Source organism: Apodemus sylvaticus, chromosome 3 (genome assembly GCF_947179515.1).
Source record: "Apodemus sylvaticus chromosome 3, mApoSyl1.1, whole genome shotgun sequence".
Taxonomy (NCBI): domain Eukaryota; kingdom Metazoa; phylum Chordata; class Mammalia; order Rodentia; family Muridae; genus Apodemus; species Apodemus sylvaticus.
In genome coordinates this window covers 54,566,139-54,637,686 of record NC_067474.1, presented here as the reverse complement: position 1 = coordinate 54,637,686, position 71,548 = coordinate 54,566,139, and the positions used below count along the sequence as shown (strand labels likewise).

General features: G+C 43.1%; 3 protein-coding genes across 3 annotated transcripts; 2 read left to right on the top strand and 1 right to left on the bottom strand.

The window, feature by feature from the left end:
• Positions 1–46,932: 46,932 nt before the first annotated feature.
• On the top strand, positions 46,933–54,989 carry Ndufb6 (NADH:ubiquinone oxidoreductase subunit B6). The gene is made up of 4 exons (XM_052176243.1): positions 46,933–47,233; positions 48,594–48,686; positions 52,853–52,897; positions 54,804–54,989. Exons 1-4 carry the CDS (start codon positions 47,054–47,056, stop codon positions 54,870–54,872), a joined length of 387 nt encoding a protein of 128 aa, XP_052032203.1. The 5' UTR covers positions 46,933–47,053; the 3' UTR covers positions 54,873–54,989.
• A 277-nt stretch (positions 54,990–55,266) lies between these two features.
• Positions 55,267–55,948, bottom strand: Smim27 (small integral membrane protein 27). Its single transcript, XM_052176244.1, has 2 exons — positions 55,764–55,948; positions 55,267–55,454 (listed from the first exon to the last, which is right to left on the bottom strand). The coding sequence occupies exons 1-2, from the start codon at positions 55,806–55,808 to the stop codon at positions 55,350–55,352; spliced, it is 150 nt and encodes a 49-aa protein (XP_052032204.1). The 5' UTR covers positions 55,809–55,948; the 3' UTR covers positions 55,267–55,349.
• On the top strand, positions 55,509–64,798 carry Topors (TOP1 binding arginine/serine rich protein, E3 ubiquitin ligase). The gene is made up of 3 exons (XM_052176242.1): positions 55,509–55,809; positions 56,991–57,188; positions 61,284–64,798. Exons 1-3 carry the CDS (start codon positions 55,807–55,809, stop codon positions 64,203–64,205), a joined length of 3,123 nt encoding a protein of 1,040 aa, XP_052032202.1. The 5' UTR covers positions 55,509–55,806; the 3' UTR covers positions 64,206–64,798.
• Positions 64,799–71,548: the final 6,750 nt, after the last annotated feature.

Below are 71,548 nucleotides of genomic sequence, written 5' to 3'. Positions count from 1 at the left end.
TCCATCCATTGCTGGACACTGATGTTGTCTGCATGTCTTAGGTGTGTGTACATGTTCAGTGTATGGGCGCCTGTGTGTGCATGCATGGCGAAGCTGATGATTGATGTCAGGAATAACTCTTCCCAGATTACTCTTCCAATTTGAAGCAGGGTCTCTTAATCACATGGATACTGCTCATCTCAGTCTTTCTAGAAGGCTTGTTTAGGGAGCCCCTGTCTCTGTATTCTGAGACTAGAATTACAGGCAGGCTTCCAGGCCCACTTGACACTTATGTGGGTTCTGGGTATCCAAAGTTTGGTCCTATTGCTTTTGTTGGCAAGCACCCTAACCACTGAGCCTTATCTGTACTTACTATTCAACAAACATTTTGGATTCTTCCTATGAATACAAACTGTGGAATAACATCTGAAGTTACAGAGAAGGTGAATTCCAGCCAGAGCTGTTTTATAGAATATAGATGTGAATTAACATGTCTCCACCAGCCTGGAAGTCAAGATCCATTCACCTCTAGTCAAGGAATGACCTTGAGAATGGCATGGGCTGCTTCCTAATCTGGAGAACTGTCTTAGTCAGGGTTTCTATTCCTGCACAAACATCATGACCAAGAAGCAAGTTGGGGAGGAAAGAGTTTATTCAGCTTACACTTCAACACTGTTGTTCGTCACCAAAGCAAGTCAGGGAAGGAACTCACACAGGGCAGGAAGCAGGAGCTGATGCAGAGGCCATGGAGGGATGTTACTCACTGGCTTGCTTCCCCTGGCTTGCTCAGCCTGCTCTCTTATAGAACCCAAGACTACCAGCCCAGGGGTGGCACCAGCCACAAGGGACCCTGCCCCCTTGATCACTAATTGAGAAAATGCCCCACAGCTGGATCTCACAGAGGCACTTCCCTAACTGAAGCTCCTTGCTCGGTGATAACTCCAGCCTGTGTCAAGTTGACACACCAAACCAGCCAGTACAGGCATATTTTTGCAATGGTGAGGGAGGGCAAAGCATTCCGAGTTCTCTTCTGTCTTATTCCCAACCTAGATCAGAAACTTCATTCTGTACAGAGCTATTGAGTCACACTGATTGCTCATGATAATTTATTAGGAAGCATTATTACTTGTCATTATTATCACCGATGATCCAGATGATTGCCCTGGAGGGGTTAGCAGCTAATGGAAGTATTCGCAGTGAATGAATTTGCTGACTAAAACATGCAGTCCTCTAAAGAAAATAATTTTATTATAATTAAAATTTATCAGAAAAGTCATTATTGTTCTAAAAGTGGGTTGAGTGGATGTAGTCATTGGCTGGTATACAGATAAATAAATAGACTCTTTTGTGTTATACAGGCAACGTACCAAACAGGGTCCCATGTGGTCATTTGAGGAGGTGAGGAAGAGGCTGGGTTCTGAGCACTTGCTGTTCTGTGATACTGTTCCACCTCACTGTCCTAAAATATACCTTTGCCTACAAGGATCCTGCAGGCTAATTTCAGCAGCTGGGAACCTGCCCAGCCTGTCATGGGCTTTTAGGTTAGCTGCTGCAGGCAGTCACCAGCAGGCATCCGTCTCCAGAACCAGGAGGGGCTTGCAGGGGCGTGGTCCCCAGTCCCAACAGGAGCCTAATTGAAAGTGATTAGTAGCAGTTACAGATGCAAATATTTTTGCCAGGCTTAAGTGTGGGGCTTGTTTAAAATGGGTATAGATACAAAAAATGTGTTGATTCTCTGGGGATCAGTGTTATTACTCTGGCTCAGCTACTTACATAAACTAGTATAGAAGTTACAAATAAGGATCCCTCTGGGGTGCTCTGTGTAGCCATGGCCAAGGGGTACCAGGCCCAGACTCATTCCTTGCCTCTGCTACTTACTATGTAACTAGGGGATTATTTTTGTCCTTCTGTAAAATAAGGACAACAATATACCTATTTCACACAGAGATAATATTTATTTTAACTATCTGAAAGTGCTTTTTATATCATATGCCTGAAGCATCACATTATTATTATTTTGTGTTATTAATAATAATAAAAACAGGCTCAGAGAGGTTTGAAAAAAGATTGTTCAAGATCACCCTGCTGAGAACTGACGGAAGCAAGGTTAAACTCCAGGGCTCCTCTCTACCCACAAGCACTCACTACTTTTCTCAAACAGAAATGGCCCTGGTTATCCTGGGAGTACCAACGGCACAAGCAGAATTGACGAGCCAGCACCATTGTACAACAGTTGATTTGGAGCAGTCATGTCAGGAAAAAAGAAAAAAACAGGACCTCAGACAGTGGTACTGAGCAAAGTATTCTGACCAGAATGACGTCCCGGAAATACTACCGTGTGGCCTGGAGGGACAGAGAATGTGGTTTACAAAATAAGCTGAGGGGTACAGTGTTGTGTTAAACGGGCGTGTGTCCTCCAGGCATCCCTATCCAAAGGTCCCTAACCCTGAGCAGGGAGTCCCGGTAAACCCAATGCTGTGGGCTTTTATTTCCTGCCCTGTTTTTAGGAGACGATGCCTTACAAGTATACATTTATAAGAAAATGACTCCTGTATTTTCAGTATAGGGAAATAGCACAAAGTAACAATGCCTCTGGGTCCCCCTGGTCCTCCTGGAGGTATAGCTGTAAGCGTCTGTCTTGTTGTCAGAAGTCTTTCAAAGCAGGCAGGACTTTTGGTCACACAACGAATTAATGTGAGCCATGGTGTACTGTAGATGTCTATCCGGCTCCTCTGGGAGTCCTGGCAAGAGATGTGTCTGGTCTCTGCTTCTTAGCTCTCACGGCTGCTGCTAAGGACTGAGAGAAGGAGTACATCAGGGAGCTTTAGGGGCTTTTGTTCCTATTTGAGACAATACTTTGGAGTTAGAAGAAAAATATTATTTTAGATAAATGCCATTTATTTGGCTGTTGCTATAAGGAAAATCCCACCAACACAAAGGAATTAACCCAAACATTTTATTAGACATGAGTAGCTGTGCCATTATGATCCAAACTAATGTAGCCAGGCTAAGTTCAAGGCTAGACTGGGTAATGTTGTGAGAGCTGGGTAATGTGTGGTCAAGAGCTTGCCTAGAATGCGTGATGCCCTAGGTTCCGTCTGTAGGACTTCAAGGCCATGAACAACAATAATGATAAACAATGTGCTGGAGAGGTGACGTAGTGGTTAAGAGTGCTGACTGCTCTTCCTAAGGACCTGAGTTTGATTCCCAGCACTCACAAGGCAGTTCACACCATTTGTAACTCCAGTTCTAGGGGGATCTGATGCTCTCTTCTGGCCTCATGGGCACCAGGCATGGAAGTGGTACACAGACATACATAGAGACAAAAACACTCACACACACAAAATAAAAGTATATTTTGATAAAAATATTAAAAACTACTCTACCATTTCAGTGTAACAAGAGAGAGGCTAAGCTTTCGTGAGATGTACACACACACACTGGCCAAGGAAATTCAACAATTAGGGGTTATAGGTGGTATTTGTATCTCCATCCTATAGAGTTTAAGGGCCACATTTGGAGCCACAATTTCTATAACTAGTTGAGAGCCTGCATCTCTAAAAATCTTTCAGAGACCTGAATGAATATCTGGGTCTTGTAGACTCTAAACCCTGTGTTTGAAACCATGCCGCATACTTCCTAAAATAATGAATAATCTTTCACTTCAGCTTCCAGAATCTTACAGCTGTGCTTCTGGGCTTAAGGTATGATTTGGCACTTAGAGAAATATGTGCCCAGGACAATAGCATGGATAAATGTCAAGGTCAAATTATTTCTTAGGAATCCTTGGGAATATTGGTAAAAGCACTTCAAAAGTACTCAGTGCAAAATTACTATAAAATGTGGAGTCAGAAAGCATCATGATTCTAGAGGATGTCAGAAGTAATGCATCCTCCCCCAAGTCCCTGCCCAATCCGTTCCCCAGGTCTTGTCTTGGTAGACCACTCTTGGTTTATAGCACTGTCTTTAAGATGCTTTGCAACATGAGCATCTTCCCCTGCTTCTACTGCGCTCCACCTCGATGCTGTGGACCAGCTATTACAGAATCTCTACACGATCTCTTAAGGAAACAAGATTTGTTTTACAGAAAGGATCCCTTAAATCTGTCTGTTTACTTTTCTCTGCAGTCTTGACCATGTGATAATGCTATTTGCCTACTTGATTTTTCCTGTGATTTATTCACATGCATCTGTTCCATCCAGTAAGGCAATCACTGTCTAAAGGATGCTTTTGAACCTTTGAAATGTGAGTAGTCTTAACTGAGAATTACTTTGAGCATCAGACACATGCTAGATTTAAAAAAAAAAAAAAACTTATCACAAAAAGAGAGATCTGCAAAACCACTAGCCTTGTTCCAGATCAGCCCAGAAACTCTCTTTGTGCACAAGCCGCCTTTCCCAGCTACACTATTACCTCTCATCAAAGAAGTCTCCCTTCAGAAAATGGAGACTAGCATGGAAATGGACAACTGGACACCGTGCAAAGATCAACAGACAGTGAGAAGTCCCACCTCAATGAATACATCTGTATCATACCCCTGTATCATACCCCTGTATCATACCCCTGTATCATACCCCTGTATCATACCCCTGTATCATACCCCTGTATCATACCCCTGTATCATACCCCTGTATCATACCCCTGTATCATACCCCTGTATCATACCCCTGTATCATACCCCTGTATCATACCCCTGTATCATACCCCTGTATCATACCCCTGTATCATACCCCTGTATGATACATCTGTATCGGGGCTCCTTCATCTATATATGGCTCAGGGAACATTGTAGAAGGACAGAAAAAGTGTTAGAGCAAGAATACCAAGAAGTCTGCTGTGAACGGTCTGCCTACATAGGAACAGAACTGTGCCAATATCAATGGGCATGGTGATGAGGAAGAGGAAATTTTCCCTGCAACTTATTTGTACAGGATCCCACAACTAGACAAAGAGCTTTAGGAAACTAATGGCAGCTGGGAGAAGATTTAGCCTCCCAGGGATGAGCCTCCATTTTGATTGTCCAATACAGAGTGGTCAGCAGTGACCATTACCAACAAAAGTGAGTCATCAGGTTATAAATGTGTGTGTTTGTTTGTGTGTGTCTGTGTATGCAATTCCATTTCAATGTAAAAATGTAATATATCTAATACAATTTTATATTATTGATATATGTTAAAGTAATATTTTGAATAGATAAATTAATATACTAATGCCACTTATTTCTGATTTTGGGGTTATTAGAAACTTCACAATGACATATGTGCCTCACATTGTATTTCTGTTAGACAGTGTTAGCCAGACAAGAATATAGAGGAAATAATAAAGTAGCTGTAATGTTTGAATCAAAGGTTGTTCAAAAGGCCTTCCTTTCTGTGACAATTACTAACCTCCTTGGGGCAGGCCTTTCCCTGAGTCCACGTAAACACACTCTCCTTTAACACTGGGTAGCTTCTCTCAGAGGTTCTGTTTCAGTGTCTCACCTGCAGTGTGGAATAGCATTAATTCTCTCTGGAAGATTTAAAGTACATGAAAAAATTTAATTAGGAATTTTCTGTTTGTCTTTTTCTGAAATTTTTGTCTATAAAGGCCTCATCACTAGGAAAGGCTAATAAACACAGTAAATGTTGTCTAATGCACAGTGGTAATGGTCAATCCTGAAACCATAACAAAAATAGACTAAAAAATTGTGTGTGTGTGTGTGTGTGTGTGTGTGTACACATAACAATATTAATCATATAAGAGAGGCTATGAATAAGAGGCTGTGGTAGGGGATGGAAGAGGTTCGAGGGAGGCTAGCTGGAAGGGCTTAAAGAAGGAAAGGGAGGAGGGGCCAGTATGTAAAACTATTTCAATAAAAAAGAAAGTTCTTATTTGAAAAAAATAAAAATAAAAAAATAAAGTAGCTGTAATTAAGGAAGTAGATTAAAAACAAGGGTTGCAAGGTCTTGAAAGGACACCTGTGAATTACTCTGAGTACGCCAAAACTTTCCTCTACTTACAGAGACACAATGTCTTCACTCACATCTCATGACTTTAATATTGCATAGTAAGCAAGTAACTCTAGCATGCCAATATCCACAATGGTTTCTGCCAGTCAGCCATCCCAGCTCTTTGTTTCTTGTGCGTTATGAAGTAGTAAGTCACTAGGAAAAGCTCTCAGGAATGGAGATGAGAAAAGCCCTGCAAGGGAATTGTACTGCACGACTTCCATCCCTGGGGTGACAATACCATTAGCACAGGGTTCGCTCTCTGGCAGGTCTGTCATGAGAGACACGTCTCCTTAAATGGGTCACAGGCTGGTTGTTCATTTCCATTCATGGGGTCTGTTTTGTTTTCTGGTATCTCAGTTAGCTCCAAGGTGATGCTTTAAATAGTTGTGAAGGCATCCTGGAAGAGGCAGTTTCCGGAGTGGCCATTATTAACTTCCTTTGTCAGTAATTTCTTCACCTTCTGACAAGTCTTCCACGGAGTCAGAGCCACCGTCCTGGAATCCACCCAGCAGGCTGTTATCAGAGCTCTCCAGCCACCGCTGGATACCACTGCCAACAAACTGGAAAGAATCGTGTGGGGGGAAACGGCAGCCTTGCTGAGCCTGGCAACTTCGTCGACCCAAGGTTGACTGGTAATTAGTGCGCCTATGTTCCCTGGACTACTGAGGGGGCAATCGGCCAAGACCCAGCTCCTTCTGATTCTCATACCAGAGAGGTATGGTGAGAAACCATCTCAGGGTAGTGAGATCCTCCTCAAAGTCCACATAGAGAAGAACCAGGAGAGACAAACCCTGTGCTGGCCGCTTATATTGAGCACTAACCCTTTGTGTTATACAGTGCCTCCAGTGTATAGGTGAAAGAAAGAATAAATTCTATAGCCTTTGAAAGTCTGTACCCCCACAAACTTATGCTTCTGTTCTAGTCTAAATGATTGCGGGTCACAGTGGGGTACTTACAATTCCAACTCTAACTTGGAAGCTATCTCAAACATCATAGGCTTTGGAAGCCCAAGAGGTGGCACAGAGAAGTGATTCTGCAGTGTTACAGATATGATCTTAACCAAACAAATCAGCCCTCCCCCCTCCCCCCTACCTCTCCCCCACCCCCCACCTCCCCCCTACCTCCCCCCTCCCCCCCATTGGCATGCACGTTCTTTATGGAGTTGGAGTCAGACTTAATGAAAAGTAGTATCTCTAAACACCCTCCTGCCTCACTCACCTGAATTATTTCATTAATTTTCCAGCTGGGCCTGCACCTAACTTTATGCCATCCACTATGGGATGTTCTTGATGTAGACATGAGTGAGCTATTTAAACAGATAATATCAGGTCACTTTTACTCAAAAATTTTAATGTCTTCCCATCTTGATTGGAGTAATATGCATCATGTACTATAATGATTTTCAAGGTTTACACAACTACCCCTTAGCTTCTGCTCTTACCTCAGAGTTTTACCTCTCTCTCTCTCTCTCTCTCTCTCTCTCTCTCTCTCTCTCTCTCTCTGCACCCCTAGACACACTGCTCCAGTTACCCCCCAAACTGCCAGGAACAACCAGACCTCTTGCATTCGATGGTTACCTGGTCAAGTGTTGTTGCTTTGGAAAGCTCTCCTGGGCATCTGTTTCTTTCATCCCCAACACTGCTAGCTCCTTTATCGTGCCTTATTTTATTGTTGTTTTTTCTTTTATAGAACATTATCTCACATAATATGCTTATTTATTTATTTTATTTCCCCTTAACATATTAGCCCATATTTTAAATTCAAAGTCTGGCAGACTAGATGATTTCATTCATTCTCTTTCATGAATGCAATTTTAAAACTGAACCAGCACACACACACACACACACACACAGAGAGAGAGAGAGAGAGAGAGAGAGAGAGAGAGAGAGAGAGTAAATCTAAAAGTCAAGAAAGAAAGAAGGATACAGACACTTAAGGAGGCATGCCTGTGCCGGAACTAGAGACCTGCTGTGAATACAGGCACTTTCATCCCGTGAGCTGAGATCTTAGACTGAATAAAAATGAGGGAAGTAGAATGTTGTGTGAAATATTAAAATTGGCCAGCAAGCTCTCCTGCTACTCACATCCCGGGGTGGTCTCTCCTGCCACTTCTTATCTCATGGAGACTCTCTGACTCCGAGCTCCAAAATCTCTCCACCCAGCTTGCTAAGTTCCCACTGGTGGGTTGCTACCACGACAGCCCAGTGCTTCAGAACCCCCAGGGCCTTTGTGGTGTACATCAGGCAAACCCATGCTTTGCTGCTGTACCTTTCTCTCTTGAACCCAGAAGAGCTGTGTAAAACACAACACAAACTTAGTTCAGAAACAATCACTTAGTTCAAACTCAATTGATGGGCACAGCAACTAAAATCCTAATCTCGTAAGCCTTATTAAATCTAAATTCTCTGGTGGCGAATGTCTCCTGCCATTGAAACCAGGAGACATTAGTAGCTGCATCTTGTCCTCATGCTATCCCCATCCAAAAAGACCTATCTCTTTCTCCTTCGTCTCTTCCCCTCTCCAACATGGAATTCCCTCCTACTTGCCCAGTGATTGGCTCCTTTATCCATGAGAGGATGGTTCGCAAGTATTCACCTAAGTACAAGACTCATTCCTCATTTACAGCCCCTCCCAGGAGAATGGACTTAGCATCAAAACACAAGCAACCCCAGGGCTATATGCAACAGGAGAAAGACCCCTGAACAGTGATATTCCCCTGTGATGGTTTGTATATGTTTGGCCCTGGGAGTGGCACTATTGGGAGGTGTGACCTTGTTGAAGTGGGTGTGTCATTGAGGGCATGAGTTATAACACCCTAGTCCTAAGTCCTGGAAGTCAGTCTTCCACGAACAGCTTTCAGATGAAGATGTAGAACTCTCAGCTCCTCCTGCACCATGTCTGCCTAGATGCTGCCATGTTCCCACCTTGATGATAATGGACTGAACCTCTGAATCTATAAGCCAGCCCCAATTAAATGTTGTCCGTGTAAGAGTTGCCTTGGTCATGGTGTCTGTTCATAGCAGTAAAACCCAAACTAAGATATCCCCTCTTTCTCTCTTCTTAATCTCCCCAGTAAAGAGTAAGTTCTTGTAATCAAATTATAAACTCTTCCTGGCACCAGGATTTCTGGATCATACCCTCAACTATGAGCCCAACCAAACCTTTCCTCCCTTAGGTTTCTCCTGGTCAAGCAGTTGCACTAAGAAGAAAAGGAGATCATGTACAACTTAGGGAAAGAGATCATTTTGATTCATGATTTAAAGGATATGGCCTATCCTGGTGGGGACCCATATCACCCGAGGTGGCTTGGTCAGTGGCAGTGAGAGCTGGCCTTCTGTCTCACTCATAGCACTCAACCTGAAGCAGAGCTTGGGCCAGAAGCAAAGTAGACTATACTCTCAAAGGCACTTAGCTAGCGATCCATTTCTAAAACCCATGCCGTCTATCAAAGGTTCTACAGCTCCCCACTCCTCAAAAGGCCACCAGCTGCCTGCAGATCAAGTGTTCAAACACACAAGCCTGTGAGGAGCATTTTGCATTCAAACCATAATACCCAACAATATGGGAAGCAATTGGAACAAGGAAATAATTAGGGTTCAAAGAAATAGACCAGAACACTTTCAGAAAGCAGGATTTGCTGACGGCTGAAAAGCAGCCTTGAAGCAGTGCCCACTGTGATCTGGGAAGGCACTGCTCAGAATCCTGAAACCACAGGCGCCGCCATTTTGGCTCTGAGACTCTTTGGCAGCTCACTGGATGCAGCTGAGACACAGAGTGAAGCTTTTGAGGGCTCAGCTGCTGAAGGTTTTGGGCTTGGCATTCATCCCTCTCAAAGACGGGCATCCTGACATGCTACTCTTCTCTCTGGCTTGAAATAAAGATAATGATCCAGAAACACAGAGTATGGGTTTTATCGTTCAAGGCTGATAACATACCCAGGAGTGTTTGCAGAGGACATGAAAAGCCATTGTGGTGGAAAATTGCATTGTTTTGGATTTCCTCTAAAAACAGCCTTGAAATATGAATTTGCCACAATGGGAAATTATAAAGCAAATGAAGTCAAGGCACATCAAGCCAAAAGGACTGAAAGAATATATTCTTAATATATGACACAGAAATCCCACTTCTAGATATTTACCCAAGAGAAATTATATTCACCAGTTTTCTGTTGCTATAAGAAAAATACCTGAGACCGGTGGATAATTAGTAAAGGAGATTTAGAGGCTGAAGGCATAGTTCAGTGGCTAAGAGCACTTGCTGCTGTTGCAGAGGATCTGGGTTCAGTTCCAGCATCTGTATCAGGTGACTCGTAATCACCTATAACTCCAGTTCTAGAGGAGCTGATACACTCTGGCCTCTGTGGACACCATGCATGCACATAGTACACATAAAGTCATATGGGCACACCACGTATACATACACATAATTAAGTAAATGCATCTTTTACTAGAGAAAGATGTTTATACCTCACAGTGTGGGAAGCTGAAGTCCAGGTGGCATGGTGCTGGCACTGGCTCTGCTGAGGGTTCAATCTACACCCTGTCATGGCAGATGCCACCCATCATGGTAGATGGCTTCATGCTGAGAATGTGTGGGAGATGGAAAGCAAGAGAGAGAGAGAGAGAGAGAGAGAGAGAGAGAGAGAGAGAGAGAGAGAGAGAGAGAGAGACTTGTTTGAAATGAGCTGCAGTCCTGCACAAATACCTGGTTAATCTCTTGAAGATTAATCTTCAAGATTAATCTTTGATTGCTTAATCGCCCTGCGCCCGTCCCCTCCTTTCAAGGGCTTCTAGCTACCTCTTACCATCATCCCATCCCATGAACCCAGAGCCAGACTGCATCCAAGCCATATAGCCAATATGGAGATGTGTCCATGCAGGAACTAATTTACAAATATTGACATTAACAAAAACAAAGGGGTATTTTTCTATTGATAAATGGATAAATGAACTGTTGCCAGACACACAGTGGAATCATTCTCAATAATACTTTCTTGGAAGAATCACTTTTTAAGAAGCTCGCTGTGACCCTTTCAGAACTACTCTGACATTTTGGTAGTCTCAGAATTACTGAGAGAACATTTCGGAAGCCCTGAGAGCAAGATAATGACAGACTCCTAAGTCAGTGAAGGGCAGGGAGCCCCAAATGCTTCAAATGTCCTCTTTCAATTTGTCTCGTTCCTTTTCTCACATGGCTCGGCCCTTTCTGTCATTTCTGCTGTCCTCTGAGGTTTGGCACTTAGTCTGCCATGACACAGCTGGATACTTAGAGATGCCTTCTCAGAAGGGCCGTCGCTGGGAAGCTCAGTAGCCCCGCTGACTGGCACAATACTTCCTGCCACCCAGAGCAGCGGCGGCAGGATCTTGCAGTGTTGGCAGGACCGTGTCCTTGTGATGACTCTCCACTTGCAAGCACAGAGCCCGGCGCCCACCCATTCGCCTCACTGCCCGCTTGAGTTCCTTCCTCGTTTCTAGACTGTATTCTTTGAGAGTTGCATGCATGTGTACAGTGTATCCCGTCCGTAGCCTCCTTGTTCTCTCCTACCTTCTCCAGAATGCCCCTTCCACCGTCCTCCACTTCATGTCCTTCTCCCTCTTCTATTTCTTCTTCTTGTCTTGTTGCTGTTGTTTTTGTTTAATAACTCACAGAGTCCAATTACTGCTGCCCATATATATATATATATGCATGTGTGTGGCGCTATCCACTGAAGTACGGTCAACTTACTAGGGACAACACCTCAAAACCAAACTGCCTCTCTCTTTCATAGAAGCCATCAAGTGTCAGCAGCGCCTCATCTAGGGGTGGGGGCTTGTGTGCCCCTCCCCCATCGGCGCTGGAATGTCGACTGGCTTAATCTTGTGCAGATCTTATGCAGGCATCACAGCTGCTGTGAGATCACGAGTGTAACTGATCTGTCATGTCCAGGAGACACTGTTTTGCTCTGGTACTCACCAACCTCTGGCCCTCACGGTCTTTCTACCACGTCTTCCGAGATATGCCTTGAACCTCTGAGGGAGGGAGGATTATATAAGTTCCCCCATCTGAGTCTGAACACTCCGTAGACTTTACCCTCTGCAGGCTGTGACTATATAAACTGCCATCTGCCGCATAAAGACTTGATGAGAACTGAGAAGAGCTCTAACCTATGGGCAGAGAGGTAAGAATTCAGAGAGCAGTTTGATATTATATCCGGTTAGCAAAATAATCATAGTAGTTCACCCCCCTCCACTGGGGTCTATGAGCTCCCCAGCCACAGGTTTGTGACTGGATTTACAGTGCTAGGCATGAGTTTCCTCAATGGAGTGAGTCTTAAATTCAATCAGAAAGTAGTTTTTACCCCACAACATTCAAAACACCATGGCACCCATAAGCATTGTAACTCACAGCGTTTACAGCTTGATAAGGCTGTGATGACTTCCACCCCACCACCAGCAGCCTGCCTAACACTTCCTAGCACCCCGAGAGCTAGCCAGAAGACAGGAAGCGGCTAGGTAAGCAGCAGCTTGATTTCCCTAAATCCAGTATGTCCAAATCGTACGGGCTCCTGCTGTGATTGCAACATGAAGATGCTTCTTTTGAATACACCAAGCTTGATCTTTTTAATTATTTTAGGAACTTGGGTTTTCTCAGTGAGATTTTTGTCATTTATATTCTTCTTACAATGTTTTCAACGTTCTGCTGTTCAGTTCCTTATCTACCCAGAGTCCTACACTTCCAAAAGAAAGTAATGTTCTAAACAATAAAAGGACTCAGTGAGTCTAAAAACTTCTTAGCAGCTGTCAGTTGCTATTAATAATTTTTATTATGTTGCAGGAAAAGAATGCCTCTTCAAAACAAAGCATACTTCACAATACTATACCTGGGTTTTGTCTTTCTGAATAAGCCACGTCCAATAGCCAAGGTAAGTCTTTTCTGCATGTTAGGCCTTGGCATAGCTCTTAGTTTATTATTACTGTTGTTGCTGTTTTTAATAATCTTTCTTCTGTATGAACAAAGCGACAGAACTGGCGAGGCATTGAATGAGATTCCAGTGCTTGCTTGTCAAATTAAAATAGGAACTGCTCGCTGCATACATGTATCCCTAAGTATTTACTCCTGGGGCACAAACTCCTCGTCCCTACTAAGGCAGATGTATGCTTAAATGACTCCCTAAATAACCATAAAGGCTCTAAGACAATAATTAAGAAGGTAATATGCTTTTTTCATACAATTTTGACTTCAATTAAGATGATTCTTAAATCAATTATTTTCACACATAGAAATAAAATATGAATTATAATTTTTTCAATATATACATTGAGCCTATATATAAATATAAATCACATATGATATAAAGAATAACTTTTGTTTATTAATGAATGGTTACTACTGATTGATCATATTTACACTTGAAAATAAGATTTTTGAGGTGTTTAACTTATACAATGGATAGCATCGAGACTTCAAAAGTAGAGTTTTGCAATAAAAAAAAATAATAACCATGACATTCGGCCTGGTGGCACATGCTTATAAACCTAACACCTGCGAGATAGGGTTTGGATCAGAAGTTCAAGGCTAATGGGGATACATGAAACTTGTTTGTTTCCAAACAAACAAGAAATAGGAAAATAAAAGTAAGCAGGAGTATTTAGAATAAGTATTGTAGGGCTGGAGAGACGGCTCAGTGGTTAAGAGCACTGACTGCTCTTCCAGAGGTCCTGAGTTCAATTCCCAGCAACCACATGGTGGCTCACAGCCATCTGTAATGGGATCTGATGCCCTCTTCTGGCGTGTCTTAAGAGAGCAATGGTGTACTCAAATACATAAAATAAATAAATCTTTAAAAAAAAAAAAAGAATAAGTATTCCAGAAAGAACTCTCGTTGAACTCCACTTGCATGATATAGCTAGGAAAATTATGTATATACATATAGAAAAATAGATAACACCTTTGCCTAAAGAGCATATGCATGGTTACCCAGTTAACACACATTTTTTAATACTAGCATCCCCATATCTTTTGTTTTTAACACATATTATTAGTTGTCTAAGAACATAAGGAAACGAGGAAGCAATTGCCAATATAACTGTAAAGCACAATAGACTGAGAAACAAGGAAATTGGGGGAAAAGTAGAAATAGTATTTCCCTGGGTATAAGAAATAAGGGAAAAGGACTTAGGATGCCAAGCCAGTAACTTAGAATTTTCTTTCTTTCTTTCTTTTTCAATACAAGGTTTCTCTGTGTAGCTGGCTGTCCTGGAACCCACTTTGTGGACAAGACTAGCCTTGAGCTCAGAGATTTGCCTGCCTCTACCTCCCACATGTTGGGATTAAAGGCGGGTGCCACCACCTCCCGGCCTGACTTAAGAGTTTTCATGGATACATGAATCCCAAGTTCGGAGTTCATCGCCTGTGTCCCTGTGGTGGGGCCACCTCAGAATGTGCTGCTGCTGCTCAGACATTCAACTCTATGCAGCTTCCACAGGCAGTGGTGTGACCCTAAAATCAGAGTGGCCAGCTTGCCAGTGTCATTCTGTGGTGACTGCGTGAACGGACTCGTGACCTCTGTAATCCACAGTGATTCCTGGCAAGCTTTTGCTTTAGCTGATCCATGGACCACAAGCTCTAGGTCAGTAAATGCTTCCTCTCATTTGTTTTGTCAAGTCTGTTGATGTCCTTTCTTTATTGGTTGCCATCCAAGAACTTAAAAACTCCCCAGTTACCATTGCTGCAATCGCTCTGTCCATCTCTTTATAGGTAGCTTGGTGCAGCCCTGCCTCCTCAGTTGTAGCCTGCTGACAGGCGTTGTACATGTCCTTTTTATTGCTGTTGATCACCTGGTTTTAACCAGAGCTTGGAAGCCCATGTGCAGTGGCCTCCTAGATTTCTAATATTAGCTTAATTATTTTAAAACTGATATGCATGCTTCAGAGACCAGGATAGTGCAATAGGAACACTGAAAAGCACACCCTTCATAACTATAACTGCCCCAAGCGTCTCGCACCGAAGGAGACGGTGGGTTGAAGACCTGAAGCCAGAGGAGGGATTGGCTCGCAGGAAAGAGTCCACATATATGACGTACCTCCTGGTTTGTTGCTATTGTTGTTTTTATTTTTGTTTTGTTTTTCATCTTTTCTATGAAACTGTTGTACTGCAGTGGGAAAGATGACAGGAACTAAGAATTTTTCCATCCTTACTTCCCAGCCAAGTTGTGAATAAATCCATTTTCTCTTACTAAATAATGTTTCCTAATTTCTTTTGGAATACAGAGTGACTGAAGCGGCGGGTGTGGGCCTAAGTGTCGTGTAATGGTAGCGTGCAGCACAAGCAAACACATGCAATGATGTTAGCATCTCTCGTGTCCTATTAATGATGGACTTTCATCCCCTCAGACCAGTTCAAGTCCCAGACACAGAGTAAGGAGAAGGTGGAGGGATTCGTGGAGTCAGGGAAGCGGAGGTGATGCGAACACAAGCCCTAAATCTTGGTCAGTCGGGGTTTCCTTAAAGGAGAAAGGAAGTTTGTCCTTCCCTTTCTTTCTCCAACACCGTTGGGGTACTGCTGCGGTTTCTATTGGGAAAGACAAGGCCAATATTACTCTCACCCCAGTCACATCTAAGAGTCTATTGTGTGCAACAACATCTCGTCTTACTGCCACAGCCCTTGTTTGTGTTATAAGGTAAAATACTTACATGTGTGTGCACACATGCTCACACACATGCTCACACACAGACGCATACCCCAAGATGTGTGTGCTTACCCTGTGATTATGAGTAAAATGCCAGTGTCTGTGGAACACTGACAAGGCTGATCTCCAGGATGGAGAGATCATAAACAGGGTCAGGAAGGGGCTTCTAATTCCTTGTATTTGTAAATGCTTGTGTATGGCATGTGTTAGTATGTGTCACATGCTACCATTATACAACACATTAGCAATAAACACGTATTATTTAAAATGAGATATTTCTAGTTTTATGAAGAAAACTGCTAGTCTGTAAACTCTTGAAACCACTTAACTCTTTAAAAACACTGAAACATTCCCTTGTTTTTGTTGATTCCCCATATTGACTCCACCCACCTAGCGTCCAAGATTCCAGCATTATCTAGAAGAGTTGCTTTTTCCTCCCATTCTTTTTTTTTTAGATTTTTTTTAATTGATTATTTTATCTGTTTACATTTCAAATGTTGTCTTCCTTCCCATTCACAAGTCCCCCATCCCATAACTCCTACCCCTGCCTCTATGAGGGTGTTCCCCCACCCACCCACTCCCACCTCACCACCCTAGCCATTCTCCTACTCTGAGGCATTGAGCCTCCACAGGACTAAGGGCCTCTCCTCCCATTGATGTCTGACAAGGCCGGGTCTGGTTGGTTGATATTGTGATTCTTGGCTGTATCTGCATCTATATTGATTAGGCTCTGGCAGAGCCTCTCAGGGGACAGCTATACCAGGCTCCTGTCAGCAAGCGCTTCTTGGCATCAGCAATAGTGTCTGGGTTTGAGGTCTGCAGATGAGATAGATCCCTAGGTGGGACGGTCTCTGGATGGCCTTTCCTTCAGTCTCTTTTCCATTTTTGGTCCCTGAATTTCCTTTAGATGGGAACAATTCTGGGTTAAAAATTTTGAGATGGGTGGGTGGCCCCATCCCTCAACTGGGGCTGTGCCTTCCCACTGGATGTGGTCTCTACAGGTGGTTCTCGCTCTCCTTTGTTGGGTATTTTGGCTCATGTCATTCCCGTTGGGTCCTGGGAACCTCTGCTTCCCTGGCATCTGGGACTTTCTAGTGGCTACCCCCAGTTCCTCAACCCCCACTGCTACACACCTCCGTTCAATTTCCTGACCCTCTGTACTTCTCCCTTCTCCTCCCACGCCTGTTCCTCCCCAACCCTCTTCCCTCTCCCTGTTCTCTCCCTCCCAGGTCCCTCCCTCCATATCCCAGCTATTTTAAAAACAGGTATTGTCATCCTGCTCTGAATGCAGCTTGAGAAACTCATTTAATAATGGAATGAATAATTGATTTAAATAAATAAGATGCAGTGCTACCTTTACATTAAAAGAAATTTCCTCCTTGTAAGACTTCTTATTAACACCAATACTCAGCTGTTACCATGGCTACGTGCTCATTTGTAGGAAGAAAGATTTGGAGAAGATATTGACATACTTGGAAATCTAGAGACTTCTGGTCTGGGCCTGACAATGTCTTGGCTATGCCTGGTGTCTCCCTACTTGGTACCATTTAATGAATAACACAAGGTAACAAGTACATCAGACATAGAGGCAAGAGACACCCATGACCTCCCTAAGACAAACCAAACTAAAAAGCTAGAGGTAGGACAGTGAAGACTTGGGTTAACAGCATCATATAGATTCAACGGCTGGTGAAGAGAAGGATCTTCATATTATTCTGTTAATTCCAGGATTGCCAATTATGTAATTGATCTGTTTATGAAGTTTAACCACAGATAATATTTCCATAAACACAGCTCTTTGAATGTAGAGAGATATTTATGATTTGAGAGGCAAATGTCATGGACACTGGATCTTTACCATATGAATTCTAGCTGCTACAAAATCACTATTCCTGTGTGGTCCCAAGAGGAAACAGCACACATTCAGAGAGGACAAGCCAGGCAAACCGGGGGCTCTTGTCACTCAGACCCAAAAATGGAACTTCAGTTATGCTGAGTGCTCCTTTTAAATACTGTATCTTTGTGGGTTTTTTAAAAATTTAAATATTCTATCTTTATTCCTTTATGAAAGTAGAACATGAAAAGAGGAAGACAAGCGCGCAGAGAAAGACTCCGGGGAAGCGGGAGAGGATCTCAGGATCAGAGGATGGGTGCTCTGATCGGGTTGGCTGATGTTGTCCAGGCGTCTCCTCTAACAGCTGTGGGTTGCTGGAGGGGACAGTGGCAGCCTGGACTGGTGAGCACTTAGATAAACAGTATTCTCTGTTTTATAGACACGAAGGGAGACATCGTCACATCCAGACCATCGTGCCCTTCTTGGATTCTCCTAAAGAGGAACACGCACAAGTGAAATTTCTGGATCATGAGTCTGTATATTTTCTATTTGGATACATATTGCCAAATTGCCTTCCAGAAAGGTTATACAACATTGCTTTCAATTATAAGGATGATAGTTTCCTGCTGCTGAGTTAGCAAGACTGGATATTTACATCTATATCATGTGTAAAATAAAAATTTTATCCAATTGTTATTTTTCCCCTTTTATTAATGTTTATTACATCTATAAACTTGAGAATATTAATCCCTTCCCCACTTCCTCTCAGAACCACTTCCCCTTCCCTATTCATCCAACTTTGTGCCCTCTTTTTTTTTTATAATACCTATCAAGTCCAGTTTGTGCTGCCCACATATAGTTGGGTGTGTGGCCTTCCACTAGATCATAGAGGACTTACCAGGGATATACTCTTTAAAAATAACTGTCTCCTGCTCCCATCAACTATCGATTGCCAATAGCTCCTCACCTGGGGTGGGAATTCATGCTTACACTCTACATCCATGTTGAAACTCGGTCTGGTTTAGACTTGCATAGGTCTTGTGCATCCTGTTATAAGAGCCTTGAGTTCATGTGAGTCTCCGGAAGACACAGTTTCCTTGTGGTCATCCACTACCTCTGCCTCTTCTATTCTTTCCACGCTCTTCTCCTGAAACCATCCAGGGGAGACGTGACGTAGACCTCCCAGTTAGAACTGAACACTGCACAGGTCTTTTGTTCTATGTACCTTGACCATTTGCAAGTATCTGTAGTGATCACTGTCTGCTGCAAATAGGATTTTCTAGATGAGGTTTGAGATACTCGTGACTCTGTGGGTATCATAATAAGTCATTTAGCAGAATAACAGTGGTAGGCTCTTCTCTAGAGTCTATGGCTTGTCTAGTCACAAGTTCTCGGCAATGGCGCCAAGCATGGGTTTCATCTGGCTGAATTTAAGCATCCAATCAGGAAGCATTTGGTGATGCCTGTGATATATGGACCACTATTGCACCAATGGGAATTTCTTGCCACTCATTTTTGTAGCTTGCAGGGCTCACACCTGAGTAAGATTGGTACCTGTTTTTTCTCATAAGACAGTATGCATATCACCTCCCAGCACTATGAGAGCTTGCCAGTAAGGATGAAGCTACCAGTTCATTACCAGATAGATAAATAACTACATGTTCCAAGAGTAAAGTATGCAGTGTCCTCTGCCATGGATCTCAAAATCAAATTATGGAGGGTACCAAGAGCACTGACAATACCTTGTAATGTTTTTAAGCATCTATGAAATAGCACTGATCAACAACTCCAAAAGAATGGATCAACAAATCCATTCCTGGCACGAGCTTTTAATTTGTTTGCTTTTGGTATCTACTAGAAAGATTTGTCGCTTGCTTACAATTTTAACTGTGTACATGTGGGGTGTGTGTGTGTGTGTGTGTGTGTGTGAAGCTTTTATAATACTATTGCAGTAGGTAGGCTTCCATGTGACTTTTTAAGGGTCTTTAGTGATATTTATCCCTCCCCACATCCCCACCTCTACCCTGCCCTCCCATCTTTCCACTCCAGTTTAACTCTTTCTGTTCCATTATTTATTTTCAGTCTTTATATCACTATGTTCTATTTCCTATTCCTTGAAAGTTACTTTCCATGGGACCTTGGTAATTTTCTGACCTGAAAGGGCATTCCAAATGAAATATACATATCCGAAGATTTAAAACTAACATCTACAAATGAGAGAAATAATGTGACATTTGTCTTTCTGGGTCTGGGTTACATCACTCAGAATGATTGTTTACAGCTCCATACAATTACCTTAATAGCTGGATAATATTCCCTTGTTTAAATCTTTTCTCACTATATATCTGACAGAGGGTTAATAGGTAGAATTTACAAAGAAAACATAAATATCAAGAAAATAAACAACCCAATTTAAAAGTGGAGCATGGAACTAGAGAGTTCTCAGAAGACAAAATACAAATGGCTAAAAAACATTTTTAAATTTTTCAAAATCTCTAGCTATCAGAAAAATGCAAATTAAAGCTACTTTAGAATTTTTGTTTTACCCCAGTCAGAATGGCTAAGATCACAAAAACAAATGATGATAAATGCTAGCGTGGGTGCCAGGGAATTATTTACTGCTCGTGGGAGAGGGTGCATATGGAAATTAATGTGGAGGTTTGTCACAATCTAAAAATACATCTACCACATGATCCAGCTATATTGCTCTTAAGCATATACCCAACACACTGTCTGCCCTACTGCAGAGAGATCTGCTGCTGCAGTGTCCACTGCTGTTCAGTTTAAATGTCCATCAAGTGATGAGTGGCTAATGAAAAGTGGTACACTCACACAACAGAATAGTATCCAGACATTAAGACATTTGCTTTCTTAACAGTTCTCTTGCTGTGGGATTCATGTATGTATTGCTATATAACAATCACAGATAAAATTACTATTTTAATAGACCTCATGGAACCCATTATGGGTAAAGCATTTGGGCAGGACTCAGCTAGATGGCTCTGTTCTGTCTGTGATGTTCTGGATGGTATAGAATAGGTGCATGAGGTGACCTGAAGGATCCACGGGGCCTTAATACCATCTTGGTGTCATGGAGGAAGAAAGGAGACTGGTGGCCCAGTACTTGTTCATGGAGTCCCAGGGCTTCTCTCTGTGGCCTCTTAGAGCTCCAAGAATCTAATGGGCAAGCTGCCAGTCCTCCTAGAGGGCCAGCCCAGAGCAAGCATAGTGTATCGTCCTTGATTCTAAACTGGGGACTGTGGTGGTTTGCATGAAAATGGCTCCCATGCACTCATACATTTAAATGCTTAGTGCACAGTTAGTAGAACTGTTTGGGAAGGATTAGGAAGTATGGTCTTATTGGAGAGGGTGGATCTCTGGGCGTGGGCTCTAACGTTTCAAAAGGCCACATCAGGTCCAGTGTCTCTGTGTCTGCAAATCAGGATGTGAAGCTTTTAACTACTGCTCTTAGCATCATAATTGTCTGCTCCCTACTATAATGTGCAAAGACTAATCCTCTAAAACTAAGCAAGCCTTTCATAATTGCATTCATCACGGTGTCTCTTCACACAGAAGAAACAGTAGCTAAGGCAGTAATATGGCTCAAGAGCAAGAGGATGAAGCTAGAACAAAGCCTACACCACTAATGTACTTCCTCACCAAGGCCATACCTCCAAAAGGTACCAGAACTTTCCCAAACCAACTGCAGACAAGCATTCAATGCATGTGTGTGTGTGTGTGTGTGTGTGTGTGTGTGTGTGTGTGTGTGTGTATGGGGGACACTTCTCATTTAAATCAACAGGCATATTTGTTATCTTTATCTTGAAGCAGTTTGCGAAGGGGAACACTCACGTGAGTTTTGAATGGTTTACCCAAAAGCTATCTGGACTGAGAGCTTTCTGGAGGGAATTCCACTTAAATGTTTGTTATTGGTATTCAGGTTAGCTAGTTAATCTTAAGAAGTTACACTAATTGGATGGTTCTCACATTAAGTGTCAAATTGTACTTTGTAGTTATGTATACCTGATCTTGGAAAGAACTTGGCAATGAATATTAATATGGGAAAACAAGTTAGTCAAGAAACATGGGAAGTCAGTACTTTCTATAGAGACTTATTATAGACACAAGAAGTAAAATTTAAGCCTCACCTCAGTTTTTTGGAACATTCATGAAGATATAAGCTCTTTAAAAATGTGTGTGTGAGCCGGGCTGTGGGGGGCGCACGCCTTTAATCCCAGCACTTGGGAGGCAGAGGCAGGTTGATTTCTGAGTTCGAGGCCAGCCTGGTCTACAGAGTGAGTTCCAGGACAGTCAGGGCTACACAGAGAAAACCTGTCTCAGAAAAAAAACTATATATATATATATATATGTGTGTGTGTGTGTGTGTGTGTGTGTGTGTGTGTGTGCTCACACACAAGTGTATAAGAAGGCGAGAGCTGGAGAGATGGCTCAGCAGTGAAGAATACCTACCTTAGTTGCAAAGGGCCCAGGTTCAGTTCCCAGGACTCACATGAAGGCAAACAACCATCTGTACCTCCAGTACCAGGGGGTCTGATGCCCTCTTCTGACCTCCTCAAGCACCGAACACATACAGAATGCAGGTTAAATATTCATACACAGAAAATAAAACTATAAGGAAATGAGGGAAGGAGCCGTAAGTAGTGAGATGAGTCTTGTTTTGAATGAGCCTCAGAACATCACAAGCCACGTTAGGGCTCCTTGGAGCATCCTGCCCTGGCAACAGAGGGCTCAGGAAATGTCTGCTGGCCTGTATATGAGGAGTGAATGAAAAACAGATTTCACAGCGTGACTCAGTGTGGCATCAGTCCGGAAGCTGCCGGGAGTGAACCGCAGGAGCCTCAGGAAGAGAGCCCAGGTGGGTCATTTGATCTGTACTTGTTCACCGCCTCCCTTTATGACCATGTTTCACTCCCATGTAGGTGAAAGAAATCCTTTGGTTATATGGTAACTTTAACATTTTACGAAACTGTCACATACTTTACCAAGTTCCTACATTGTTTCACATTTTTACTAGATGTGCTTTGAATGAAAATTGTCTTCCAAGGCTCCTGTTTAATCACTAGCTCCCCAGCTGAGGGCAGGCCTTGAGGTAGAGAGAGCCTCTGTGGAGACATAGTTCCCTGGTAATGGGCTTTAAGGGGCTCAGCCCAGCCCGACTTCCTGTTCTTCTTCTGCTTCCTGTTTGTGTTACAATGTGACCAGGCGCCTGACTCCACGCTGCCCTGCCTTGCCTGCCCTAGGATGATGGGTTGTTTCTTCTTAAACATAACCCAAAACTCACCTTTCTTCCCTTAAGTTGCTTCTTGGGTGTTTGGTCACAGCAACAAAACAAATGGGTAGTATAGCTGTAAGACTTACCTTCCACTGGTCAGTGTTGTGTTTTATATTAAAAAAGAAAGAACCAGGACATATTTAGTAGAAGCAAGGTATGGTGAGGTGGATGGGGCCGCTTCTTCAGGCCCATGCTCAGGCATCCCTTCCCCCGAGGGACCAGACACAATGACTATAGTATAGGATAGAGTATGTATGGGGCACAGGAAAGGGAGTTGAGGATGGAGGAGAGAGAGAAAGAGAGAGAGAGAGAGAGAGAGAGGGAGAGGGAGAGGGAGAGGGAGAGGGAGAGGGAGAGGGAGAGGGAGAGGGAGAGGGAGAGGGAGAGAGAGAGAGAGAGGAGAGGCTGGCCAGGAACACATGGAGAGAGGGGGAGGGGAATGGGGAGGGAAGGGACAGAGAGGCTAAGAGAGTACTAAGAGAGCAATGCAGAGGGGGCAAACATCCCCCCTTTTAGTTAGGCACACCTGACTGTTGCCAAGTAACTGTTGGGTGCAGCCTAGAAGGAATACTAACAGTCAAAACTTGTTATTATCTGATTTTTTTTAAAAAGCACTGGCTTTGTAAATATTATAAAGAAAGGTATTATCAGATCCCATACTGCCTTAAGTGCAAAGCTGATATCTCCAGTCATATTTCAAGAACTAGATGATTTATTCTCTGTAAGAAGCTGAGAGTCCATACACAGCTTCTGTCTGTGTAGTAAATTCTGGAACTCTACTGCCTTTTAAAAAATAAAAAACAAAATGAAACAAAACAAACAAAAAACCCCACACTATTTAACAGTGTTCTGTGTTTAAGTTAGATGTGTGCTTTTAAAGAGAAGGTATGCAACAACGTTTTAACCACGAGCCACATTGTTACTGACAGGAAATTGGAACTGCTGGTAAAAACTAGATTAGCAATCTCTAGCCAGAGAGATGAAATTCACTGAGATAGGCAAGGGATTGAGAAACAGGGGACCTGACTTTCTGTGTTTGATTTCAGGGCCTGCATATCCTGAAATCAACCCAGAATTGCATATTTAGACTTTACTATGAAAGATAAATATCTTTAAATTTAACACAGTTATTTGAGCTGGTCTGTTCTAACAGCCAAAATGTGAAATTACCAACATACGGGCATGTTCTGTGGGAAGATGGATAAAATATGAGTCTGTAAGTGATAAATACAATTACACAATTACATAGTGAGTTCCAGACTAGCCTGAGTTATATGAGACTCTATCACACACATACAAACATACACACACACACACACACACACACATACCCCCCCCCACACACACACACACTATACATATGTATGTATGCATGTAAGGGATTTAGCTCAATGGTAGGGTGTTTATGTAGCAAGCTAAAGGCCCTGGGTTCAGTCTTAGCACCAAAAATAAATAAATAAATAAATAAATAAATAAATAACAAAAGACTGTGTGTATGTGTATTCACACATATAATAAAAATCATGTTTGCAAAAGTGCTTCATTATTATAATTTTCACTGGTAAGTGACTCAGCACACATTTTAGATATAAAAAGTGAACTTTGCCATCTAGGCTTAAATAACAGATGCGAGTTATCTTCAGCATCCATATCATTGAGAACTTTCCCACGGAGCTGAGAATTCTCTGTACAGTAGGCTTTGAATCCTCTCGGTGGGTTTAAAAGTCCCTTCATTTTGTAAATAAGGAGTCTGAGACTTAATGAGGCTGATTTCCTTGCCCCACTATGCAGGTAATAATAGAGCCTGGGTTTCAGTTCCCAAGCCCAGAGCCCAGGTGTAGCGATACTGTTATCCTACCCCTATAATTGGACCTAACTGTTCCTTATGAGACATACAAAAGAATGCCTTGGTAATGGCTGATTACCATAAGCCTCTGCAATCCCTCTGTGACTAGGGAGGGGCTGTTACATTGTAAGGTGAATAAGCCACTCTGCCTCATGCACTGACTGGGTTAGCGTGACATGTGGAGCAGTCACTGTGACTCACCCAAGGAACACAGAGAATTCAGCTAACCTCAAAGCACTCCTGCCAAGTGCCCAGAAGCAGATAAGCAGCCATCAGGAAGGAACCTGTGACCCAGCAGTGCTGCGCAGTGCGATCTCTAGCTCTAAGGACCCAGTCTCCTGAGGCTGGCAGGCAGCTGCTGTCCAAGGGAGGCCAGGCTCCAAGATGGACTGCTTCCTGCCCACTGCTCTTCGCAGAGGACATCAAAGGGCTGATGGACTCTGAACACTCGTTGGGTTTTTCTTTTTCTGGCAACAAAATTAAACACTCACCCAGGGATTTATCCGGTCTTTTGCTGATCTTGGTGTGAACGGTGCAGCTAAATCACTGCATGCAGCACCAACTGTCCCCTGGGTGCTTCTGAAAATGTGGCTAAGCGCAAGTGGAAAACATCAAGTCTTGTGGAAGTCAACACACAGAACTAATCTCTCAGGAGTAATGAAGGATTTAGTCTCACGTTGTAAGATAATCGCAGAGGCCGGCAGAGTCAGGGGTGGTCTCCCAGCTGCTCTGAGAAAGAGGCCTCTTGGGACAGAATGCGGTGTGTTTGGAACCCATTTTAATACCACTGATAAGTTTGTGAGACTGTGTGGTTGTACAGATGACTTGGAAGATTTTTTTAAAATAAAATTTATTTATTTGTTTGTTTGTTTAATGTATGTGAGTACACTGTTGTGTGGTTCAGACACACCAGAAGAAGGTATCAGATCTCATTACGGATGATTATGAGCCACCATGTGGTTGCTGGGATTTGAACTCAGGACCTCAGGAAGAACAGACAGTGCTCTTAACCACTGTACCATCTCTCCAGCCTGGACGTTGTGTTTTAAAGTCTGTGTTAAGTATGACATTTTTAACCTGAAGCTATTTGCCTTCAGTGCTCTTTTATGTTGGGAAGATAAAATCTCACGAGGCTGTCTTTTTTTTTTAATCTCTTGGAAACAAATATATAATTTAAATAAATACCAAATGGGAATCTACTTTGATTTTTAATATATATTTATTTACTATTTACTTATTTATTATTGTGTAGGGTATGTGGTATTGTATGGAAGTAGGAGGACAACTACCAGGAGTGGATTCTCTACTTCTCCTTCTTGAATCTCTCTTTTCAGGTTCCTTCTGCAAAATACACTTTGTAAGTGTCTGAAAATCCCTTAAGAAAGACCCCAGACTCGGCAGAAACAACCAGCATGTGGGGGTCAACCATTCTTCCAAATGGCAACCCTAGGCACACAGGTTTTCTTAAAGGGAATTAGGGGGATTCCCTAGAAGGATCAGGTAATCTAGAATTTCATTGGTGGCTGCTGGGGTGGGGGTGGGGTCACAGGTGGTCAGTGGTCTGCATTCTGCTCTTGAGTGTTTAACCGTAGGATGAGACGGGGCTGCCTGAACAGATGGTTCATTCTGAGATATTTTTCCATTCTTGTGGTTAGCCCCAGGCTGTTCTTTGGGAGGGGGTTGTTTGTCCCACCTCCAGACAGGGTTTGGGCAGGGGTTTTATGACCTCCTGCCTGGATTTTATGGTCTGTTTCTGGAACTAGTGCCTTATGGCCTTCTTTTCCAAATCAGGCCTGGTCTTTAAATGGAAACACATGGGGTTTGCGTCATCATTTCAACTTCAGGCTAGCTAGACTGTGAGCTTCTGTCAGGGTCTCCGGCCTCTGCCTCCCATCTCCCAACAGGAGTGCTGGGATTCAGCATGCATGCCACCAAATGTAGTTTTTAAGTGGGTTCTGGGATAGAACCCGGGGCCTCACGCTTACCCTCTCCACCTCAGAGTTTAAAGTCAGAATAAAACCAGAGTCTTGGTTACAACAGCATTAATTTAGTTTTCACTCTGATCCTCAGCTCTGTGCTCCCCTAACCCTGAGAGCAGCTCACAAACTCTCTGCTTGAAAAACCAGTATTGTGGAAGAGCTTCCTTCTTCCTCCCCCCTGTTTTCAGGCTACAGAAAAGAATGGGCTTTCTATAGGGTGATGATTTCTAAAGAGAAGGCTCAAGAGGAACTACAGAAGACTAGAGAAAGCAGGAGCTTGCACAGCACTGCCCAGGTTCCACTTAAGCAAAGTGAAAATAAATTATGTCAACTCCGTGAATGGGCTAGAGAGGAGGGCGTGGTGAACAATACTGGCAAGAGAACACCTCCCCCCCCCCAAGAAAAACAGAGACCGACTCCCCCAGATTGCCTTCTGCTAAAGGGAAGAGTAACAAATACAAGATCTCAATAAAACAAAAACATAAATACAAAACGCTAAAGAAAGCAATTGCGAATCGAAAGAACGCAACCGCAGTCAACGGAGCTGCCTACCAACGGATGGGTTTTAAAAGGGGAGACACTGCCGGAGACAGAGAGCGGAAGGTTTAAAATGTAAATGGAAAGCAAATACTCTGTTCAGCCAGGGATGACACAAAGTACAATCAGCTGCTGAAGTAGTGCGCAACAGAAAACTGACGTTTTTTTGGAAATGCTGTGAAGGAACAGTTTCCTGAAGTGAGGAGTGAAACCTGTACTCGAGAGAGCACCCTGCTTAGCTGAGCCGGTTTTTACTTCAAACAATAGACATTGATTAAGGCATTTAACTAGAGGAATAAAGGAGAATTTTCTCTGGCATCCGTGCAGAAAATGATAACCACCTACATACGGGTGGAGAATCAGGCAGGGCACGGCTCTCCTCAGAACCCAGGTGAGAACACTTCTGAGCTTTGGTGGGAGGGAAGCAGGATTAACATTATGGGATGCAAAGTTGTCATGCAGACTGGAAGGCTGGAGATGGACCTTTCTGAACTTAACAAGAAAATAAATAGAAGACGAAAGAGAAAGGGGGAGGAAGAGAGAAAGAAAAGGAAAGAGACCACACACACACACACACACACACACACAACACACACATTTTTGACAGAATCAAGAGAGTCAAAGTATCTATCATTTCCAGATATTGTCCAGAAATAGATTTTCCAATTCAAGAAGACCCCACACTAATTTTGGCAGAATTAAGAGGCAGGAAATACAGAAACATTGAAGGGGTAAAGGGAAAAAAACCCACCAGGGACAAACTTTAAAGTTTCCTAAGCTCCACAGTTCCATCAGTAACAATAACGGTAATAAGAAGCCGTGCCTGGAGTGGTGGCATATGCCTGTAATTCCAACACCCAGGAGGCTGGGACAAGAAGGCCACAATTCAAGGCCAGCCTGGGGTACATAGCAAGAGAAGAACAATTTTCCCGAAGAGACAGAGAAAAAGCCTAATCACATAAAGGCTGTGCGCGGACCCTGCTGCGGCCTGATGTTGGAGCATGCGCTCTTCTGCTTTATCGTCCCTTGATCGCACCCCTGGGCAATGTAGTTTGTTTTTGTTCAACTCCAGCTCATTTTCGCTTCATCTGCCACTGCGGTTTGTCAGATTGAAGAATGTATGGCTTGAAGCTAAATATTTCCCAGCAAATTGTTCTTTAAATGATACAGCATTGTGTCAAGGGCCACAGACAGGGCATTAGAATCCGGCTTCAGCTCTGTAACTCGTCTTTGCTGCTGTTACTGTGAGCATGAGGGGGCACACATGCCTGCCGCGCCTTCTGAGTGGCGACTGGGGTACACCTGTGGAGTCAAGGTTTTGATTCAGGCGGCCAGGTTTTGAAGAGAGTGCCTTCAACCAGTCTGCCATTTTGTCAGCTCTCAGCTTGTGATAGTTTATGAACAGATGTCTAATCTTTCTGAGTTTTATTTTATTTTTCCTTGTAGATTAGGGTCTCCTTGAGGGAAAATGACTAATACCATGTTACACAGGAATGTTTGCACTTTTACATGAGAAATAGCAACAAGGCTTTTATACTACAGCCATCATTGCTTCCTTAGGAGGGCCTCTTTCTTCTTTTGTGGGGCTTTGTGATGTATTAGGGTTTGCAAGTTTGAGTTGGGTTTGGAGAATTAGCTGAATTAATTACTCATGAAGCCCCTCCCCCCAGGGGGAACCCTGGACTGGAGAGATGGCTCAGCATTAAGAGCAGCCACGTTTGGTTCCCCCAGATCCACACAGTGACCCACAGGCATCTCTAACTCCAAATCCAGATGCTCTGATGCCATCTTCTGACTTCCTCACACATATAAAATGTCTTTAAAGGGGAAAGGTAAAAAACGAAATGGAAATAGGGGTTCGCAGGGAGAGAGTCTAGGAGAGGACTGGTGAGCAGTTAGATCTTCCCGAGAGAAGCCCTGGCCAAAGGTGAGAAGGCAGGATGTGGTGTCTGCCCTCTCCTCTGCTTGGGTAATGTAACCGTGTGATGTCCTGGCCTTCCAGGACACACAGACTTTTCTGGAAACTTGATGTGACTCACCATGCTGGTTTGGGGCTGAATCTGGCAGGGCAGTGAGGACTCCAGCATCCCTAAAGATGCAGTGAGATGATGCGATGCTTCGTATATACTCAGAGCAGGGAGTGGCACTATTAGAGGGTGTGGTCCTGTTGGAGTAGGTGTGTCTCTGTGGCTTTAAGACCCTCACCCTCGCTGTCTGGAAGTCGGTATTCTCTCGGCAGCCTTCAGATGAAGATGTAGAGAACTCTCAGCTTCTCCTGCATCATGTCTGCTTGGATGCTGCCATGTTCCTGCCTTGGGGATAATGGACTGAACCTCTGAACCTGTAATCCAGCCCAATTAAATGTTGTCCTTGTAAGAGTGGCCTTGGTCATGAAACCCTGACTAAGACGGGGGTGGGGGTGGGGGAACGGTGCACAGATGCAGCAGAGTCGGAGCACACAGAGGAGACATGTCCTGGCTCTGGATTTCCATGGCTTTGCCCTCCGCCAGACTGTTTATGTAGACGCCTTTAGAGAGTATGAATGCCTCACCGTGTAGAATTTCCAACAGTTCTCTGCGTGGTACCCAAAAGTGCCCATGAGGAGGTGGAGAATCCGGATTGTGCATTTCCCAAAGTCTTCCCTGCTGTGCAGGCCCTATCCTCCATCAAGCCCTATGTGACTTATGTCCGTCCTGTTCACGGTTTCAAGGTCTCTGACCAAAGATACTGGCAAAGATGCTTTGAGTTTCCTTGCTACAGCACCTGGTCAATCTGTTCTATTTGCCTAGACATTCTACTGTGTAGCTGTCAGTACTCCTGGGAACTCTGCTCTTTTGCCTGTTTCTGGAATCTTCTTTACACTACCTTTCTCCCCTAGGCACCAACCCCCTGGATTTCGAGGAAGTGCATAGTGTTTTACAGGCTCAGAGGATACTTCCTGCTGGTCTGTTTCTTCTTCTTCTTCTTCTTCTTCTTCTTCTTCTTCTTCTTCTTCTTCTTCTTCTTCTTCTTCTTCTTCAGATTTATTTATTATTATATGTAAGTACACTGTAGCTGTCCTCAGACACACCAGCAGAAGGCATCAGATCTCATTACAGATGGTTGTGAGTCACCATGTGATTGCTGGGATTTGAACTCAGGACCTCTGGAAAAGCAGTCAGTGCTCTTAACCGCTAAGCCATCTCTCTCTTCTATCTATTGTATTCTCTTGTTGATACTTGTATCCATGACTCCTGACTTCTTTCCTAGGTTTTCTATGTCCAGAGTTGTTTCCCTTTGTGATTTCTTTATTGTTTCTACCTCCATTTTTAGGATGGTTTTGTTCAATTCCTTCACCTATTTGGTTGTGCTTTCCTGTAATTCTTTTTTTTTTTTCAGCTGTTCCTGTACTTCTTTAAGGGCTTCTACCTGTTTACCTGTGTTCTCCTGTATTTCTTTAAGGGAGTTATTTATGTCCTTCTTGAAGCCCTCTATCAGCATCATGAGCTGTGATTTTTAAATCCAAACTAGCTTGGTGAAACAGTGAGTTGATATGGATTGCTTCCAGAAGCATGCTTGATTCAGGCAGTTAAATCATGAGGAAGATCGATCTTGGCATGGGGTCTGCTCAAGAAGGCTGCATTACTCCAGGTCCTGCACAACTTGCAGGCAGTTCCTTCAATGATGCTCCTTTGCTGCAGCAACCGGTTAATGCTCATGTGACCCCCAGCCACCTTATAACTTTCTTATAACTTTCATGTGAGTTCCACCGGTCTCCCTCCTTGGCAAGTGATGTGATAGAAAGCGAATCTGTCTACAAACTGGGCATCTGTCCCAACGGTGCTTAGATATTTCTGAAAGCACTGTGGTGAATATTCACCTCGTTCAGTTTACTAACAAGCACCAGGAGAAGTGGGAAGGCCCCCGCTTTAATTTGTATTGGGGCTATTACTATAAGAAAGTGTTGCTGATCCGGAGCTACAGCACAAGGTTAGGAGGAAACAGTGGTGTGTGCTCTAACCATAGCAACAAGCTTGAGGGTAGCTCCATCCACAAAGCCCCAGGGCCTTAGGAATGTTTGCTCCCACAAGCCCTTGCAAGCAAGCAGCAGCAGTATTACTTTGTTCTGCATAGTAGCTTTTGGTGCTCCGAAGAAAGGGGTATTGGTGCAGTAAAGAACCCAGCTTACTATAAATGGAGGCTTCCTGCCCCTCACTCTCTCTCTCCTCCCACTCCCTTGTCTCTCCCCATCTCTCTTCTTTCTCCGTCTCCCACGTGGTCATAACCAGCCCTCATCTCTCTATCTTCTCTTTCTCGCTTCTCTTCTCTTTCTCCTTTTCTCTCTCTCTTCTTTTAATAATTAAGCATGAATACTATGAACTGTCTCTTTTATTAAACCCGCCACGTAAAAGCATGGAACAGGCCTCAGCGTTTCCAGTGCTGAATCAGGGCAGCTGGGGCATCCCTTCCTGTCTCTCATTTCCATCCTGTATCTTTAAGCCATCCTTCCATGTATTTTGCTCCATTTCTAGTGCTTTATAAAAAGAAAGCTAAATCTAGTCCTCCATCATGGCCAGGGGTGGGATAACTTACCATCAGCCAAGACAACCCTAATTTCTTGACTCTGAACCCCTTACTCTAACTCCCGAGGCAGACACACGTACAAGAGGATTATGCAACCATGTCTGGGCTTAAGTGTCCATGGGTAGGAAACACGTGGCTTCTATGGTTTTATAAGAACAAGAATGGAAGGTATTCTCAGTAAACCGTCCAAGGTCATTTACACGGCTTTGGTACTAACCAGATGCAGTAATGGTTGTTGATATTTTGGAACTATTGAGTGATGTTGAGTGCAGGGCAGGGGTTCCCTTTAAGTACGTGAAGGACCCTGGGGGATGGCAGGAGTAGACACTCTCGTGTGGACCTCTTTCATTGCCTGGAGCAAACCAACATTTCCATCACATTTGCCTGTGGAGAGCAGAAATGACTGGAGCTGCATCCTTGGTCTCCCTGGAGCAAGCCAAGGATTGGAGAAAGAACATAAGATGGGCCCATTCTCCAGTTCAAGTCAACTTTCTCCCTGCGTTACCAGATGCAACCCCCTTGTCCAGCTGCAGGCAAACCCTTTGTGTATGTGCTGTCCTGACTGGGCTTAGCTAGCTGAGGCTGCCCTGTCTCTGACATCTGAGTGTTAGGATTGCCCACAGGCACCACGGTTGTCGGGCTTTGTCCTTGGGTTCTAAAGACCCAAACTCTGGCAAGTGAGTCATCACTGAGTGTACAGAGCCGTATTGGGGAGCCATACCACATGGTAGGAACTTGACATTAGCCAAGGACAATCCCCGGCTTCAGGAATCTGACATTAGGACAATAGGGAAGTAGGTTACAGCAGTAATTTTTATCCTAGGGTGGAGAAGCTCAGAGTGAAGGTTAAGCTCCTTGTTCCTCTAGGTCTACTAATTCCTGAATTAAGCAGGTGACCCACCCAGCTGCCAGAGCAGTTGAGACAAGGACCTCCAGGAGAAGCTAGACAACTTCTGCCGGAAGTCAGCCCAGAGTCTGGGGAGAAGGGCTTGCCCAAATTGTTAAAAGGTCTGACCACCATTAAAGTTTTGGCCTCGATCAGTAAAATATTGTCTTGGCCTTCTTTCTTTTCGCCCCTTCCCCATCTATCCCTCAGCTTCTGTTCCAGCAACCCAGTTCGTAATAGCTGCAGGCAGATACGGAATACAACAACTGAGTCATCTCCCCAGTTCACATCCCCCTGTTATGAGCCAACATCTGGGACCCAGGACACCTGTATGAACGGATGCATAGACGGAGGGACATCGTGTCCTGAGAGAGAGACATCGTGCCCCTGTTCTGCCTCACCAGCAACTGTGGTTTTGCCTTATGATAGCAAATGAGGCAACACTTATTAAATTCTGGGCTTGAAGCTTTTATTATAATTACATTTTAGTTACAGGGAGCGTTTTAATTGGGCGATTTGGACTTATTTGGAGTTGACAGAATCCATATAACTTAGCAGATTACCTTAGGAATTTCAAAGTATGTTATCTCAAAATAGAGCTTAGAAAAAAAGGGGAGCAGAATCTGTGTTGGCTTTAAATCCACTTTGAGCGAGGGAAATTTCCAGCTTGGGCTGCCTTCTGAGTCGCTGCTGCTGACGCTGCACTTTGGACGACAAGCTGTCATTTCAGGGCAGGTTTTTGGTTTTTTTTTTTTTTTTTTTTTCATTTTAAATGATTTGTTTAAAATGAAATACGATTCTCTTTTACGAAAACTTTAGGCTGAATTATTTTACCAAAACATTTTTCATGTCATGCTAAAAGATTACATTTACCACATCAATGGTGTTTTAGGAAAACCAGCTACAATTGGTACCGAAGCGCCCTAAATTCTCAAAAAAGACAGGAAGGAGGGGTTGCAGTTCATCAGAAAGCCTTACTGGTCCCTGGAATTTGGGACGCTTTTAAACAGCGCCACCTAGTGGAGTTCTTTGACTACCTTGTTTTAGTGGCACACGCAATCCCAGGCCTTGGGAGGCAAAGGCAGGAGGGTAGAGGACACTGCCAGACTCAGTTTCAAAACAAATAAATAAAAGGACTGGGGGAGGTTAGGGATGTAGCTCAGGGGAACAGCAGGTGTTTAGCGTGTTCAAGGCCTTAGTTTGGATTCCTAGTACTGGGGAAATGTAGCAAATTAATTGTTCCTGATGTCATTCAACCTGCTGATAAATGCATCCGAATTCCAGTTCCTGCACTGATTACTTTGAACGCAGATATATACTCAATCAGCTTCTCAAAAGTTCAGTTACTTACTGATTTCATGTCCCGTGGATAATTGGTATTTTTTACCTGACACCTTTCACACTGCCTTCACCCCCAGCCAAGAAATCTCACGGGAGAATTAAGAGGTTGTGTATAAGGTAAGGTGCAGTTTTCACAGAATGGGAAGCGACACAAGGTACACATGCTTGTTAGAGCTGCGACTGAGCTCATGCAGTACCACACATTATTGGCATCACAGGGAGTGTCAAAATGCGTGGTGGGAGAGAACAGCCAGTGGATGTAGAGTTTCTTCTTCAAATTCATTTTATATTCTCACTGGGGAAACAGTTAAATTCCATTTGTCAGAATCTCCTGAAGTTATGTGGGGCGTCGGAGTTGAATATGGATAAGTAGAATATGGATGGATCCTGGCTTCTCAAATATCCTTCATATTTTCCTCGCCTTTCCCATATCCCTGTCTGATAACTGTTATTATCCAGTAAGACTTTGGGAGCTTTAAGTGTCCGCACACAACCTACCCTCCTATTCTAGCCCCACGACCTTCAAGGGACTGTGATGTGGACACAGAACACATTCTATTATCGTAAGCTGGAGGTTTGAGGTTTACATGGTAACTGCACTGATGAGAATGGAAGAGAAGAAAATGGAAGCAAAAGGAGAGACGTGTGTGAGAGAGCAGACTTTTTCTTCAGGAAGATGCCTGGGTTTTCCAACCCACTTGTGCAGGTCTCAGAGTAAGCATGCGGTTGATAAACATCGAAAATGTCAGCAACACAGCTGAAAAGAATAACCACAAAACGCACTCCAGCAGTGTGAGTTTGGGAGCCAGATAATCAGGCTGTGTGTGATGGAGATGAAGATGATGAATCTTGGGTAGAAATGCTTCCCGCAACTGTAGTGGAGAGGAGGCTGGGTGAGGCGCCTGCGCTGTAGGGTACTTGGGACGGGGTCTCCTTGGCTTTCCCACCGGCGTCACACCTTCTTTCAATACACTGTGACACTTGACGCTGTCAATCCTGCTTCCACACTAATTAAAGTTCTTAATCTACTGCATTCCAAGATAGCCTGGAATATACGGTGTGTGTTTATTTCTATTACAGGAAGGGTACACAACACGTGACGTTAGTAAAGAGTTCTCAACAGAGCTTCCTAGGACTCCACTCGGTACACATTCAACACCTAAGGAAGCCCTTGGATGAACAGAGGAAGAAGAAACCAGTAGGCTACAGAGGCCAGAGGCAGAGAAAGAAGGGGCATAAAGCTGGGGTTTTTTTTGTTTGTTTGTTTGTTTTTTGTTTTTTTGTTTTAAGAAGGCAAGCAAGCCTGGTCACAGGAGGAGGGGAATGAGCCATTGGCTTTGTGGGGGAAGGGAGAAAGAATTGAACAGTTTAGTCAAGATGGAGACAGGATAACAAGAGCTCTGAAAACTGTCTCTGAGAATTGAATTTAAAGCAAAGTCGGAGCTCCAGATCAGTTAAGAAGGCAGACACACTGGATCGAGCCAAACCCTCCTCTGATAGCTACTATCTTCAGTTCTGCCCCAGAGCACATTCGCGATGGGAGGAGATATGACGGTAGGCACACCCTGCTCAGCGATTATGGGAAGTGCCTTTCTGTACGGTGTCCTTGTGTGTCCTTTCTCCTCGTCACACTGTTGACAAGAGGACCTTATTATCCCTCTAGATCCGTGTGGCTCCCAAACCTCCTAATGCCTCGACCCTTTGATACGGTTCACATGTTGTGGCAACCCCAACCATAAAATTATTTTTGTTGCTACTTCATAACTGTACTTTTGCTACTGCTATGAATAGTAATGTAAATGTTTTATGGAGATAGAAGTTTGCCAAGAGGCCATGACCCACAAGTTGAGAACCACTGCTCTAGATCCTTCTCTGTCTTTTCTAGCTTTATATTACCATGCTGTGAATCCCTCTCCTGTATAGCTAACCCCCGTTGTGCAGCCCCAGTACTGGATATATAACTCTGGTATTCCTGCTCATTGCAATACTTACGGGACTCCCACATGAACTCTACATTCTTGGAGGGGGCGCTGTGTGAGCCATTTAACTCTATGGGAGGAATAAGGGCAATGTCTGCTCCCTGGAAAGTAATGGAATAATCTGTGTGGAAGACGGGAAGAAAGTTGGTAAGTAGGTCTTACATGGAAACAAGCTTAGATCCTCCTTGGGAGGACTGAGGCAGGAGAACCACAGGTTCAGGGCTATTCTAGCTATTTTAGAGTGACTTTGTAGCCAGCCTGTAGAACTTAGTGAAAGCGTGAAAGCTTGTCTTAAAATAAAAAGTAAAAAGAGATAGGGAGATATAGTTCAGTGATAGAACATTTGCTACCATACCTGAGGCTCCAGGGCTCTAGGATCTCTCTCTCTCTCTCTCTCTCTCTCTCTCTCTCTCTCTCTCTCTCTCACACACACACACACACACACACACACACACAAACACACACACAGCGAGAAAGAGAGAGAGAGAGAGAGAGAGAGAGAGAGAGAGAGAGAGAGAGAGAGAGGCCCTGTGGTGATCCTAGCACTTGGGAGACTGAGGTGAGAGAGAATCCAAGTCCTGGGCCAGCCTGGATTTTATGACAAAAACCCTCTTGAAAACAGACCAACAAACCCAAACAGAAGCCCCATCCATGCACCCAGCTGTGTGCATTTATCTGTCCATGTCTATCATGTCTGAAACACCACATACGTAAAATGACTACTGAATGATGACAAAACTGATGACTGCACAGGCAGGACCTTGGAAAAAACTCTGCGAACACGATTTGAGTTAGCCAGTTCCAAGGACAATGCTCCCAGTCGTGTGTGTGTGTGTGTGTGTGTGTGTGTGTGTGTGTGTGTGTGTGGTAAGACTCAAGCTGATGTAGTATGGTGGAGTGTGCTTGGATCGTGGTTAGGACATACTGTTTACGATTTAAAAAGAAATCAGAGGGGCAGGAGAGATGGCTCAGTGGTTAAGAGCACCGACTGTTCTTCCAGATGTCCTGCGTTCAATTCCCAGCAACCACATGGTGGCTCACAACCATCTGTAATGGGATCTGATGCCCTCTTCTGGTGTCTGAAGACAGCTACAGTGTACCACATACATACAATAAGTAAATCTTAAAGAAAAACAATCAGAGAAAGTCCTACTAGCCTTGAGGATTTTGATCCTGAGACATTTCATCTGTGAACGGGAAAGTGAGCCCTTTATTAGTGTGCTGATTCTCAGAGTAGAGCCCGTGAGAAGGAGGCCAGAGAGACTATTCAGCAGTTGTGAGCACTGGTGGCTCTGCCCGAGGACCCAGGTTTCATTTCCAGCACTCATGGTAGCTCATGGCCATCAGTAACTCCAGGGTATCTGATGCCCTCTTCTGGCCTCTGAGGGTACTACATATATATGGTACAAGGACATACACGCAGACACAACACCCATACACATAAAAATAAAATATAAAATAAAATAAAAGAGGCCCTCTGTTTCCGGTGGTGTAGCAGTGCAGGACACAGGCCAGTGAGGCACTGACCTCCTCTGAAAGGCATCAGGAGGTGGACTGATCCCAGCTGCAGCAGAGACTATTGAAGGGTATGATCCACTAGATCATAGGTGGTTCCGGGTGACCCTGTGGCTCCTGCTTTTCAGTTATGCAAAGTTCTCACTCATACCCAAGAGCTGTAGAAAATGTGCAGGCATTGGGCTTCTTCTTATTTTCATCTAATAAAAGAAATAAAGAACCCAGGGGGCACAGCATCTGCTTGCGATTGATCCTCTAACTCAGGAAGCTGAGGTAGACAGGCTTCTTACGCTTGGGGTCTTGAGGTCAGTGGGCGATTTAAGAAGACTTTTTCAGCAAATGACCCAAATCAAGAGACTGGAGAGATGGTTCAGGGGTTAAAAGAACGCTGCTTCCAGTGGACCCTGATTCATTTGCCAGCATCCGCAAGGCAGCTCACAGCCTTCAATTCTAGGGAATCTGATGGTATTTTTTGGCCTGCTCAGGCACTGGGCACACACATGGGGCATGAACATACATGCAGACAAAACATCCATACACGTATGCAAGACATGTCCTATCCATTCACATTGAGGCAGTGAGAGGCCAGTGATTGGAGGGGAGAGAGGGGGAGGAGTTAAGAGAAGGAGGGGCGGAGACACAGGGAGCCTGGGAGCTGACTAGGGAGGGGAGGAGGAGGCACAGATCCAGATGGAGTCAGAAGTGTTTCTGGTGTGCTGAGAGGATAGAGATATTGGGATAAAACTTTATAATTGTAAATTGTCAATATGTAATTGGGAGTTTCATATACATAAATATACTTGGCTAACTACTCAAGTTTAAGAGTCATGCTTTGCCGGATACTTGGGAGGAGTGGGTGCTGCTGGGCAGGAGAGCGAGCGGGACCGCCCGGACTTGGAGCAGAGGCCTGGTGGGGCGGTACTATATTTTAACAATTTCCCACTATACACATAAACAAAACAAAGTGAGCCAAATCAAGAAAACAAAGAAAAGGAATAAAAATGCCTCTTTCTCCTCAGTTTTAAAGGTTTTATTCTGAAGACTTGCTACATTTGCTCCTGAGTGGTCTGATAAGATGTAAAATAGAGGATATTTCTAAGTCTAATTTTATTTTTTTAATGTTTGGATTTATTTATTTTGTGTGCATGCGTGTTTTGTCAATACATATGCATGGGTCCTCCCGTGCATGTCTGGTACCTGAGGAGGCCAGAAAAGGGTGTTGACTCCTTTGGGACTGTAGATATACATAGCAAGCCGCCACGCTGGTGCTGGGAAGAAAACACAGCTCCCCTGCAGGAGCGACATGCTCGTAACCACTGAGCCAGCTCTCTAGCTCCTCTAACTCTAGGGCTCTTTTTAAAAACAATATAAAGTCATTAAACCTGTAGTCTTTGCCAAGTATGGTGACAAACATTTATAACCCCAGAATTTGGGAGGCTGAGGCTTGAGGATTCTCAATTCCACACTGAGTTACATAATGAGACCCTGTCATGCACATGAACATGCGTGCATGTTCACACACACACACACACACACACACACACACATACACAAGAATTTTAAGGCAGTTTGGACATTTAATTAGGGCTGTCCGCACAATGTTTTCAGTGACTAAGTGCCCTGTGTAATCACTGAGTGAAATATTCCTTCCCCTAAACATACAAAGTAAGATCGATGGCTAGAGCAGTGCCAGTCAGCACTACCATAATTCCGCCTAAAAGAATCATTAAGGAAAGAATTTTATCGAGACTCAGGACTTGACGAAGCTCAGCTATTTATTGTAAGCATAGTTTGCATTTGCCAGGCAGGTAAAGTAATGAGGGGGGTTGTAGTGTTAACTGAGGTGGGTAGAACCTATCCACACATGTGTGTGCAAATGTATGTATGTACATGTGTGTACATGAGTAAGCAGGTGTGAGATGAATGATTCATAAATTAACTAGCTTATTCTTTCTTGCACATTATCTTCAAACATCACTTTAAATAGGGGCTTCTGTATACCCAGGGCTGGTTTTGAATTTTCTATATAGCTGAGGCCAGTCTTGAACTCCTGATCACCCTGCTTACACCTCCAGTGCTGGGCCACCACACCCCGCTTTAAATCTTAACAGTACTACTTGTCACTCTAGCCCCCAATGGCTGCGCAGGTCTGCTTACATTTGTCTGTCCACTCAAGTTGTCCTTAGGTCATTCCCCGATGGTCATTACTTACTCTCTAGCAAAAGGGAAACCCTTGTATATGGAGATACATTGGTTTCAAACAGTAAAACAGGGAAATTGGTTTTGCTGCACCTTTATTTACAAAGTTAACAATATTAAACTGGGTATATAGTTTGTTTCAAGTATAAAAATGAAATTGTAAAGTTAATTACAAACAAATCAACAAGTGTGAGTGTGAGTGTGTGTGTGTGTGTGTTATGGGCATACGCTCATGAATGTTCAAGTGCATGTTGCTCATGTGTGTGTGTGCACATGAACATGGCGTCCAGAGGCTGATATCAGGTGTTGTCAGTCTTATATCTCAATAGGCAAGGTCTCCCCCTTGGACCCAGAAAACAATTCTGCTAGTCCAGCCAGCCAGCTTGCTCCAGATCCCCTGCCTCTACCTCTCAGGACTGAGATTACAGGTGGGCCACCATGGCAGACAGAAATTTGTGTAGGTGCTGGGGAGTCTAACTTTAGTCCTTTACCCATTGAGCTATTTCCTCTCCTGTAGATATGTTTCCATCCAACAGAAACAATGATTTGGACTGAGTCATGGGAAATGTCTTTGAGGACTCTTCCATTATGTTGACCTTTCTCCTACTAGAATATCAGTTGAGCCACTGAGGGTTGTTAACATTCTTCCTCATGAATAATGGCATTTATTTTAACCGATTCCTTAACAGCAGCTGAGCAGATCTCCTTAACATCAGCTTGCAAGTTGAAATGTTAACTAATATTTAATAATGGAAGAACTTAACTTTTCCAGTTTGCCTACCTTATTTGGCCGATGAGCTGCTGTTTGTTAGTGGCTGGGTATAAAGCAGAATCTATGCGCTGTGGTCTGACAACGAGTGACCAGGTGCCACTTCCTCGCCTCTGAATGACTGCCAAACCCCTATCCAATGGACATCACATGGTCTCCAGCTACCTGTGTGACCGTAAACACACATGTAAATCTGGGCATTGGTCTATAAGGGGGTTACCTGGGTGATACAGACAACGCACACACTAAAAGAAGGAACGAAAACACAAACTAGAACTCGAGGTGTCTCTTTTTGTTAGAGATTTCAACCAGACACTTCCAGGATCTCTAGACATTTCTTGACCCAGAGGTACAAGGATCCAACTAGAAGTAAACACATGATCAAAGAAGCACCTCCTGGGACTCCTAGACAAAGAAGACATGAGGCAAAAGCCAGGAATGGTGGCTCAAGTCTGTAATTCTAGCATTTGGGAAGCTGATGCAGGAGAACTACTGTGAGTTTGAGGCCAGCATATACTACATGGTACATTACAGTCCAGCTTGGGTTGGAGTTACAGTTACAGATTCTGTCCCAACAAGCCAAACAACCAAACAAAAGCCCCATAAGGCAGCTGCTTTTCTAATCTCAATAGGATATTGAGGTTGACCTCATGCTAAAGGTAGTGTTAGAGAAAACTAGCGTTCAGCAAGGGATAGGCGCGACACTGCTGTTGCTGACACATACCTTCTGCTTCAACCAGGACATTTCTAGTTATATTGGTTTCTGTACATTTCCAAACAGGTCAGACCATCTAGAAGAAGGACCCCTCTCGCATCTTTACAGACTCTCCAGTCAACACGGGAGGCTTCCTCTTTGTTATTTTGTAGTGATAGAGTGATACACCTAACAAATTTTATTATTGTGTGTATGTGTGGTGTGTGCATGTGGGGCATGCATGTGGAAGCCAGAGGATATTTTGGGGAGCCAGTTCTCTCCTTCTGTCTCTGTTTGGTGAGGTACTTACTTTTCTTTTGCTGTGCTCGGACACCCTAACCAAGGTAACTTACAGAAGAAGGTTTATTTTGGCTTTTTGTTCCGGGGGTTCCAGTCGCTCATGGTAAGGACAGCACAGCAGCAGGTGGTAGACATGGCACAGGAAGATGGGCACTCACTTCTTGAAACTGTCAGCATGAACCAGACAAAGGGAACTTCAAGTGACACATGGCTTTTAATCTCAAAACCCACCTCCAGTGACATACTCCTCTAGCTAAGCTGCACGACTAACTTCCCCCCAGAGTGCCACCAGGTGTTCAGATGCCTGCTGAGAAGAACAATTTTCACAGAAACAAGCACATGCGGGTTCTAGAGATTAAATTCACTTTACCTGCTGAGCCATCTGGCTGGCCTATGGGCGATACTTTTATTTCTAAAGCTATAAAGAATAAGACAGAAGTTTTGTATATAGGAGCTAAAGGGATTATAAAGAAGTTCATTGCATTTCCGTCATTTGGCTTGAGCAGTGCCTGAAGTCAAGATGTAAGGCTCTTAAGTTAGGCACTGAAATAGGGGAGGGGTTTCGTCCTCCTGTCTGCTTTAATACACCTTGCCAAAGAGAAAAACCAAATCCCCTTCTGGGCTTTAAAAGCACAGCTGCAAAGGCAGACCCTTTCTCAGCAGATCCACAGTCAAGCAAGCTTACTGATGATACCTTCTCATTTCCTTTCCTGGCCTCATTTTTTTTCTACCCTCTAAGCCTTATACCTTTCCCAGGTAGCAGGCCGCCTTATATATAATAAATAAATACCTCTTTAATAATAATAATACTGAGGTCTTAGACAAAACCCCCATTTTTGGTTGTATTCATAACGTTCCAGCAACATCTGCTGGGAATGCCTGGCAGTTACCCAACTCCTGCGGCCCGTCTGAGTCTGAATCTTAATGAATTCTCTTCACTTTATTTTTTTCACAGCCCAAGTCATGGGGAGGAATGGAATATGGTAGATAGTAGCCAGTAGCTGAAAACATTCAATTATTATTATTATTATTATTAAAGAAGTATTTGTTATATATAAGTACACTGTAGCTGTCTTCAGACATACCACAAACAATGTCAGATCTTATTACAGATGGTTGTAAGCCACTGTGTGGTTGCTGGGATTTGAACTCAGGACCTCTGGAAGAGCAGTCAGTGCAATTAACTGCTGAGCCATCTCTCCAGCCACCCCCCTTTTAAAAATGTATTTATTTATTATATGTGAGTATACTGTGGCTGTCTTCAGATACTCTAGAAGAGGGCATCAGATCTCATTACAGATGGTTGTGAGCCATAATGTAGTTGCTGGGATTTGAACTCAGGACCTTCAGAAGAGCAATCAGTACTCTTAACTGCTGAGCCATTTCCCAGCCCCATTATCGTTATTATTATCATTATTATTTATTGTTGTTGTTGTTGACTATATGGTTTAAGAGTGAGAGTGGAATGGTTTCCACAGAAAGTCAGGATGATGGCCCTCAAAGAAATTACTAGATGTATTTGATCCCATTAATACAAGCAACACTTACTTGAGTTGTAAAATGCCTTGCTGAGGACTTACATGTAGTTCTTTCTAGCATGGTTAGCCTCCCAGAGACTATTTGAATCTCATTATAACACAGTTGAGGTCTATAGGTAAGAAAAGTTTCACATGAAGAGTACACAGGTTAAAAATAGCGTAAATAATGGCTCAGTACTTCAAAGCGCAGATTTTTAAAGCTTTGAATTTCAAGTTTCAACAAAAATATTTAAAGAGAGGACTACCATGAGCCCTGGTGACCTATCACACACCAATTGCTAATTAACTGTATTTCCTTTACCCTACACCCCTTATTGAGAAGTAAGCTCTGGACACCATGTTCTCCCATGTATAAATGTTATGGATGTGTTCTAAGTGCCAGAAGCCCCATTTAAAATGTAACTACAACATATAATACCTCCTTAATACCATAAAATATTATGGTGGTGTTCAAATTACCCTCTGCCTCTTTATTGGTCCTCATTCTGTTTTTCTCCTAACTATATTTTTGTTTCAGAAAAAAATCTCCTGATGAAATCTTGATAATTTGGCTTATCTGAATGTGTCGTTTTAGTATTGTATGACGATTTCCTCTGTCCTTTCTATTTTCTTCCAAATGAGTAGTTCTAGAATCTGTACTGATTTCAGTTCGATTTTATAGTCAACAAGAAAGCTGTCCACAAGAGGGCGCCATTGCATCCTCCATGAGCAGCCACAGCAACAGAGGATAATTCCTAAGCTGATTCAATAAGAGTTGTAGAACGGTGAAGTTTGCCTGAGGGCCAGCAGAAAGAATGGAAATATGCAACTTCAGAGGTGGGGTGGGAGATGGGGGACCTTCTAGGAAGTACATATAGAGGGACCTTAGATGAAATGCCCAATAGTGGGGAGAGGGAACTTGGAGAGTCCACCTCCAGTAGAAAGATAGGGAATCACGTGGAGGGATGGGGTTGCCATCTGTGATGGTTTGCAAATGCTCATCCCAGGTAGCGGCAGTATTAGAAGGTGTGGCCTTATTGGAGGAAGTATGTCACTGTGGGGATGGACTTGGAGACCTTCCTTCTAACTACCTGAGGATGCCCAGTCAGATCCTGGCTTCCTTTGGACGAAGATGTAGAACTCTCAGCTCCTCCTGCACTATGCCTGCCTGGATGCTGCCATGCTCCTCCCTTGATGACAATGGACTGAACCTCTGAACCTGTAAGCCAGCCCCAGTTAAATGTTGTCTTTTATAAGACTTGCATTGGTCGTGGTGTCTGTTCACAGCAGTAAAACCCTAACTAAGACAAGGTCCCACAGTCAAAAATTTTGACCCAAAATTTGTTCCTGTCTATAAGAACTGCAGAGACAAAAATGGCAAGAGACCAAGGGAAAGGCGGTCCAGTGGCAGTCCCAAATTGGGGTCCAGCTCGAGGAGGTTCCAAGGCCAGACACTATTACTGATGCTATGGTGTACTTACAGACAGGAACCTAGCACGGCTGTCCTCTGAGAGGCCCAACAAGCAGCTGACTGAGACAGATGCAGATACTCACACCCAACCATTGGACTGAAGTCAGGGACCCCTGTGGTTGAATTAGGGGAAGGATGGAAGAAGCTGAAGAGGAAGGTGACCCCACAAGTCTCAACTAACCTGGACCTCCGAGATCCATCAGAAACTGAGCCACCAACCAGGCAGCATACACAAGCAGACAACTATCTGGTTGGACCTCAGTGGGAAAAGACCATCCTAACCTGCGGGAGACTTGAGGCTCCAGGGAGTGGGGAGGTCTCGTGTGTGTGTGTGTGTGTGTGTGTGTGTGTGTGTGGGCATCCTCTTGGAGAGGGGGTGGGGTGGGGAATGGGATGTAGAACTGTGGGAGGGCAGCTTGGGAGGGGAGTAACCATTGAACTGTAAAAAAATAAAAGTTATAAATAATAATAATAAAAAAGGCCAGGCGGTGGTGGCACATGCCTGGAATCCTAGCACTTGGGAGGCAGAGGCAGGCGGATTTCTGAGTTCGAGGCCAGCCTGGTCTAGAGAGTGCCAGCCAGGGCTACACAGAGAAACCCTGTCTTGGAAAAAAAACCTAATAATAATAATAATAATAATAATAATAATAATAATAAAGAATGATGAAGTTTGACTTGCCAGTTCTTCCTGTGTTTGGAATTAAAATGCTTCTTTGAAGAAAATTTCCCCAGAAGTTTTTTGTTACTGTAAGATGTAATTTGTACATAAGTCTAGAAGAAAATGTCTGATTTCTTTTTCTTACCAGATTTCAAAATAAGTTTTTTTTTGTTTTGTTTTGTTTTTTGTCTTTTTGTTTTTGAGACAGGGTTTCTTTGTGTAGCCCTGCTGTCCTGGAACTCACTCTGTAGACTAGGCTGGCCTGGAACTCAGAAATCCTCCTGCCTCTGCCTCCCAAGTGCTGGGATTAAAGGCATGCGCCACTACTGCCCAGCTAATAAGTTGATTTTTAAGACCATCCAATGACTGGAGAGATGGCTCAGCAGTTAAGAGCAACTGACTGCTCTTCTAGGGGTCTTGAGTTCAAAACCCAGCAACCACATAGTGGTTCACAATCATCTGTAATGAAATCCAATGGCCTCTTCTGGTGTGTCTGGAGACAGCTACAGTGTACTCGTATACATAAAACAAATAAAATCTTAAAAAAAAAAAAACCCAGACGATCAAAAAATCAAAAATGAGGTTTTTCAGTAAAGTATTTTGACTTGGTTATATGTGATGTGTTTTACATTTTAAAAATCATCCAGTTCATTACTGATGCTGAAATGTTTTCATCTTTGACCAGAGAAACCTGCTAATTAAGTTGCCTACTAGTCTTAGAAACTTCCCCAGTGCCGGGTTTGCTAGAGAGTCTTACAGATCATATTCTTCTCTGGAGAACTCTCAGTTTTTCAGAAGCCCCATGATGTAGCCAGATTCTCCTAATTCGGGTCTTCTGAAAGAGCAGCAAGTGTTTTTAACCGCTAAGCCATCTCTAAACTCCCTAGTTTCTGCTTTTGTATCTGTTCTATTTTTCCTATATAATATTGGTGGTGGTGGTGTTTGAAGCAGTTGATAAGTTGGGCATACTGGTATATTTCCATCCAGCTTATGAGTAGTGGAGGTAGGGGGATTCGGAGTTTAAGTCCAGCCTCCTTTAAATAGCAAGTTCAAAGCCAGCCAACACTACATGAGACCCTGTCTCCAAAAGCAAATACAAATAACAAAATTATTTTCATTTATTACTCTAAGATTTTCAACGAGCATGTATATATATTTAGTATCACCACTACTCTCCCCGCTTCTAGATAAAAGGTAGCATAATGTATACACTTCTTTCTACTCGGTGTAGGTGGTTTTATTTATTTTTTTGCCTAATCAATAGATTATAATCATAATCTCCACGATTATGAATACAAGGCTCATTTACGACAGTAGCATTCCAATGCTTTACAGTACCATAATTCTCCACTAATCCTCTATTCAGGAATCTGAGAGGTGATTTCCAATGTTTTGCCATTACAAATCATGCCGTGATGAATATTCGTGCACACCCCTGCAAAGTTTTACTGACATACCTTTGGGATATCTTACAAAATGGGACGGCAGGATCAAAGAGTGAGGCCTATGTAAGCCTCCCAAATAAGGTGCTCCTTATTTCTGCAGTACAGAAGAGGGAAGAAACCAAGATAGGCGCTCAAGGTCATTTTGCAGGTTACTAAAGGGCTGGGTGCTGAACTCGGTCGCAATAGTCTCTAAGTCAAGAAGGGAAGAATTCAAGGGGGCGGGGCAGACGTTCGCTAAACTTCCGGCCATGTCCTTCCGGCCCCCTCCCCCACAAGTTCTTTCTTAGGGCTCTAACCCCAGGACTTCTCGCACTTTCTATCACGGCCTAGTACTTAACTAAGGGACCTTCCGGCGGCGCTCATACCTAATTCGGGTTCTTAAAACCCAGGGTCCGAGAGAAGGCTTTGCGCATGAGCAGAGCCTGCTTTCGCGCAGGAGTCAGCCTGCCCCTAGAGGCTGGGCTGTGTGATGTCATCACACCGCGCCGCTCCCAGAAGCCTCAAGGTCGCTTCGCGGAGCGGGAGCGCGCGTAAGTGACCGGCCCCGGGTTCGGGCGCGCGCTGTCACTGTCTGGTAAGCTCGCCGGAGACATGTCGGGGTACACGCCGGATGAAAAGCTGCGGCTGCAGCAGCTGCGGGAGCTAAGGAGACGATGGCTGAAGGACCAGGAGCTGAGTCCCCGGGAGCCCGTGCTGCCCCCGCGCAGGATGTTGCCCCTGGAGCGATTCTGGGATAACTTTCTGCGGGACGGGGCTGCGTGGAAGAACACGGTGAGTGATTCCCACCCCGGGCCGCAGCCCAGCCAACCTCCGACCCACTGCTCTCAGCCCCATCAAGGCCCGACTCTGTCCAGAGCCTGCACACCCGGGATTGCCCCAAGGGACAGTCAGTCCAGGGGCTCAGGTGTAGCGGAGACGCTGTCACGTCGCTAGAGTTCATGGCTGGGGTCTGGAGTCCAGGAGCGGTCCAGCCACCGCCTCACTCGGCTGCCAGAGGGCTAGCTGGTATAGTATAGCCTCATGGGATCGCAACCGAAGGCAGGGTTCTATTTGGTATGCTTTGTCAGACTCTACCGCTCCCTTTCTGCTCATCACTGTACGCTTAGCACACTTGTAGTTGCTTTTAAATTGCATTCCGTGGCTTCGCCAGGCAGAAACACGGCTCACTCAAGGACTACTTTTTATTGTAACGATTCCAGATATTTTCTTGGAGTCTGCTATTAAATCACATCAGCAATGAGTAATGAATACTGTGTGGGAATTGCTTTCAGATAATAATAATAATAATAATAATAATAATAATAATAGAACAAAGTCTTGGTTTGCTTGTTGAACAAGAATGTCATGTCTTGCAGAATGAATGCTACCTATTATAAGCCTTGTCTAGTAGTCTTGGAGAATGGCACTTATCCTAAGTCCTAGAGTCTATGGATATTCTATAGGAAGCCCCAGAGTTAGTGAAAATATTGAATAGGTATGTGGGTTAGCCCCAATCTGTCAGGAAGTATGATCCATTTAGAAATTTGTAAAGTCATTATCACACTATTACATTGTTGGTGGTGGTGGAATTTTTTTGTTTGTTTGTTTGGTTTGGTTTTTGTTCCACTCACATTGAAAAATGAGATATCTCATTCTAGGGATAGTAAGTACCACATACTGGTAATCACAGCAGCTCCAGAGGTTGAGTCAGGAGGATCGCTGAGGATCTCTTCATGTTCAAGGGCAAGCTGGCCTGCCTCAGCAAGCTGGACTGCAGAGTGAGGCAGGCCAGCCTTGGCTAAAGAGTGGAACCCTGTCTCAAAATAAACTAAGGAAAAGTAAAAGTGAGGGGTGGAGTGGGGCTGGAGAGACAACTCCACGCTTATGACCACGTGACTCTTCCAGAGGACCCAGCTTTGGTTTCCAGCATGCACAGCGTGACTCAAAACAAAACAAAACAAAAAGTCTGTAACTCTAGTTCCAGGGCATCTGATGTTTTCTTCCATCTGAGCTCTGAGGGCACCAGGCATACTCCTGGTACACATACATATATACCTACAGAATACTTATATGCATGAAATAAATAAATCTAAAAAATAAAAATTAAAACGGGGATGTTTTTGTTTATTTCGCATGTGTGTCTCCCCCACAGATGTTTAGGACATACCGCTCCAGTCTCTTTGCTGTTTCTCACGTGCTTATACCTCTCTGGTTCATTCATTATTATGTCAAGTATCATGTGGCTGTAAGTATGTTTTAAATGTATGCTTTACAGAATTTACTTTTAATATTGTTCAGTAATTTCCTGTGGCTGTGCAATATGCAGAAACTAATATGTCACGCTAAGTTGATTTTAAAGTTCTTTGAATTTTTTGGTGGGGAGGGGTGAAAGGTTTAATTGAACTTTAAGTACTCTTATATACAAGTAGTTTCAAAACTTGAAAATTGTGAGATTACTCTTCTATATACAAGTAGTTTATAACTTTTGCAATGCGTTTCCTTGAAGTCGTGTTTAAGTGAGAACGTGTAAACCTGGAGTCCTGAACAGTGGGTATAAAGATGATTTCTGCTTCTTCTTTAGACCAGGCAGGCATGTGAGCTCATTCCAAACAGGTTTGTCATGTCTCAGTTCCCTTTCTCTGGCTCTTACCTGACTTTCCAGAATTCTCTTCCTTTAGAATCTAGGGTGTCCAAGAGCCACGAACTTTTTCATGAAAGAGTTGACTAAAGCCCCTTGCCATGGTTTAAAGACAAGGGACAGCACCACATGGTTGGTGCACACTATTGGATTCTAGGCTGCAGGAGAAAGGCATGCGGTTTCTGGGATATCATGGAAGAGGAACAGTGGTGCTGGAACTCAGATAGTGTGAATGGCCTGTTCCCTGTCCAATGAGAGTTGCTAGAGTAGGCCGGGCGTGTCCTTTTGGGAGCCTTAGTGGCAGCAACCTGGTTTAGGATGTTGGAATTCGAGAAGGAAGTTAAGTAAGGAACCTGAGGTGGAGGAAGACATCAGAACCCTAATAAGGTAAGGAGGTTAAAGATCACAAGGTATGGTGGTGGTGATCGGACATTTGTTATATGTGAGGAGCTTGATCGAGTAAGTGCACGGATGGAAAGGCGTTATTTACATGAGAACACCACGGAGAATGGAATTAGGACTGGAAGTATTGGTATGAACTCATAGTCATTACTGTGTATTCATAGGTAGATGGAGAAATAACCACGACTGTGAATGTGGGCATGTTTGTATGTATAGTCACTACGTCTGTCCATTAAGAAGGCCTGGGAACAGAGCTGTCTCTAAGTTACAGTCCAGCCGGCAGCATCTCAGTGCTGTCAGCACGAGGCAGACAGAAACTGTGCTGCTTGATAGATGCAGCAAGGGGAAAGCAGCCTCAGCTTCTTGATAGTCCTGCCCGATACACAGGCTCTGAATATAGTCACGAGGAATCATGAAGCAAGCCCATTGGAAGAGATGTTCCAATGGAAGGATATTATTGGCTTGTTACCTTCAAACATGCTAAGATCAGAAGACAGCGTGAAGGGCTTGGGGCCTCCACTTCCACTATGTGGTCTCCAGGGATAAATTCAGGTATCAGGCTCAGCAGCAAGCCTTTGCCCTGCAAACCATCTCCCCGGCCCACAACATTTTCTTTGAGCAACAAGAATGGGATGTCTTCTTTATTGCTGTAGACAGAACATATAAAAGTAAGTATTTGATATCCAGGAATCTGTACTGTTAGAAGACAGATAGCAAGGTCAAGGAAGACTATGGAGGAGACAAGTTAGGCCAGTTGGAAGGACAGACAGAAAGTCTGTGATGTCCCCCAGACTGAGGAAATGGCTAAAGGGTTTCTATTGATCCCATAAGCTGAGACCAATTTAGGAAAGTTTCATAATCTAGGGAGAAGAGGTGAGCTAAATGTGTAACAAGCAGAGGGAACTGAGGCTTGGTTTTATACATCCTGCAAGGTAGCCTTAACCCTGGCTCTCTTTGCCTTCAACTGATTATACCCATGAGCTTCCGCTGCAGCAGAACGCTCCACTGTTAAATGGGAGATGGCGTGAGGATTGAGAGGGAAATGTAGAGAAACGTTGAACACAGAGTGAAGGAAGCAAAGTTCCACCAGGCAGGTCAGCTGGAGGCTGTTGCAGTTTGGTACAAATTAGAAATTGGGGAAAAAGGCAAATGATTTGGATTATATGCTTCCATAATAGTTCCTGGAGGGTCCATGTTGTCCTGGCCTGCCTGATGTGTGTAAGATTAGTAGTGGCCAATAGGGATTTGAATGGAGCTGTTTCCATTTCAGAACCTAGCAGAAAGCCCTTCTGCAACAATAAAATGGACTAACAGTTCATATCTTTAAGGGCCAGAAGGTGGTTTCCATTTCTGTACTGATGAGCTTGAGAATCATGTCCACTTGCAACTCCATGGGCCTTTTCATGTCACTGTGTGTGTGGTATTTCATTGATGTTTTAGCATGTTGATCCCTAGAAAAGAACGGTGCCTTCTATCCACAAGTGGCTGATCACAGAACTGGGCAGAGCGTCACTCGGGGTTTGTTAGTTCATATTTTAAAGTAAAGTGTACTTTTACCTTAATTAAACTGCCATACTTCTGATAAAATAGGAATAAACTTATTCTGTCCCTACCATCTTTGAAGTAATTAAATTTGAATTATTATTATGTGGGTTTTTGTTTTTTGTTTGTTTTTTTGTTTTTGTTTTTGCTTTTGTTTTTGAGACAGGGTTTCTCTGTATAGCCCCTGGTCTCACTCTGTAGACCAGGCTGGCCTCAGAACTCAGAAATCCGCCTGCCTCTGCCTCCCAAGTGCTACTTGGCGTGCACCACCACTGCCTGGTGAATTTGAATTCTTTTTTTTTTTTTTTAAAGATTTATTTATTTATTATATGTGAGTACACTGTAGCTGTCTTCAGACACTAGAAGGTGTCAGATCTCTTTACAGATGGTTGTGAGCCACCATGTGGGTGCTGGGATTTGAACTCATGACCTTCGGAAGAGCAGTCAGTGCTCTTACCCCCTGAGCCATCTCTCCAGCCCGAATTTGAATTCTTAAGACAATTCCAGTTACAAATGTAATCACATTTTCCTAAGTGCTTTAAACCCATTTATAAATTTATTTGTTCAGTCTTATTTTAGGTATTGATATGGTAAAGTGGTTCCTCCAAGAAACAATTTTTTTATTCATCTTTAAATCAGAAGTGTGTCCATTATACATTTTCATTATAATTCTGAGCCTAATCTGTTAGTCCTAAAGTAGCCAGATTATTTTATGTATCATAAACACTCTGATGTTAGAATATAGGTCATCCCAACTTTTTCTTTTTTAATTACCTTTTTTCATTGGTTCTTTGAGAGCTTCATAGAACTGCAATGCTTATTGATTATGGTCACCTCTCCTCCAGCTCTTTCCAGATTCACTTCTCTACCTACCCTTACTTTATATATATATGTATAAATTTTATTTATTTATTTGTTTGTTTGTTTGTTTATGGTTTTTTGGATTTGGTTTTTCCGAGGCAGGGCTTCCCTGTGTAGCCCTGGCTGTCCTGGAGCTCACTCTGTAGACCAGGCTGACCTCGAATTCAGAAATCCGCCTGCCTCTGCCTCCCAGAGTGCTGGGATTACAGGCATGCGCCACCACTGCCCGGCCCTTACTTATGTTTTAAAGATTTATTTTTCCTTTGTGTGTATGTGTTTATGTCTGTATCTCTGTGTGGGTATGTGCACATGAATGCAGATGCTATGGAAGCCAGACGAGGAGGCAGATAGCCCTGGAACTGGAGATGTGGTCAGCTGTAAGCCAAGCACTGTGGGTGCTGGAAACTGACCCTGGTCCTCTGGAAGAGCATGTCTTCTTAACATGCAAGCCATCTCTCCAGCCTGGTCTCAACTTTTGAAAGTTGGCATTTATCTAGTTATACTAAGTGTAGTTTCCTTTATTATCTCTATGACCAAGTTGTCTTAAGATTGAAAACACATTTGTTCTCTAGCAGAAGCATATTTAATAAACTGCAGTATTGGGTTGGCAAAAAGAGACATTACTATGTAGTTATTACTTTGAGGAATTCATGCTTTCTTAGCCGCTGGTAGACATATTCCAACATTTCATGTTTGTTGGGTCTGAGCTATAGACCTTTTATTCTTCATCTTTTTTCCTTTTAAGGATTTTGAAACTTTGAGCAGAAATGTGATCCATGCAGAAAGATCATACCGTGTTGTTGGGAGCATGGGGAGGAGCTTAGGACAACTAAGTGGAGATGTTTAATTCATATGAGCCCAGAGTTCTGGGGAAATTGGAGACTTAAGTAAAAGTTTTGGGAAAAGATCTACCATATTTTCGGAAAAATTCTAACACTGTAATTTATACAGAATTATTTTTATTGCAGACTAAACCATATGCCATTGTCGACACGAAGCCCAGAATATTTCCAGTAAGTCTCAAAACTCCAGTTTTTTGCTTGTATGTTATCCCTCTCCCTTTCCACAAGTGATTGCCAAGTTCATTAGAATAAAATGATCTTTTCTTACTGTCAGCTTAAATGCAGTTTGTGTATTACTGTAGGGGAGAAAAGGAGGAGGGCTCCTGTGATAGTGGAAGTGAGGAGTGGATACTGGATTTCTCCACCTTGTTTGATGACCTTGACTGCCCTACAGTAGAAGGCACCACCAGGTTTTCAGGGGCCAAGAATTCTTCAGGCCATGAGCCTGAAGAGATACATGTTCAGGCAGCTGACAACTGACGTTCTATTACTGCCAGATGCTAACTGTTTGGCTTTGTGCCTATAGTTCTCAGTCTGTAAAGCTAAGACACGTTTGTATGAATTTAAATTTTATGTTACAAACATGTAAGCTCTAAAAGTAATTTTTAAAAAAAAAATTTTTCATGCCTTTAATCCTAGCACTCAGGATGTTCAACACAATAAATGACTGCTGCATATAAGTAATGAATGAAACACCATAATGATCAATTCAAACTTGAATTAAGTAGCATATGTTACAGTTATCTGTTATCAGCTGCAAGAGGAGACTTTTAGGGAGAACCATCAAATTTGACTAACAGTCCACACTGGAACTCTGCTTTAGAAAATAACAGGGAATGTCTGTTATTTACTTAAGTGTAGTCAATGTGTGTCAGACCCCAGGTAACCTCAAAGTGGGACATTAACTTAATGGTTTTGTTAGCTAATATTCTTTGCTTGCCTGATTATTTAGTTATGTGTTTATGTTGCCATTCATGGTCAAAGGATAAGACAGGCTCTGTTCAGAAGACCATGTCAGTGATTTTGCAGCATTATTTTCTGAATGTCCTCTTTTACTACACCAGTCCTTTCCTATGTCTGGGTTGTTCATCAGTTCCAGAGTCTCTCTTTTGAGAACCTGCAGAATGTCATGTCCTCTAGAATAGACTAGGCCATGACAGGGTTGCAAGTCTCCTCCTTCCTGATATGATAGACTAGTATGAGCCAGGCTGTCCTCCAGTCTGTTTAGTCCCAGCCCTTATTAAATGAATAGTAGAGCATAACTAGCTTTTTCATGCAGGCACAGCATGGAATAGCAGCCAGTGAGCACCTGTGCACAGTATTGTTCTGAAACCTGGAGGGGGAGGTTGAGACAGTCGATTGAAGGAATAAAATACCAACTCTTGTAATGAGAAGGATGCCATTACCTTGGTTGTGGAGATAGTCTCACAGGAATATCCATACCTCAGAACTATACATAGTCTACAGCCTAAGTATGCACTTTAGTATGTCTAGTCTTTTTGAGTCCTCAGGTAATAATTTGATTAATCTTTTTTAGCTTCACATACAAATCAGTACAGGTAAAAAATTAGCATCCAAATTGAAATGTTTTAGGTAAAATACAAAATAATTTTGAAGGGGCTTTTTGGGGAGTTGTTTTTTTTGGGGGGGGGGGTTCAAGACAGGGTTTCTCTGTGTATCCTTGGCTGTCCTGGAACTCACTCTGTAGACCAGGCTGGCCTTGAACTCAGAAATCCGCCTGCCTCTGCCTCCCAAGTGCTGGGATTAAAGGGGTGTACCAACCGTTGGAGGGTTCTTTTTGTTTTATTGTTTGTTTGTTTTGAGACAGGGTCAATCTAGGAAGTCTTGTCTGTCCTGAAACTTGCTAGTAGACCAGCTGACTTCAAACTTAGAGATCTACCTGCCTCTAACTCTAAAGTACTGGGATTAATGCACCACTGTACCTGGCTTAATTTTAAGTTAGCAGAATGTAAAGTATGTTTATAGTCATTTATTGTTTAGCAATCGTTGGAATATTTTACAATAAAATTAATATTTGGTGAAAAAATTCTATTAAACACTTCCTTGTTTTCCCTAGGGTGATACAATTCTGGAGACTGGAGAAGTAATTCCACCAATGAGAGATTTTCCTGATCAACATCATTGAAGAGCCCTTAAAAACTTAAAAGACTTGTGTAACAGCACAAGTATGTTCCTAAAGTGCTGTATTTACTGAATCTGTTTTCTGGAAAACTAACTAATAAAGCTTATTCCCATAGTGTTATTACTGTCCTTGATACTGTCCAAAGGTTCTCTGATTTGAGACTAACAGCAAAAAGACAAATACTAAACAGCTATTAGCTACTTTTTTTTTTCTGTCCATTTTGATAAACAGGATGCAAAACACTTTTTAGTCACAGTTTTGTTTACCTGCTGATTTGACATGAGGATGTAGTGTTTGGAGCACTAGAATGAAAAGCTATGACCTGATACAAAAAGGGTTGTCTGGTCTTTTTTAAAAATTGTTGTGTTGACGCTTATCACAAAAGACCATATGCAAATTTGTATTGTGAATTTTACTTTTGAATCTACATAGGGGCCATTTGAGGAAAAGAATTGTTTGCTAAGAATTACAAAAGTTCATTCAGAAGAACTTGTCTGGAAACTCCTTCTGCAGCTGTCGTAGAGCAGCCACAGTTGATGCATATATGACGAATCCCCAAGAGAGCAAGACGATTGCAAGTAGCAACTAAAAGGGGGGAGGAAAAGCACAAAGAAAAATCAGTGTTGCGGGTACTTTCCCTGCGTAGGCCTGGCAACGAGCTACAGGTGGGAAGGTATCACAGACCCCCAAACGCAGCCTAGAGGCAGGGCCTGCAACCCCTGACGTCAGAGGCGGAAAAGCGTGTCCTCCAGGAAGAGGCGGAGCCGGGGGCAGGGCGTGAACGCTCAATTTAGGAATGGGTTTTGGAGTTGCAGGCTGCGAGCGGACAGTCTGCCGTCTGCTCGCGGGCCCTGGGATGGTGCACTCTGGAGCCCAGCTGTTCCCGGTACCTACCAAGGAGTAAGTCCAGTCCAGGTTTCGGCGACTCACCGGCCTCATGGTAAGGGATCAGCAGGGACGGAGTGACGCGGGCCCTACAGCCTGCTCGCGGGTGCAGTACAGCCCAATGCAGCAGCCATTTTTCAGCGGGACTCTGCGCGCTCCCGCGGGCTTCCGCCCGGAGTTGGAACACGTCACGTGATCAGGGCCTAGCCCGCCTTTCAGGCTGCGGAGGGAATAAAAGAGAAAATGTGAAAATCGCGCCTTTTTTGCGCTCAGATAGGAATTCCGTAACTGCTCTATCCTGCAATTGCAGTGAGGTATTAATACAAAATTGTATGCCATCGTGTGCATGTAAAAAGTTTATCGTAAAATAGTCCACGCTGGAAGAATCAAAGTTGCCGCCCCACACCCACATCCGTTTCCACAAAATGCGGGTAGACGTTCATATGTTTATGTTTGACTTAAACAATGTCATCCAGTTTTTTACGTAACAACAAAAAAAAATCGTTGGGAACTGTTAGTTGAGCCATTCACCAAGAACAAAAAGAATATCGCTGATCGCTGGAAATATATATTTTTTTAATGTTACACTCGCTACCCGCCTGATGTATCTGTCGGCTCACTAGTGTTGACGGACCGTTTATCGAATGCTTGGGGCTGCAGCAAGTTTGAAATGCTAAGTCCCGAGAAAAAGGTAGCTTGGCAGGCGAACTAGCAGTTCACCCTGAGGATGCCGGCGGTGAGCAGAGTGGAAGCCTGGCCCGCAGACGCTGGGCTGCGCGGCTTTGGACGCAGATGTGTCAGATGCGTTTTTAGTGTAGATTTCCGAGAGTGGGAAGAGGAAATCAGGCAGCAGGGAGTTATGGCGGGGTAAAAGCCTGATGTTCGTCCCAGCTGAAATAGACGGAAGGACCAGGGTGGGCTCTGGGAGCTCAGTCCAGTTCTTATGATACCATAGAGAATGCTAACAACTTGTTGGGAGTTTGTTCACTGCCACTGAGGCAGCTTTTCTGCATATTTGGCTGTGACTGTGAAGTTAGAGCTTGGCCCCCAGCGGTGGGGGCAGGGCAGGGTCTGGCGTCTGAGCCGCAGGTCCCGCCTCCTGCGTGCGCCTGCTTTCGGCGCATGCGCCCGGTGCGCGGGGGTGGAGGAGCGGTGTTTTGCTGCGCGGGCTCGGGGGGTTGGTCTCGCCTTCTCCGCCCCCAAACTGCCTTTGGTGATGAGCGTTCTACGTCACAGGGGTCGCAGCCGCCGCCACCGGGGTCTCCGCTGTCTCGCGAGGAGGGTGAAGCGCCCCCTCTGGCGCCTGCCGAGGAGGGGAGGCGCAGAAGCCGCCGGGTACGCCTTCGCGGATCCTGCCGCCACCGGCCGAGCTTACTGGGCCGGCGGGAGCTGGCTTCTAGCGGCCCAGCGGTCCCTGCCACCGGGTCCTCGGAGGTGAGTTGTCCGGGAACAATGGGTGAGGGGTTCGTGGGCCCGGGAGCAGCCGTGTGGTCTGGGCTTTCCACCGCCCGAGCTCCCGAGGGCTGGGGTCCCCACGCTGCAGGGCACCTGTGGCTCGGCACCGGTGGGCAAGCGAAGAGAGTGTCTCCCGGCACCGCCTCAAGGGCTCCTGAATACGGGGGAAAGAGCAGCGTGTCGGCGCAAAACCGCTGCCACTGGTTGGAAGTGTGACCTTGGCAGGTCCCCAGCCCTGGACCCTGTCTGTGAAATGGGATTAGCATTTTCAGTTATGTAACGTACCTGGTGTGGTTGCTTTTCCCTGTAGTTTTCGACTAAGGAAGCTGTTAAGGCTAGAGGAGTTGTGTAGGGTTACACATTGTGGGCAGGGCTTGTGTGTCTTGTGACTTCATTACACATCTAGTTAGTGCCCTTTCCTCATGGGCCGCTGATTCTGATTGGTAGACTGGGCAGTGCAAAGGCGAAGGCACAGAGATTAAGAAGGAAACTGGGAAGCGTTTTCCCAGTGAGTACCTTCCCATGTTAAAGGGGAAAACAAACGAAAAATAATGTGTCTCAGAGTTAAGCCACTACTGGGGTGAGATTTTCATTTGAGAGGCTTTGAGGGTTTGGATTTTTAATAGATGAAATGTAAAGTGCAAAACTTTTCAGCCAGCTGCCCAATCAGCTTATCTAGGAGGAGTGGCTTTCAGGGGAATAGCTTCCCGGCAACCCCCGCTCCTCTATGTTTGAGCTGGGACTCTTGTGGCTAAGAGTGGTCTGGAGTTCTCAGTGCAGCAAAGGAGGACCTTGATCTTCTGACCCTCTTGACTTCATCTTCCTGTCTTCTGGGAATGTAGGGATAATCCAGGACGCCTGGTCCCAATAAAATTCTTAGATTCCTGGAATTGAAATTAAAGCCGGACAGTGGTGGCACACGCCTGTAATCCTAGCACTCAGGAGGCAGAGGCAGGCAGATCTCTGAGTTCAAGGCCAGCTTAGTCTACAGAGAGAGTTCCAGGACAGCCTGGGCTACACAGAGAAATTCTTGTCTATCCCTACCGGCCACCCACCAAAAAAAGAAATTAAATTTGGTCATTTAGGACTTTATAACTTTTAAACTATTCAGACTTACAAGTAGAATGCAGATTGCTTTTACCAGGCATCTGTTCTTTTTTACCTGCTTGTAGATGTTGGCAGCTACTTTGCTGAGATAGGTTAAATAAAATTGTTATCTTTGGAAACCTGTCAGATGTGGGTGATGATCACTACCAATATCTAACTTTTCCATAACCTAGGCAACTATTTTGAACTCTAATCATCAAGCCCTGCTCTAGGTGTTGGTTTATTCAGATTATATCCCTTTACACAACTTTCCTTCCTCTTTTAAAAGGCAGTTGGTAGTCTGTTTTTGTTTTAGTTTGGGTTTTACTGCTGTGAAGAGATACCTTGACCAAGGCAACTCTTATAAAGGACATTTAATAGGGGCCGATTTACAGATTCAGAGGGTTCGTCCATTATCATCAGGGCAGGAAGCAGAGTAGCATCCAGGCAGGCATGGTACAGGAGGAGCTGAGAGTTCTACATCTTCATCCACAGGAAGCCAGAACTAGACGGTTACAGGTGGCTAGGAGGAGGGAATCAAGCCCACCCCCACAGTGACACCTTTCCTCCAACAAGGGTGTACACCTAGTAGTGCCATTCCCTGGGCCAAGCATTTTCAAACTATGCCAACTTTAGCGATGAGGATACTTAAGTAACTTTCAACTTTGTCCTAGCTTGACCTTTGGGGATCAAACTAAGAAGTCTTGATTCTAGTTGGATTTAGTGCCCATGCCTTTAATTCTAGCATGCAGGGAGGTAGAGGCAGGCAGGTCTATGACTTGCAGGCCAGCCAGGCTACGTACTGAGACCTTGTTCGTGACCCCCACCCCCCACCCCCCAAAAGTGGGCAATTGTCAGTAGTGCTGCATTAACGTGCAATCAGATGATTAAGTTATGTGTGCAGTGATAATTTAAGGAATGCTGTAGAAGCCGACTTTTGTAGAAAGCCTTGACTTGGAAAAAGAAAAGAAAATTCTGAAGTTCATGATCTCCATCTATTTTCCCTAGATATGTTTGACCCTTTTACCCGAAATTTCCCCAAAATTATTATATAAAGGGTTTTTTTACTCTTTGTTAGAATCAGCAGATTGGAAGATTAAAAAAGGAAAAGTATAATGCATCCTAAAGTAGTAATAGACTTTGTTTGGACTTGGCTTTTTGTGTATGAATAGCTGATTAATCTGCTCTGGAGGTATTAGTTTGTAGTCCTAATCCCTAGGTTACTAGGGTAGAGGAACATTTACAGGGCTTCTTCTAGAATACAAAATATAAACTATAAATGGGTCCATCTTTGTTGCCTAAGTCAGGACCTCCTGTGCAAATAAATGTCCCAGTCTGTTTCCTAGCGATTCCAATATAGTTGTTAGGGTGTTTGCCAAGGTGTGTAGTTATCACCCAAATGTAGCTATGGATCATTTTGATCTTCTCAGAAAGAAATCTCAATAGCTCATGTCATCTTTTCCTCTTTATTGAATTACTTTGGTCATTTGTATGATATGTGGTTGTGTGTGTGTGTGTGTGGTGAGTGTGTGTATGAGAGAGAGAGAGATTAGATGTTATGTTGTAGAAGTCAGTACTTCATTACTCTTATCACTAAGTAATTTTGTGTTCTCATGTTTTTTTATGTAAGTCCTGTTAGTGCTTATATCCATATGGCTGTAAGCTTAACCAAAGGGGCTTGGGCAGTCTACCAGTAGCCGCTTCTCAAAAAAAGGGACTTCCTACAGCAGCCATCAGCTACCTATAGATCTTCAGTTTGGGAGTTCTTCGGTTGTTGTTATCATTGTGGTTTGAGCACACCCATCAGTATTTGATTGTGGCTGCCACCATGGTGGTACTGACCTGGGCCCTTTGTAAGACATCTCCCTTGCCCCATGCTGTAATTTTTAACTGGCTTGAACTTGTGCGGGTGACCACAGCTAAGAGTTGATTGTGTGCCTCAGCTGTGATACAGCTTAACCATGGAGCTTCCCAACCTCGGGCTCGGCCATCGTGTCTTCCCACGCTTGCTTAGTTTACCTGAGTGCTGTGGGAGGACGTTTGATACAGATGTCCCATCTCTAGCTGGCCTATCACAGGTACTTATTCTTACAGGTGCAATTTGATGACCAGTAATGAGTCTGCACTACACAAACTCCTCTTACCAAGATGGAGAAAAACATTGCAAAGCCCTCTGGAGGGAGATTCTCCCCTTCAGCAGATGACATCCCCAACCTGGGTTTTGATCTTGTTGGTAGTACTAAACCACATTTTGTTCATCCATCAGCGATGGGCATTTCAGTTATTACATCAGAGATGTCGTGACTAATGTGACTTTAGAGTTTTGTTTAGATATTTTTCCTTTCGTTTTCCCTTTTAAGTTCTGGGAATAGAAACCAGGTGCTGCTCTTAACACCGGAAGATGGTGTTAGGGAAGCATTCACTAAAACTAGAATTGGCTTAAACAGCTGAACTTTTCTCATATGTAAAGTACTTTACAAAAGCTGTTTCGGAAAAATTAATGTACTATCATGTGCGAAATTGAGTACATATAAGTTGTTTTTTGTAAATATATAGTATATCATGAATAGAATAAATTATTAGAACATAGTTCTAGAGGCGTATATGTCTAAAGCCATACATGAAAACATTTGAGGACAAGAGGTTTTTCCTCTTTTTTAATAGTCCAGTCTAGGAAAGAAACATAATGGTCATAACATGAAATAACACTCATTCAAGTGTTGCTTATTAAGCCTGGGTGGGGAACACAGGTATTTGTTTGCTTTTGTGCATATGTGTTTGTGTCAAATACTACTTAAAATATTTAAAGAAATATTGGTCAGTTAGGAAACTGACCAATAAAGCTTGTCTATTGTTATGCTTTATTATGTCCTGCCTTTATGTTAAAACCATTCATTTTTGCTGAAGTATGAACAAAGCTTTTATGAAGCATTTTTGTTTAGTTATCCTGTTACTGAGTTACTGATAACACTTCTTTCCCTTTTACAGATAATGGCCTCAGCTGCTAAGGAATTTAAAATGGACAACTTTTCACCTAAAGCTGGCACTAGCAAATTGCAACAGACAGTACCAGCTGATGCATCTCCTGATTCTAAGTGTCCTATCTGCTTGGATAGATTTGATAATGTGTCTTACTTAGATCGCTGCCTACATAAGTTCTGTTTTCGCTGCGTGCAAGAGTGGTCAAAAAACAAAGCCGAGTGCCCACTGTGTAAACAGCCCTTTGATTCTATTTTCCATTCTGTGAGGGCTGAAGATGACTTCAAGGAGTATGTCCTAAGACCATCCTATAATGGTTCCTTTACCAACCCTGAGGTTCGAAGGTTTCGCTACCGGACAACTATGACAAGAGAACGGAACGCCTCTCTTTACTCACCCAGTAGTACTGTAAGTAGGAGAACAACCACACCACCAGACAGTGGAGTGCTGTTTGAAGGGTTAGGCATTTCAGCAAGACCTAGAGATGTTGACATTCCTCAATTTATGAGACAGATGGCATTAAGGGGGCCAACTGCTGCAGATGAGAGATCTTTGCGGAAAATTCAAGAACAAGATATTATTAATTTCAGGCGAACTCTTTATCGTGCTGGTGTTCGCGTTAGAAGCATTGAAGATGGTGGCCGCTACAGGGATATCTCAGCTGAGTTCTTCCGTAGAAATCCAGCTTGCCTTCACAGATTAGTTCCTTGGTTAAAACGTGAACTTACTGTTCTTTTTGGAGCCCATGGTTCGTTAGTCAATATTGTCCAGCACATCATCATGAGTAATGTTACTCGCTATGATTTGGAGAGTCAGGCATTTGTGTCTGACTTAAGACCATTTTTGCTTAATCGAACTGAGCATTTTATACATGAATTTATCAGTTTTGCTAGATCTCCCTTCAATATGGCAGCTTTTGACCAGCATGCTAATTATGATTGCCCTCCTTCATCTGAAGGCAGCCGTTCTGATTCTTCAGTCATTACAATATCTCCAGATGAGGCTGAAACTCAAGAGGTAGATATGAATGTATCTACTATTAGGCAGGCACCATGGGATGATGAAACTCCTGGACCATCTTATTCAAGTTCAGAGCAAGCGCATGTTGGAGTGTCTTCCCTTTTAAATTCTTCGGACAGTTCAGATGAAGAACTTGTCTCTGTAGGAACCACATCTCAGATACCACGAGTACAGACCAATGATGATGTGAATGATGACAGTGATTCATCATCAGATAATTGTGTCATTGTTGGGTTTGTTAAGCCATTAGCTGAAAGGACCCCAGAACTTGTTGAACTGTCTTCTGATTCTGAGGAGTTGGATTCTTATGATAAGGTAGAAACAGTGAAGACACAAGAACAGGAGCAGTCTTACAGTTCGGGTGATAGTGATGCTAGTCCGCCTTCATCACCACGGTCCGTCCTTGGAAAAGATGAACAAATGAGTAAAAGCCATTGTGATTCTGACACAAGAATAAACTCAAAGAAAGAAGAGAAACGAGCTACATCATTGCCAACTCCCAGGGATAGCTCATCTGCAAGAGGTGACAGGGTATGTTCCCCATATAACCATCGACACAGGAAGGGAGGAAGATCGAGGAGTTCAGATTCTCGGTCCCAGAGTCGAAGTGGACATGATCAGAGGAATCATAGGAAGCATCATGGGAAGAAAAGATTGAAGACTAAGAGATCCAGAAGTAGGGAGAGTAGTAGCAGACCTAGAACAAGAAAGGACAAAAAGAGATCAAGAACTAGAGATAGCAGCTGGTCACGAAGAAGCCAGACTCTCTCTCTAAGCAGTGGAAGCACTAGTAGATCAAGGTCTCGTAGCAGTGATCATGGTAAGAGAAGGTCACGGAGCAGAAATCGAGATCGCTATTATTTAAGGAATAATTATGGAAGCAAATATAAGTGGGAATATACTTACTATAGCAGAAACAAGGACAGAGATGGTTATGAATCTTCATATAGGAGGAGGACTCTTTCAAGAGCCCATTATTCTAGACAATCTTCAAGTCCAGAATTTAGAATTCAATCTTTTTCTGAAAGAACAAACGCCAGGAAGAAGAATCACAGTGAAAGGAAATACTACTACTATGAAAGGCGCCGGTCAAGGAGCGTGTCCAGTAACAGGTCGAGGACTACATCAGCCGGGCCCGACCGAGTGAGAAGCGAAAAGCCTGGAGGGAAACGGAAGTACAAAACACGGCATTTGGAAAGTAGTAATGAAGAGGCTCAGCCGTCTCGTGAGTTTGCTTCCAAAGTGAAGGACAGTCATTACCAAAAACCAAAAGTGGATGGAAATTATAAAAATGAGAGTGACAGCTTTTCAGATAGCAGATCGTCAGACAGAGAGACAAAACACAAGAGGAGGAAAAGGAGGACCCGGAGCCTAAGTGTAGAGATAGTTTATGAAGGAAAGGCTACGGACACAAGTAAACACCATAAAAAGAAAAAGAAGAAACATAAGAAGAAGCATAAGAAACACCATGGAGAGAATACTTCACGGTCGCCAGTTGTTATAACCATTGACAGCGACAGCGACAGGGATTCTGAAGTAAAGGCAGGTGTTGAATGTAGCAATAGCAGTCTTCCACAGCTTGTACAAGATGAAGTCTTGACTCCGTCCTCGGAAGCATTTCAAACTAAAGATGTTGTCACAATAGAGGATGATCTTGGTGTCCTGGACAAGGAGTGCGATGTTATGGCACTTACTAGTGATTTGAGTACCAGCCAAACTGTGGAGAATAGTGAATCACCGGCAGTCTCAGTTGAACAAACTCTTGATATAAGAGACGAAAGCACCTTTGCCTCTGATTTGGAGAGCCAGTCCAGTAATGTGTCTCTTCAGACTGAACCATGGAGACCATTGCCATCTCCACGGACCTCATTAGCATCAGTGTCTCCTGGTAGAGACTGTGACATGTCTTAAAACTGCCAAAGCATCTCCTTGGTAATCCAGAGGTTATAGGGAAAAAGAAAAAGAGAATAAGTCATCTATTGCAGTCTAGATGACTTTTCCTGGAAAAACTTTGCCTCTTAAAATATTTTAACTATTTGTATGTGTGTGTTAATTTGTAAAATTCGTTATTTGTTCAAAAAGTTATGTATGTCCCATTCCCAGATATATGCACTTTTAAGTGAAGAAAATGTTGCTAGCTGTTTATTTAAAACTTGGGAACCTTTTTAAATAAAAATTAAAAAAAATTAGAAGTTATTTCATAAAGCCATATGGTGTTGACATATTTTTATGGTAGTATTTTTGAATTTTCTTTTTTGAGAGTTATTCTGGAAGTGTGTTACAAGCTGGGAGAATGCTTTTGGACAGTTATTTTTCATAAAAGATTTGTATGATTCAAAACCATTTCTTAGACTAAAGTAAGTCATTTTAATCTGCACAGGTTATCTTGACTTCTGCCAAAAGCAAAGTTTAATATTTTCTTTATATACTTGGCTATCTGGACTGGCAGTAAGACAAATGTGTATTCAACAAAAGACAATAAAACTGTACACTCTAAAAAAAAATCAGACATTTTTCTGTGCAACATTGATTTCTTTAAAGTTTTGTTAAAGCCAAGGGCTTAAAAATTGGGTAAACATAGGCCCAGTTTCAGTGGCTAATTCAGTTCTTGAATTATGGTGTTGAGTATCCGTCTTATATTTTTCAGGAGAGTGTGGCTTTGGACCATTTGGCTTACTACAAACACAAGAATCCTGGCGCTTTGGCAATTTTTATTGTTAGTGAAAATAAGATGGCCCCATATGTGACCTGCTAAAGGATTGTCAGTGAACAGCAGAGCTTGAGCTTACTCCAAATTTAAGCCTCAATTTGCCTTGTTTCCTGTGTTCTTTCTTTAGTGGAAATTGGAAGGCTTGCTCTGTGGCCAGTCTGTATTGGGTTTTAGTGGGAGAGCAAGTCACATATAATCCTTGCCCTTGTGGATTTTACCGATCGTTTCGTTAAAACAATTGTGTAAAGAACATGCAGTTCTCTGGCGAGCGGTATGTGTGTATGTAAATGCATCTTACACATAGTGGAACCTGATGGTGATGGAAATGATAATTGAGTTAAGAGTCCAGAAATAAGCTGGCAGCAATGGAATCTGAAAGGCGGAGAATCTGCAGCGATCTAAAGGCAGGAGTGGGGCTATCATGTTAGAAGCAGGGTTGTTAAAAGAAAGTGTAGAGACAATTTAGGTAAAAATCATGTTCAAAAATCTGCTTAAAAGGCAATAGAAAATGACTTTCAAATAGAATCTAAAATTGATGCTGACGGTTTGAAGTTCACACAGTGAGAAATAGTGGAAGAACTATGATTGAGGAATGGACTTTATAATTGCAAGAAGCCTTTTTAAGGGTTCTTGAAGCCAGTGTTTTCCTGCCCTTTAATCCCAGTTCCTCCCTACCTCCTCTCCTGTTTGAATCCATTCCCTTTTTGTATCTTACTAGAATTCTAAGAGGTAACAGTAAAAGTATAGTTAAGATAAAACAAATAGGAAAACCTAAGCGAACACACAAGAGACACTTGTTTGCACACTCAGGAGTTCTATAGAAAAGTAAATTGGAAGCCATAAAATTATTTATATATATATATAAAATTTAATTTATATATAATATTATGTATATAAGTTAATTATATATAATTAATAATATATATGTGTATATGCAAAGGACCTGGTGCACACCCTTGCAAGCTCTCTGCATTCTCCCTCAATCTCTGGGGTAGTAATGGTTTGATCATGTTGATTTACATAGCCTTTTGGTGGCCTCCATTTCCTCTGACTCTTAGGCTTTCTCCTCTTCTGTGGGGTTCCCTGAGCTTTCACAGAAACATTCTGTATAGGGCTGAGTGTGCCAGAGTCTGTCACTCCGCATGACATCTGGTTGTGAGTCTTGTTTCATCTGTTGCAGGAAGAGGCTTTGATCATAGCTGAGCAACTTAAAGACCATTAGTATTTGGTTTTACTCTAGCTCTCTGAGCTAGCTCATCTTAGGTTCTTGGTCACCCGAGCTGTGCTAGGTATGGTTTCCATCTTGGGTGGGGGAGGGGTGCTTCAGTCACCCCAGATCCTGGTTGATTAGTCCACAAGCTTTGTGCCATCACTGCAGTAGCGGTATATTGCAAGGAAGACACTTGTCAGGGCTATGGCTGGCTGGCGCTTACATTTCTCTTGGTAGTATCGGAACACCTTCCTGTGCCAATGATGCTAGGTCATGGGGTTGAAGGTTCTGTGAGCATCTCCTCAACTTCTCTGTGTTGCCATCATTTTGTGACGAACAACCAATTTTGGCAACAGCCGTGGTTTGCAGATTCCCTTTGACCAACAACTCAGATGTAACCCAGTTCTAGTACTGCAAACTTCGTTTGGTGATAGAGATGGCCAATTGGGGCTCCCATTATTTGGCAATTTCAATAATTAGATTTTGTTTGTGTGTGTGTGTGAAGCTTCTACTATAATAGGTTTCTTCTATGCAACTCCTCAAATGCCTGTTAATTTTAGCAGACTCTTCCTGTGTTCCCTCCATCCTCTCCCCTGTTCCTCCACACACAAACTTCCCATTCCAGCCCCCTTCCCCCATCCATAAGTGTATTCTAATTCCCTTTCCTAACCAGATTTGTTCCTCCTAATCCTGTGTCCTCTACCTAATGGTTCTGTGGATTGTAGCTTGATTGTCACGGCTTAACAGCTAATATCCACATATAAATGAATACATACTATATTTTGGGTGCGGGCTAACTTACTCAGAATGGCTTTTTTTCTAGGTCCATCTGTATCCTTGGAAATTTCTTTATTCCATTTTTTAGATCTGTACCTCATTTTTTAATTGGGTGGTTTTTTGATACCTAGTTTATTTTAGTTCTTTATATATTTAGGATAATAGCCCTCAGTGATATATACTTCCCATTCTTAGGCTGCTGCTTTGTGGGAATAATGGTGGAATTCCTTTGCCTTATGTATATTTTTCAGTTTCATGAGGTCCCGTTTATTGTTGATCGTCATTCCTGTGTTAATGGTGTTCTGTTCAGAAAGTCTGTTCCTCCAGTAGTGACTTCAAGACCATTCCTCCCTTTTCTAACAGGTTTAATGTATCTGGTTTTATGTTAGGGTCTTTGAATAGACTGAGTTTTGTGCAGGGGTGAGAAGTATGGATCTATTTGGTTTCTTCTACATGTGGCTATCCAGTTTGACCAGCACCATTTGTTGAAGATGCTTCCTTTTTTCCAGTGTGTATTTCTGGCTTCTTTATTTAAAAAACAAAACAAGCAAACAAACAGAAAACAGGTGTCCATAGGTGTGTGAACTTAGGTCTGGGTCTTCAGTTTGATTTCACTGATCAACATGTCCTTGTGCCAATACCATGCAATTTTTATTCCTATAGCTCTATAGCACAACTTGAAGTCAGGGAAGGTGATAACCACCAGTAATTCTTTCATTGTTCAGGATTCTTTTTGCTTTCCTGGGTTACTGTGTTTTCATATGAAGCTGGGAATTGACCTTTTAAGATCCATAGAGTCATGTTGGAAGTTGCTGGGGGTTGCATTGGCATCTGTAGGCTGCTTTTGGTAGGATGGCCATTCTTACTATAATAATTCTACTGTAGACCCATGACATGGGAGAGCTTTGTATCCTCTGATACTTTCTTTAAAATTTCTTCAGTGTCTTAAAGTTTTTATCATACAAGCTTTTTTCACTTGCTTGGCTAGAGTTACCCCAAGAGACTTTTTTTTTTTTTTTTTGAGGTGATTGTGAGAGGTGTTGCTTCCCTGATTTCTTTCTCAGTCTGTTGATCGTTTGTATAAAGGTGGCTCCGGGTTTTTTGAGTTAATCTTGTATATAACCACTTGGCTGAAAGTGTTTTATCAGTTCAAGAATCTTCGTGGAAATTTTAGGGTCTGTTACTATCTTATTGTCTCTGAAAATACTCTGACTTCTGCTTTTCTGATTTGTATCCCTTTGATCTCATTGTCTTATTGTTCTAGCTAAGACTATATGCACTGTATTGAGTAGATAGGAAGAGTGGGCAACCTTGTCTTGATTCTGATTTTAGTGATATTGAGTTTGCCCATTTAAGTTAATGTTGGTTATGGGTTGGCTGTAAACTGCTTTTATTGTGTTTAAGTATGTCCCTTGTATCCCTAATCTCTCCAGGACTTTTTATCACAAAGGATTATTTACTGGATTTTGTCAAAGGTGTTTTCTACCTCTAGTGAGATAATCCTGTGGTTTTAGTCTTTCTGTTTTATACGGTAGATTACATTGATAAATTTATGTATATTGAGCCATCCCTGCATCTCTCTGTTCAAACCTTGGTCATGGTGGATGGTCTTGAATATATGCTTGGATTTAGTTTGCGAGTATTACTGAGATTTTTTTTGCATCTGTGTTCATAAGGGAAATTGGTCTGTTATGTTCTCTTTGTTGAGTCTTAACAAAGTTGAGTTAAGGGTAACTGTGGCCTCAAAATGAACTGCTGGGTAATGTTTCTTCTGTTTCTATTTTGTGGAATAATTTGAGGGCTATTGGTGTTAACTCTTTGAGGGTCTGGTAGAATTTTGCACTAAAGCCATCTGTCTGGCCCTGAACTTTTTTGGGTGGGAAAGTTTTAATTACTGCTTCTATTTCTTTAGGACTTGTAAGGTAGTTAGGTTTGTAAACCAGAGTGCCTGAGGCTTTTGTCTTTGTCAGCCTTCTTTGCAAGTAGCCAGATCTGTTCTAGGATTTCTGCTGTGTTTGTACCATTTGGTTGAGCCAGTCAGTGCTTCTGGGCCTGAACACAGCCGCAGATGTACTTTGCTCATAACCGCCACGCCCACTCATTCTGAGGACATCATGCAAACAAATCTGCTCATTTTTTTCTAAATTTCCATTTCCTTAAAATACTTAAGTAGTTTTGCATTGTGATGTTTTAACCAGATCATAATAATAATACATTAAAAATCCAGTGACATTATGGCTTACAAATCTGAGTTTCAAGCTCCAAGTTTATCTTCGCCTTCCTCTTGCCTCATATACCCACCACCCACACTCTGAACTGCTCCATGTGCTGCCGGAACCTTCATACATGGCGTTTTCTTCGTTTGACAACCGAACCTTCTCACTGAACTTAATGCTAAAGTGTGTTTAGGACACCCATTTTTTTCCTGGAAGTGACTGGTTTTTGACTGGTTTTGAAACTCAAACAGATGTTTGTAATTAGTTATACAGTACCTCATTGGTGTAAAAGGCTACACACCCACACCCATCAGTCTGGTAGCTGCTTGTGCTGCTGTACAGTACACTGTTGCTTAAAATATAACATTGTTATACATAAAATTACATAATTGTGTTGTTTACAGTTTACCATGATACAAGTTGGCAAATTATGAAAATTGGAAGTGTGGCTTAAGTATTTTTTACAGTTTTCACTAGAATGAAATCCTATTTTAATGTTGATTTTTTTTTTCTAGTTAAGTTACTATGTTCCGTGCATCGAGTGTTAATAGTACATATAGTGCATGGTAATGCAGTAGCCTTCATAGTTGAGCCTTTTGATTTCCTTTCCATTACAGTCAGGGTCCATATATCTCACAGCTTTTCCCCAGTTGTGTTGAGTCCAGCTGTTGTTCAGCTCAGACTGACCCCCACAGTCTCCTAGGTATTAGACAGTAGGCGTGTGCCATTGCATCAGCCATGGGAGCAAGCTTTCATGTATGATGTTTGTATTGGTTCCCAGTGGAGGATAAAGGGTTTGAAGCATTTTTATGGTGTTTGATTCATATTGCCAAATTATTTCCAGAAGGGCTGAAGGACTCTTCACTAGCAATTTGTAAATGTATACCATGCTTGTTTCCACCTTTAGATGCACTCTGCATATACACATATATATTTGCTTTATTTCTACATTAAAAAATATTTTTATTAGTATGTGCTGTACAAAATAGGGTTATTTATTTATTTATTTATTTATTTTATTTGGTTTTTTGGAGACAGGGTTTTTCTGTATAGCCCTGGCTGTCCTGGAACTCACTCTGTAGACCAGGCTGGCCTTGAACTCAGAAATCCGCCTGCCTCTGCCCCCCAGAGTGCTGGGATTACAGGCGTGCACCACCACCACCCGGCTACAAAATAGTTTTTATTACGACACTTTCATCCACTTTGGTCGTCATCCAGTACCTGACTATCCCATCCCTTTCTCTCTGGTCCTCTCTTCCAAATAGTCTACTTTGATGTCCTATAATCCAGATTCCAAATACATGAGAAATACTACCACACTTGTCTTTGAGTCTAGCTTATTTCAGGTAACGTCACTGCCGAGTCCATTCATTTTACTGAGGTATGATGTCCTTCTTTATGGCCAACTGATATGTTGTGTGTATGTCGTATAATCCACTCCTCTAATGCTGAACACACAGGGCAGTTCTATGACTTGACTGCCTTGTGAATCGTGTGTGCAGTATTTTTTCTGAACTACCTGTAAGTTCTACGTACAAATGACCCTTCATCCTAATATTCCTGTTTTTCTAAAGAATGGGTTTGTATGATTTGTAATCATCAGGGAAATGTATTAACACAATGTGTGGTTTAAAAGTTTCGCTGTTTGGATAATTTGTGGGAAGGTACTTTGCAATCCTGTGAGCATCCTCTTCCCAGGAAGCTCGCCTCTGCTGAGTTCAGGATCTATTGATGCTTCTTTCTTATAGTTATTATAAAGTAATTTTGTATAGTTGTTAGGTGGCACTTAGTAACCTAAGCAGGTGTTTTCCTTCTGTTTACTAGTCTATTCCCATGGCTACCCAGCCATGGCTCACAGCCTTTTCTTCACTTATCTTGATACTCAGATTTTGTCCTCATCATTCAGTGAACACGTGTGCAGCCCACCTTCTGTATCCTTTGTAACACACATGACAAGCAGTATGCAGAGCTGCTGATGGATTAGAGCAGCCGACCAGATAAGGCTGTCTGCGGATTGGATCCAAAGATTAAAACGCCATACGGGGTGGCGGTTAGGAAAGTGATCTAGTATTTGAAGAGAGGTTGTGCAATTACACAGCTTAGCACAGGATGGACTGAGAGAATATGGGATTTGATGAGGCTGAAAACTTGGTTAGCTGAATAAGAACTGAGCACCAAAGACTGGCTTTCTGTAGGAGGGAGGGGTAGCGTGTCTTGTGTTGAAAGATACTCCCATTGCTAGTAGGAGGCTGAGATTAGAAGTGCTATACTACCATCCAGTGTACCTGACGAACAGTGGGGAGAGCAGCCTTAGACTTAAAGCAAGCTCCTTCTGTAGGAA

What these genes read in the sequence shown, in the direction of transcription:
- Topors (XM_052176242.1), top strand. An exon ending in CTGCCACCGGGTCCTCGGAG is followed by an intron (nt 57,189 to 61,283) that starts GTGAGTTGTCCG and finishes TCCCTTTTACAG; the next exon opens with ATAATGGCCTCAGCTGCTAA.
- Ndufb6 (XM_052176243.1), top strand. Translation starts at nt 47,054, where the DNA reads ATGTCGGGGTACACGCCGGATGAAAAGCTGCGGCTGCAGCAGCTGCGG. An exon ending in GGGCTGCGTGGAAGAACACG is followed by an intron (nt 47,234 to 48,593) that starts GTGAGTGATTCC and finishes TCTCCCCCACAG; the next exon opens with ATGTTTAGGACATACCGCTC. An exon ending in CGAAGCCCAGAATATTTCCA is followed by an intron (nt 52,898 to 54,803) that starts GTAAGTCTCAAA and finishes TGTTTTCCCTAG; the next exon opens with GGTGATACAATTCTGGAGAC.
- Smim27 (XM_052176244.1), bottom strand. Translation starts at nt 55,808, where the DNA reads ATGAGGCCGGTGAGTCGCCGAAACCTGGACTGGACTTACTCCTTG. An exon ending in TGGACTGGACTTACTCCTTG is followed by an intron (nt 55,455 to 55,763) that starts GTAGGTACCGGG and finishes CCCCCCTTTTAG; the next exon opens with TTGCTACTTGCAATCGTCTT.